Below are 72,089 nucleotides of genomic sequence, written 5' to 3'. Positions count from 1 at the left end.
AACAAACCATCTCATCTTCTCCCACTGGTATGTTTGTATCTTCAACCTTTTGATTAGCAGCTACATGCTTTTACCCCCATAGCTCCAGTGGCTCTGATAGAGTTAGAAAGGAAGATGTTTGTTTGCAATCCTAGGGAACAAAAATCTTTATAACAGGAAGTATCATCTGACAATAAGAATATTCATGATCTTGGAGAAGACCACTTGGTCAAAGTCATCAAAATGGTTCCTAAGGTCGAGCCCAGATTTCCACTCAATACTTTCATTAGCCCTTGCCTTTCCTACTGCAGCATCTGCTGTTGGCTTGCTCTCTTCTTACAAACAAACTGCTGTGTGTCTGCTCCCATCCCTAGTTACCCATGCTCTCAGATGCCAATGATGACTAATGCAGACAAGGGGCAGTCCCTAAATTCTGAGGAGAATATGATAAATTGTTACTTTTATGACAAAAGAGAATTTGTTTCCTTCTCACAGATGGGCAATGATATATTGGTTATCTAGAGCAAGCACTAGAAGGGAAGCTGCTTTATCTGATTAGATTAGGGAAGGGGTGCTTTTCAGAGCTATGGAACAATCTCTTAGAGAGGAAGTTTTCTCTGATAGTACAAAAACCTCAGAGACACAAAAGATATAGCTTACTGAGTGGACAGATGCCAACAAGCTGGCTGAATAACAGCTGCAAAAATTTTGACTATTTTGTAAGGAAATCATAATGGAAAAACACACACAGATAAAGGTATATCAGGCTAGCAAAGAGCCTGCATTCCACGTCCTTCTTTGACCTACTAGAAAAATAAGCATATTATTATCAATTGGATTAGTTATCTGTTACTCTACATTGTGTATATTTGTTATAAAACATAGAGACAGTGTGCTACAAAACGGCCAAGATAGACTTTGTCTCATACACTGCAAGCATATTATTAGGAAGGGATCTTTTGGTGTTATTGTTGTTGTTATATATCATTGATTTGGAACCAAGTCATAGCTAACCTTTCATTAACTTACAACCTCAAAAGTAGTTAGTTGTATAGGAGGAGGTTGGCCAGACACTCTGCTTGGTAAAGTAATTGTTATGCACCATTGAATAGGAACTGACACAAAACTGACCCTTAGAAAGTTTTCAGAGTCAGGAAATTGCATAGGAGAAGATTTTGCATTTATTTCTTGCAGGCTAGCTAGTGGTAGCGCAATCCCTAACCAAGAAGCCACCAGAGCTTCCTTGGTAAAGTTGAGGGTCAATGATAAAAGAGGAAGACCTTACGAAGACAGATTGTTACAGCAGCTGCAGCAAAGGGTTTATGCACAGCAAAGAATATGAAGATAGTACAGGATGGATATCCTGTCTTTTGTACATAGAGTTGTGTAAAAAGAGCAAGGACTGCATGGGGACAAACACATTTAACCTTTACCAATGTCACAAAGAAGAACTGTCCCCACCAACAACATCAACAAAACAAAACCAATTCCTATGAGGTTATACATGCACCCCACACTCCTACAACTCTTTCTACTCATCCCAATCTTATTGCTTTACTGGGTCCAAAATCTGAAGTGATCTCACACACATCACAAAGAACATATTGAGGAAGTCAAAAGGCTGTAATTCAGGTTGTAGCAGAATACAGTACAGAATACAGGGAACTCTGGTGGCCTAGTAGCAAGAAGCTGTGCTGCAATCCCAAAAGCATGTGGTTCAAGGCCATTAGCGACTCCACTGGAGAAGGATGGGCATTCTCCTCTCATGGGATTAACTGCCTATGAAAACCTGCTTCTGAAAACACGCCAGAGTGTCAGCTATGGGTCAGTTCCAACTCAATGGTACACAACAACAACAGCAGCAGAACACAGTAGTGGAGATAGCTTCCAAAATGTGTTCACAGACACCTCAGCCTTGAGCCTCAAGGCTTTTGGCCAGTGTTACAAAACTCTCAGTCCTGCCAATTATGACTTTTCCATTAGTCCTCCAATAAACTTGAGGCAAGGGATCTTAGCTTTAGTTCCATGAAAGGTAGCTGTCCCAAGGTCAGCTCTGCCTCACATCTGGTCTCTGGTCCTCTGCTTTGGCCACTGTTGCTGGAAGTCTAGCTGATGCAAGGATCTCTGGACCCAAAGAGTGCTCACCACATGCTGGCTTCTCCTTTGCTGATGATGATCCTCTCTCATTCTGCTGCTGGATCCGCTCAGTTTAAAGAGAAGGCTACCTACCAATCCTCTTGCGGATTAGGTTAACATACCTATTCACATATTCTCTGCTATCCACATTGGCAAAGTAAGTTAATGGATTAGGGGAGTGATTTTGAATAGTAGACCTTAACACCACAAGTTGCTGTGAATTGGTTCTGACTTGTTGCACCTAACAATACTGTTATTTCGAAACTTACCTTAGTAACTTAAACAATACGAGTTTATTATCTCACAGGTAACACAAGAATGGTTTAGCTGAGTGGTTCAAACTGTTGCCAGGGCTTTGGTATCTTGAAGACTCGACTAAAGAGGAAAGATTAATTTCCAAGTTCATTCACTTGACTATCAGCAGAAGGCTTCAATTTCTTGCCACGTGGACCACTCTAAAAGTGAGTGATTCAATAGTTAGAGAGCCCTAATGGAACATCTTTTAAAATATCTGAGAAGTAAACATAGATACTATATTTAATGCTCACTTGGGTCTGCCCTGGTACAGTGTGGGAGGGTCTGATGGTTCTTTGTGAGTTCTGTAATTTGTCAGACACCAGTCTAACTGTACCTTTATTTTGAAGGCATTGTGTTGATGTGTTTAACATTTATAATGTGTTGATTCCAAGTAAAAAAATATTTGGTTTTGTAATAAGGACTGGCCCCATATAACCAGTTAAAGATCCTAAAAGCAAAAATGGAGGCTTTGAGATGGAGAAGTATTTTTCCTTAAGCCTTTAACACACTTATCCTGTTGAAGTTTCCAGCCTGCTTCATCTATGAATTCCACACTTACGACTACAAGCATTTTACAGCCTGCCTGGCCTATGGATTTTGGATTTACCAGCTTTCACAGTCATGTGAACCAATTCCTAAAAAAACTTCTCTTTCTCTTTCTTTGAATATTGTTTTTCTTTCAGTTTCTCTGAAAACTCTGACGGAACAAAAAAAACCACAAAAACAAAAACAAAAAACTGGAAAAAACAGAACTGTGGAAGAGAGTGAGCACCCGTAAGTAAGGTTCACTGGAAATCATCTTGGAGACTGGCCACCACAACAACTAAGTGTTTTTGGAAGCACATAATGTCCAGCTACTCATTTTCTCTTTCTTCAGTTTAAACTATTGAAGGCATTAAGAAACTATGTGGATCTTGCTAAAATACGGGAAAAATCTAAACAAATCTTATTAGCATTGGCTAAGTTTTTTCTTATTTTCTTTTAGAGGAGGATGCAGCAAGGATACGTGTAGGGGAGTAAAGGAGAACATACAATAAAAAAAGATATTTTTGTGTGTGTGCATATTATTCTATATTTAGGTAAACATGTGGCTTTAAATAATTGGTTGCTGATAATCTAGAGTCAAACACTTTTGTCAGTTTTCCATTAAACAAAGACTTTTTCAGAATTGTAGAAATAAATGAGGGGGTAGAAATCACTAGTTTGTCTGGTTTTAATCTTTAATTTCTCAAAGCGAGAGGGAGGCTACTATAATCCAAAACCCTTGACCTTAAAAAACACATTAGGCCAAATAGGACCTAATTATTAAGGCTAATTAAACTCTTAGAAATGTGAAAGATAATCTTCTCAGTATGGAAATACAATAAATCTGAAAGAACTTAACATGGTATAAAGGTTCTATTTCCTGTTAAATGAGGAATTAGGGGTTAGAGTGAAGTAGGGACTTACACTTTTAGTATTGAAATAGGGAACTTTATAAGTAAGAAGGGACCTTTTGTAGCCTACTGCATAGGGAGTTGTACTGCAAACTTACAGGTGACACCTCTCTGGCAGTTCAAATTCATCAGCAGATCAACGGGAGAAGTATAGGTAACCTCGTTCCATGCTCTTCCCAGCCTCTGAAAAACCTACTAGAGGGTCAGGTGTGAGTAATTCCAACTCAGTAGCAATGAGTTTGGTGTGTTGGGGTTTTTCTTCGTAACTGAGTATTAGATGTAGTTAGAATTGTGTGGTTTAAAACATTAATAACACTGTTGGGGTTTCTTTTCCCCCATAGATACTTGGATGTTACTACGACATTTGTACTTACAAGTCTTTTCTAGAAACATTTTACTCCTTGAGAGGGTAAAGCGGCAAGTTCTGTCAATCAAAATCCTTATTGATTTGTAGCATCCAGGTGAGGTAGAGAAAGTGATAGAAATGGGGAGAATAATACTTACAGGGAGATGAAGGTGATGCCAAGATGAATTTTCTATCTGTAACTCCACATTCTCATTCTGACTCACTCCAACTCTCATTCTGAGAAGGTTGCAGCCTTTTTAGCTGCTTAATACTGAGATAGGTTCTCTGCTGAGGACAGACACTGAGGAGAACAGAAGTGCTCCTGGACATCTTAGAGAGAGAAAAGGAGGAAGGAGAGAAAATTGGCTATGGGAGAGGTCATGGTATCTTCTATCTGACATTCAAATCTCTAGCCTCCTGCTTCATATTCTTGAAATCTTTCATAGGAAGAAATTTCCTGTGCAAACTGAAGAAGGCAGATTCTGAGCAGAAATAAGATTCCATGACGCAGAAGTCTAAGACAAAAGAGATAATGAGAAAATGGTTCTCAGCTAGGAACATACATACTAAAGAGGAGCTCTGGTGGCCTAGTGTCAAGAAGCTTTGCTACCATCTCAGAGGTGCACTGTTCAGGTCCACCAGCTGCTCCACGGGAGAAAGATGGGTGATTTCCTCCCCTCATGTGATTAATTGCTTTGCCTGCTGGAGGGTCAGCTATGGATTTGATCTGACTCAATCGTACACAACAACAATAAGGTTGTAAAAAGCTATAGAAATTGGTAGTGAGTCTGAAGCAATCAGGCCTATTTCCTCTAGCTACAAAGACCAGCTAAGCTGTTAGGTTCAGTGCTTTAGTGAACTTTTCAAAATTATTAAACTCAACCATCACTCTTCTGTCAGTTTGCCATCTCGTGGAGTCTGTATGTTGTTGTGATACTCCAAGCTGTGTTGGTGATTCAATCCCATCAGGTTATGCAAGGTGGATATATTTCTCTGGACTAAGACTAGGTAGGAAGGAGGACTGACCACCCACTTCTTAAACAATGGACCCTTGAAAGCCCTCTGAACACTGATACAGTGCCAGAAGATAAAGTCCTTGGGTTGGAAGGTTCTAAAAATACAACTGAATTTTGTATGACCAGCTGCTTGATTCTTACAAATATCTTTACAGAAAAGCATATGTAGTGACTATACACATGGATTACACTTCATAGATCATACAAGAATCAATAACCTTCATCGGTGAAAATAGAGGATGGAGAAACTCAATATTATCATCCAGAACAAGTTCAGTTAGTTGCCTGCTGTGAAACTGGTTATCAGTTTCATAAGGTGTTAGTTCAAACTGAGCCAGAGGAAAATGAAAACAGAGAGATGAGAGTCAAAATACAACTTTGAGTGTATTATATTTTAATTTAACAACCAGGTGAAGAATATATTTGTAGCATTTAATACTAATGACTGAAAACCATAAAATTTTTTATCATATCAAGAAACAATTAAACATGGGGAAAATACAGTCAAAATTAACATCAAAGGAGATTCTGAAACGTGCTCTAGAACTGTCTAGGTATTGTTGTTGTCAGGTGTCATGAAGTCGTGTATGAATCCTAGTTACATTATGAACAATAGACCTAAACCCTCCTAACCCCAGCCATAGTCATCACCTCAGACTCACCTGCGCCCATTATGGCAGTCATTGCATCAATCCATTTCATGGAAGTTCTTCTTCTCTTTCACTAAATCTCCACCTTTCCAAGCATCATATCTCATTCCAAGGAATAGCCTTTCCTAGCAGTATGCTCAAAGGATGTGTGGAATGAAGCTTCACCACCCTTGCCTTTAAGGAGCACTCTGGCTGCACCTTTTCCAAGGTATATCTTTGTTCTTTAGACAGTTCATGGAATATTCAGTACTCTTCTCCAACCCAAGACTCTGCAATCCAAAACAATAATTATTCTGTCATCCTTATTCATTATCTAGCTCTCAGATACATAGCAAGTAATTGAAAATACTGTGGCCTAAATCAGGGGCACCTTAGTCTTCAAATTGACATCATTGCTCCTCAGTAATTTGGAGAGGTCTTTGACAACAGTTTCCTGATTTTCTGAGTGTTGGTATCAAGTGTGTTGATTGTGGATACAAGTAAGTAGAGATCGTTGACAGTTTCAGTATTTTCCCCATCTATCATGTTGCCAATTGGTCCAAGTGGTGTGAATTTTTATTTTCTTGATATTGAGATGGAATTCATACTGAAGGCTGAAGTCTTTGATCTTCTGCAGCAAGCATTTCAAGTATTTCTTACTTTCAGCAAGAAAGGTTGTTTCATTTGCATAATACAACTTTTGATGAGTCTTCCCCCTATCCTGATGCCACATTCTTCTTCACAGAGTCTAGCTTCTCAAATTATTTTCTCAGCATACAGTTTGGCTAGGTATGGAGAAAGCTACAACACTGTAGAAAAAGCAAAGCAAGATATTGTAATAACATGTGCAAAGAAGAGAGTTGGAAATAAAAAAAGAAGAATTTGCTTTGTATTTCTCAAGCTGAAAGAACTGAAAAATGATTTCGAAAAGATAATGACTGAAAGCAGGTAATACTAGAAAAATGTTTATTTGGGCTTTATTGACTGTGTTGTTGTGCAGCATAGAGTTGGAACCAACCCAAAGCTGACCCTCTGGTGGGTTTTCAGAGGCAGTTAATCACACAGGAGGAGATTGCCCATTCCTCTCTAGGAAAGCAGCTGGTGGCCTCGAACTGCATGCTTTCTGGATCACAGTACAGCTTCTTACCACCAGGCCACCAGAGCTCCTAAACATATTTGACTGTGTGAAACATAATAAAATATGGCTAACATTACAAAGAATGAGGATTGCAGAACCCATAATTGTGTTCATGTTCTTCCTGTATATAAACTGAGTAGCAGTTTTTAAAAGTAAGAGAATATTAGATTAAACTAAAGTAATGAATGTTTGTATCAGGGTTGTATCCTTTCATTATACCATTCAATATATATTCTGAGAAAATAATTAAAGAAAGTAATGGGCAATCAATTCCTGTGCCATTAACTGCCTCTGAAAACCTGCTGGAGGGTCAGATTTGAGTTGGATCAGTTCTCACTTGATGGTACACAACAACAATCTGGCTCTCTGAAAAAGAATATGACGTCAGGATCAGAGGAAGACTCAACAACTGAGAAATTTAGGCAACATAAAGTTTGCTTATTAAAAATTAGGGGAATGTGAAACATATATTGTTGTTGTTGTTAAGTGCCATTGAGTCAGAGGCAACTCACAGCGAACCCATGAACAAAAGACCTGGACACAGGTATAACTGTCATCCTTTCTCCAGGTTCATATGGTTTCCAGAGGCAAGCTATTATGGAAGTGGATGCCACTCCTGCTTCCAAGCTTGTTTTAATCGGGGAGCTCCACCAAACACTGTCCATGATGGGTAACCATTCTCGCATTTGACACATTAGTTTCACAGTGTTTGGCTTCCACAAGCAACCACAAGTTATCTCTGTACAGCAAACGGACATAGAAGAACGTTTCACCAAAAACAAGTAAAGGCAGGTCTGAAAAAGAAAAGAAAAGAAAAGAAAAATCAAAGAGTATAATAGCCTTTAGTATGGATTTCACCTCAACATAAAGAAAACAAAAATTCTCACAAATTATTCAATAGACATCATAATAAATGGAAAATAGCATGTCATTTGACTCTACTATACCCAGAGAAGCAGCAGTTAAAAAAAAAATAAAATCGATGTATTATATTTGCCACAGATACTCCAGCAGCAGTGGTGGTTTTCTTTCTCCTTGTAACACTCTCAGAGTAACTCTTGGCTCCTCGGTTTCTACACTCGGGAATTCCTAGAAAACTCAGGAAATATGTCTCAAAGATATCACTCCCAGACCACTATATTTTCTCCAGAGGGTTGCTTGGACCAAGTTGAATATGCTATGCAAGCTATTGGACATGCAGGCACATGTCTGGGAATTTTAGCAAACGATAGTGTTTTGCCGGAAGCAGAGAGACACAACATCCACAAGCTACTGGATGAGGTCTTCTTTTCTGAAAAAATTTATAAACTCAGTGAGGACATAGCTCGTAGTGTGGTAGGTATAACTTCTGACACTGATGTTCTGACTAATGAACTGCAACTCATTACCTAAAGATATTTTTTACAGTATCAGGAGTCAATTTCCTGTGAACAGTTGACCACAGCACTGTGTGATATTAAGCAAGCTTATACACAGTTGGAGGAAAGTGTTCCTTAGGTGTTTCATTGTTGTACATTGGCTGGAATAAACACTATGGCTTTCAACTCTATCAGAGTGACCCAGTGGGAATTATGGGGGCTGGAAAGCCACATGTTGTTGTTGTTGTTATGTGCCGTCGAGTCATTTGCGACTCATAGCGACCCTATGCATAACAGCCCTAAACCCTGCTCTATCCTGCGCCAACCGCACTGCCTCTGACACACCCATCCCGATTACCCCAGTCACCGAATCAATCCATCTCATAGAGGGTCTTCCCCTCCTGCGCTGTCCCTCCACCCTCCCAAGCATGATGTCCCTCTCCAAGGACCCGTCCCTCCTGGCAACATGTCCAAAGTATGTCAGACTAAGCCCGAGAATCCTTGCCTCCAAGGAGTAGCTTGGTTTAATCCTCTCCAAGATGAATCTGTTTGTTTTCCTGGCAGTCCATGGTACATTCAGTACTCTTCTCCATCACCACAGCTCAAAGGCTTCAACTCTCCTTCTGTCCTCCCTAGTCATTGTCCAACTCTCTGATGCATAACAAGCGATTGCAAGGACCATGGCCTGTATCAGGGGCACCTTAGTCTCCAGAGAGACACAGTAGCTCCTGAGTACTTTAGAGAGGTCCCTAACAGCAGACTTTACTCAGGAAAGCCACATGCATTGGAAATAATAGTGCTGCAGCTGTGTCACTGTTAAAGCAAGGCTGCAAAGGAGAAATGACTTTGAAGTCAGCCCTGGCTTTAGCAATCAAGGTGCTAAATAAGACCGTGGATGCTAGTATACTTTCTGCTGAAAAAGTGGAAATAGCCACCCTCACAAAGGAGAATGGAAAGACAGTAATCAGAGTTCTCAAACAAAAGGAAGTTGAACAGTTGAGCAAAACACATGAGGAGGAAGACTCAAAAGCTAAGCGTGAAAAGAAAGAATAAGAACAGGAAAAAAAAAATGGATAAATAGAAGGGAAAAAATCCAGGGATTTTATGACTCCTTTATGGCACCATTTCAGTGTAAAAACTGCCCTCACCTTTCCCACTGAGAAAGCTTTGACATTTTTCTTAAACTTGCAAAGTGAGGAAGTAGGACAATATATACTGAATTGGGTCCTTGTCATTTCTGTTCTTTGGAATACTTTATTGTGATGATGATGATGATGATGGTGATGATGATGATGGCTGCACCTAATGACACTCTTACAAGATTTTTTCCTTTTATCATCTTTTTTTAAAAATAAAATTTGAAAGAATGTAAAAAAAAATCATTGTATTTATTGCCTTGAGAAAATCTACTGTGAAGTACCTCTCAAAGTGCTAAAGAACATGTAGTTCAGTTTAAAGACTAAGGTATGCCTAATTCAATTAATGGTATTTCCTACTGATGCATATGCCTGTGAAAGTAAAAGAATGAATAAACAAGATCAAAAAGATTCAATGCTTTTGAACTGTGGGATTATGGAAGAATATTTAATACCAAAGGACAAACAAATCTGACTTGGATGAAATACAACCAGGATATCTCTTGGAGATAAGGATGATGAGTGAAACTTCATCTCACATACTTTGTGCGTGTTGTCAGAGGGATCCAGTCCTTGGGAAAAATGATATGCTTAGAAAAACAGATTAACTAAGGCAAGGAAAATTCTTAAGGAGGTTGACTGACACAGTGAGCATCATAATGAGCTTAAAGGTACAGCAGAGAGTGTGAAGACGGGTAGGGTTGAACAGGGTTTTGTCCTTTTCCTAATAGGTTCAAAATGATTTGTAGCCGATTTGATAACACCTACCAACAAGAACAATGTTCCTCTATGCTTACAGGGTTTTCAGAAATCAGGCGGGGTGTTTTTGTTTTTATTTTTTATTGTATTTTTCCCCCGGAAGTGTATGGCCAATCCTTCTTCCAAGTCTGTCTTTAACTGGAAGCTATTCTTTCACAGAACATGACTAACTATGGAAGGAAGGATGGTACTTGGAAGTGAAGTAGTTTGACTGGAAATCAACCTGGATCTCCAGTATGAAAGGTAAGAATTCATTAAATTCAGATAAATTAAAATTAATAAAATATGTTTCATACTCAAGGAAGCATTGAAAATGCTATTACTTACCCCAAGGAAAATAAAATACAATAAGTGAAGTAGTAAAGGAGTCTTTGAAAGACAAATTCCAGAGCACAGGTAGTTTAAGTGCCAAAATACTATTTCTGAAAACACTTGTGATTGTAAAAGATATTAAGAAATCTAGAATTAGGGAAAATTGTATCTTAACTATTTCTGAAAGGCAAAAATCACACCTTTGAATAATGGATACTTTATGGGTCCTCAATAATCTAACCTCATTCTCGAAAGTGCTTGGATTATTATAAATGTCTTTTTAATTTTTTTATATTGAGTTGCATGTTTTTGTGGCTGTTATGTGCTGTTGAGTCACTTGTGACTCATAGTGACAACATAGCTCTGAAACTTACTCGATCATGTGCCAACCTTATTGTCTTTGACACACCTATCCCCCATTACTCCAGTCACTAAGTCAATCCATCTCATTGAGGGTCTTCTTCTCTTGTGCTGTCTCTCCACTGTCCCAAGTATGATGTCCCTCTCCAAGGACTGTTCCCTCCTTGCAACATGTCCAAAGTATGCCAGACAAAGCCTCAGAATCCTTGCCTCCAAGGAGCAGCATCGTTTCACTCTCTTCAGGACGAATTTGTTTGTTCTCCTGGCAGCCCATGTTATATTCTATATTCTTCTCTAGCACCACAGATCAAAGGCATCAATTCTCTATTATTTCTAGTCATTGTCCAGCTTTCTGACACATAGCAAGTAATTACAAAGACTATGGCCTGGATAAAGCACACCATAGTCTCCAGACTGATGCATAAAAATATTCATATACATTGTGTTTCATTCATGTAACAACATTGTGTTTTACCTATTTATTCATTCACATTGTTTCAGACAATAATTTCTACACATTGTGGGGTTTGTTTTTGTTTTTGTTGTGTACTGTCCAGTCAGATCAGGATCCAACTATCACAGGAGGAGATTGTCCTTCCTTCTCCAGCATACACACTGTGTTTTGTAAATTTAATCATCATTGATCTACACCCCTTATTACCATGTCTTTTAAGATCCCACTGGGTCTTTTCTAATTACTTCATCCCCTCCCTCCACCCACCGAACTCTGCCATCCCAGTGATTTCTCCCCATCCCCATGCTCTACTCGCCTCCCTCCCTTCTCTTTCCCCTTGGGATTTTTATACATATCTTACCAGTTATCCTTCTATTTTTAAAACAACGGTCTTATACAGCGTTTGTGCTTGTGAGTCTGAATTAGTTCACTTAGCATAGTACTCTCTAGCCTCTTCCTCGTTATGTAGTATTTTAAGAAATCATTACTTCTGAATATTGCATAGTATTCCTTCATGTGAATGTACCATAATTTCTAAATCCATGTGTTTGCATTGTTTAATTTTGTTGCTATTGTAGTGAATTTATCCCCTGCTAGTTCAACCAGGTGAACTGACACAGTGACTGTAGTAATGGGCTCAACTGTGTCAGAGATGGTGAGGATGGCACAAGAAAGGACAGAGTTGCTCCTAAGAGTTGTAGTCTATTCAGTAGCACCTAACAATAACAATAACAATAGCAACTGCAACAGTTCATATTTGTAGAATGATGTATTTTTGCAATCATAGAGGTTTTAGGTTGACACATTTTAACACATCATAACATCTTCCGTTTGGAGTGTTTTAGCATCCCTCACCAAGAGCATTCCTTCAGAGATCTCTGTTGACGTAGCGGTAAGGAATTGTGCTGTCAACACAGAGGGATGTGGTTCTAAAACCCACTGAAGGGTCAGCTATGAGTCAATTCCAAGTCCATTATACGTAAAACAGTGCTCCTTCAACCCGGTGTAAGAAATCTATGGGTTGTCAAATTTCCCAAGAGCAGAAGATAGACTCATATTTTTCTTGTTTCAATGATGAGAGTGCTAATAAGTATTATTGTGTTGATTGAAAACCTGCTGAATAATCAGCTATGGGTTGCTTCTATCTTGACAGCACATAACAATTGTGTTGATGGCATAAATTGGTTTTCTCTTATTCCATAGCAGTAGGGATACATAAGAAGCTGGGCTGTAACCCCAAAGGCACAGAGTTCGAATCCACCGGCTGCTCCACAGGAAAAGGATGGACAATCTCTGTTGCTGTCCATTTGCCCGCAATGAACAGCAACACCCTGATAGGGGCAAGCATGACAGAGACACACCACTCTGGGCGCTGTTCAGAGAGTCGATCTAGCTCAATTTTATTGGGCGCTGTAGCACACTTATATACGAGCAAGTAAACAGGAAGACAGGATAGGGCAGGCTTGCAGACGTGGGACATGAGAATTGGATAGGAGAACCTCAGCCTTGTGCAGACTACTCCCAGCTCAATAGATGCAGCAGCCATCTTCCCAGGTGGCGAGCTTTCTCAAGCCAGTACAGCCAAACACAGGGGAGCTTTCTCTACCCATATTAAAGGCCTTTGGGAGTCTTGTACTAATCCAGAGCTAGGCAATCTGTCCTGGCCAGAGGCCCTCCCTTCCTCCCCAACATTCCACAGCAAATCTCCTCCCATGCCATTAACTGCTTCTGAAAACCTGCTGGAGTGGTTAGCTATGGGTCGATTCCCACTCAACAGCACACAACAACAACGAGAAGCTCATACAAAATCATGTAATATGTAATTATATTCTATATTTTCTTTCCTTTAGATTTTAATATGTTGGATATATTGACCTTTTAAAAAGAGGAGGTTATATCATTCCATTGGCAAGCCTTGATCAAAAAGAGAAAAAGAAATTGAAGAACAATTGCTACCTGGAATCTGGTTACTGATCTGACACAAATGTAACATTTTAAAATGATATATTTTATCAATACTTCTATATTTTCAATTAAACACAGTTTTTAGCATATTGTATTCAGTGGACTAGGCTGAACAGGAGATATAGCAGAAAATATTCATTTCTATGGCTCACAAATTACATGTTATTCACCTAATAGTCACTATAGCACCTTTTGCAGAAAAAGATTTAGGGGAGCTAGGTAGCTTCCTTAAAGTCACACCACTTTCTAAGCCATTTTGTTTTGAAGGCTGATGCACTTTCTACTGGATTCAAAAGATTTTGTTTATTCCAAAGTTAATAGTGGTTTAAAAAACAATGACTAAGGTAATTACAAGAAAAGTTGTGTTCACTGGAATCCATATGGGATATGTGGAAAGAGTCTTGTTTTGAACATTTTGGACTCTTGTTTCAGCTTATATTACTGAAACTTTGGGTAAATCAATTAATTTCTCTGAACCTACTGTAAACCTCTAAGGAATTCACAGAAAATAAGTGAAAATTCATTGTATATAGAGCTTGATATTCATCCAGTTATCAAAACATTGAGACTGAGCAATCACCAGTAACTCATAGCTGACTCTTCAACAGGTTGTCAGGGGCTGTAAATTACAAGAGGGAAGATTACCCATATCTCCCTCAGATACGGTGAATTTGAATCACCTGTCTTTGTGCAGGGAGAGCAACTCCTTAACACTAAGCCACCAGAACTCCCTATCATGGCTTTTTAGAGTGATAGAATTAGAGAACTACGTTGATTATCCACTCTATGGGCAGTTAGGAACTTGTCATATAATGGAGTTGGTGATGTTTTGCTAAGAAAATCATGCAAAGGGGAAGAAAAGCATCATCATTAAGATGAAACAGAGATATTTTTAAAATTTGAAGTACAGCTTTGTCAAAGATCATTCAAAATAGAGAAGAATGTGGTCAAAACTGCAATTGGCATTTATTAACAGTACATCAGTATCAGCTTATCAGTTACAGGTTCCTGTGTCTTAACCGACAAAGAACATACAGGTTTATAAAGACGGGGTGGCTGTTGTACTTAGCAGAGGGCTGCCAGAGAAACTGGCTTTTAGGGTCAATAAGCTCTGTTTATTAGAAGCTGATGAAAAAAAGAACTCAAGTGTGACTTGTAGTAAGTACCTTCAAGATGTTTTGTTTTTTAAATACTTTCAAAGGGAACTGAATTTTAAAGTTTGGGTTAAAAAGAATTGATATCATTATCTTGTTTGTGAGGGGAACAAATGTTCTTAATTTTATTAGTGGGAAAGCCAGGTTGTGGATTGACGAGGTCATTGATATCTCTTTGGTCAATGTGTAACTTTGGTCTCACTTACTTGAGTTGATGTGGTGGAAGATAGGAAAGGAAAAGGACTTTGCGGTAGAATTCTACAGTGCACGAAAACCACAGTGATTATTTCTATGAGCCACTAAAATCTAACATGGATTATACCTGTTATGGAAAGAAAAAGAAACAATTTATGAAGTAGGGTGTTGTAGGCCAAAAATGAGATACAAGTTAGTGGGATGAAGAAGCAGAGTTTAAGTCATGTGCTAAGACACAGAAGAGAAAATAAGGTATTGACAGAAATGAGCAGGACAATTGATGAAGGTCGGGTCTTCTTGGAGGGGTAGGGAGTTGACAAGTGATTTACATTTGGCACTGCTGCTTTCTTTGAAGCTATAATTGAGATCTCCACTTTTTTCTCTCTGAAGGCTGCCCAACAGAGTGTGTAGAATTAAACAAGGTGGAAATGTTCCCCAATAAATGTCTCTTTTTCTTTTGTCTCAAGTGGTAAATAAATAGAAAATGCAACTCTCTCTAACTGAAAAAGTACTTATACTGGCTCTTGAGGCAAAAGTATTCACTCAATATAGAATAACAATCATAATGTGAATATTGTTATTCCATTGCTGCTGTTTCATGTATTTGAAATGGAAAGTTCTGAAGTTACACAGACTTGCATTTAAATCTACATATCTTTAGGTGAATTAACTAGTTTCTTTCATTATTGAGTTCCTAATTTATAAAAATAACATGTTAGTACTTAGGTCAAATTCAAAGAATTATTTTGAATGATTAAATGCATTTAAAGTATTTAACACACTACCTAGTTTATGTTGTTGTTGTTAGGCTGACTGACTCACTGTGACCCTCTGAACCAAAGAGCTGAATCCTGGTCTACCTTTCAACATCCTCATGGTTTCTGACATATTTGAGCTACAGTCAGTCCTCCTCTGATCCGCCATCTTCCTTAGCAAGTTGTCTTTTTTTCAAAGGACTGGTCCCTCCTGCCAACATGCTCCTAGTATGTGAGATGAAATTTCTCCACCCTTGCCTCTAAGGAACACCCTGGTTATACTTTCTAAGACTGTTTGCTGTTTCTCAGACATGTTAGTTTGCTTCACTGTCATTGAATTACTTTTATGCTCTGGGAACTTTTGTACCTGTGTCCTGATGTTGGGCTACGTAGGTTGAGGTTCTAGAATGACTTTCATTCTATGAATTTCAAAATTTCATTCAAATGAATTTCATTTGCTTCTCATTCCTTCTGATAACCTAGTGGTAAGAAACTGTGCTGCAATCCTTAAGGCACACAGTTTGACCAGCTACTCCACAGGAGAAAGATGTGTGAATAAGTGTCTCTGAAAACCTGCTGCAGGGTCAGCTATGAGTTGATTTTAACTCAAAAGCACACAACAACAACATGCTACTACAGACTGGCTACTGCAGAACACCTGGTTTGCTGTTGTTGTTGTTTTTTGTTTTTTTTTCCTAAACAAAGCAAGCAGATTGACTCCATGATCCTTTTCTAACTGGATTTTCTACAGTTGACATGGGGCTCCAGAGCTCAAACAGATCTGTGGTGAGTCTTTTGTTTTGATATACTTTCTTCTTTAGTTCTTGTTATGTAATGTTAAGTCAGAATCAACCTATAACTGATCCTTTCATGGGTTTTCAGAGGCAGTAAATCTCACCGGAAGAGATTGCCCATTTTCCCCCCTACAGAACAGCTGGTGGATTTGAATTGCATACCTTTGCACTGGCAACACAATTCCTTATCACAAAGCTACCAGAGCCCCTTTGCCTTCTTTAGTAGGAAAACCTTTAATTCATATCCTTTAACATATTTGTCTTATGATTATGATATTTCTCTGCTCATTACTTTGTACTTGCCAGTTTTCTGGGAGTACAGACGAGGACAATGACAATGAAGAGGGTTGCAAAAGTTCTGGACAACTTCGAGGCAGACTGATATAAATATACAAGGACAACTATCATCTATTCAATGGGAGGCAATGTAACAATCTCCAAACTGTGGTGATGCTAAAATTGTGATATTTATGCGTGTGTGTGTATGTGGGGAGATCCCAGGACAGAGAGGAGGGAGAAGTCTCTCTTGTCTGGGACAACACTCTTCCAGTGTTCCGTTTCCAGAAATGGGCATAGGAAAAGTGAGGCATACTGTCTGATTACTGAGTGAATTTGAAGACTGGGTTCAAGCACAGGACAGAATGTACAGAAGGGGTGATAAGGGTGACATACACAAGGGATCAGAGAGGTTCTAGCTTGTATGGAATGCTCATTTATGATAAAACAGCTGCAGCTGAAAAAAAAGTCATTATTTTTTAAGAGTCTACTATGTGCCATATGCAAGTGCTTTTTATGAACCATATCCTGTTGTTTTTATGATAATTCTCTGACGTACATATGAAACTCAGATCCAGCTGACAAGAAAACCTGTTCCTTCAGCTCCTGCCCTCTACAGTATGATGTATTGTGTGCCCATAAAGTGGTTGAGTTGAATCTGTAGATAAGTGAACAGCTTTGACAAGGACTCAGTCTAGGTTAGGTGTGATGGAACCACACAGGTAGAAAGCGTTGTGCCTTGATTGTAAAATACAGCATTCACTGAAATATAACTGAGATTTAGGAAAGAGAATATAATTTATACCTGAGGTGGCTGAGAAGTTTGGGTTTCACACTCACTTAGGTCTTTTGACAACTTCCTTAAACATGATGGAAGTGTAACTAGTGGGCATTCCTTTAAAGCTAACTCTCAGCTATAAAGCAGTCTTCGGGTGGCATCAATGATTAATATGTTTGGCTGCTAAAGAAAATACATGAGATTCATGTCAACTCAGAGATGCCTCAGAAAGGGAAAAAAATGGTCCAGTGATGTACTGTAGAATAATCAGCTCCTTACAGAGCATAGTTCTATTCTGACACAACAACAGCTAATTTTTTTTTGGATGACTTGTAGAAGCTGTAATAAAAGGACTGAGGATGGACTGAGCCATTGAACTCTGCAATAATTGTCTTTTCTCTACTTCAAGCAAGGCTCCAAAGATGGAAATTTCTTTCTTGAGGAAAAGGATGGAGAGCATGCATTTAAGGGCTTACTGTAGCCATGTCCCTTCACCTGCCTCACCCTATCCAGAAAGCTGCTCTAAAAATTTGCTTTACTCTCAATTCTTAGTTGATCAGATTGAAGGTAGAAGTTTGGCTGAAAAAAAAAATCCATACTTTGTACTTGTTTCTTATTGTCTTGAATTCACAATGTGAAGAGTAACTTCAAACTCTTGAGAAAAATCACAGAGCCTCTATTCTCTCACGATCAGATGGAATGAATTTACTTGTTTTTTAAATTCTACGTGGCAAGAGGTTATAAATAACACAGAATGTTCCGTTTTTCAATTCATTTTTCCTTATTTATTCTCCCACCCTTTTTCAGCAGGTCATTGAAATGTTCTGAATTTTAAAGTTTAAAAACAAGGTATCTTTGTTTCTGACTTTTTTTTAGCATTGTTTCCCAAACTTAAATTTTCTTTGCTTATTTGTTCCCTGACAAGTTTCTGTTAGATTAATACTAACATATACTTCAACTTTTAAAAGATACCATTGAAATTAATCTTTAAATTCTCTATTAAGCTATCCCCTGATCAGAGTGAATAATCTTCTCAGATTGTGATCACATTATAATATTAATCACCAAGACATTCAGCTCCATTGACTTTCATTGAGGGTATATTTTGGGACAAATGAGATGTTCTATTCCTCAGTCTATGTTGATATTTTAATCATCTTTTCCTTTCAATCTGCTGGAAATGACTAACTGCTTCTGTGAATAACTATCTTCTTAACTATGAGTTCAGAAGAATTAGGCGGTGCCTGAACACCAATAGCAAATATTTTAATCAGCTGTTCTATGTTATTGTTAAGTGCTGTCGAGACATAGATGACTCATACCCTATGAACAAAAGACCTGAACACTTTTATAACTTTCATAATTTTTCCACGTTCATAGAGTTTCCAGAGGCAAGCTATTTCAGAAGTGGATGCCACTCCTGCTTCCAAGCTTGTTTTAATAAGGAAGCTCCACCAAACACTGTCCACCATGGGTAACCATCATCACATTTGACACATCAGTGTCACAGTGTTTAGCATCACAGCAACCATGAGTTCCCTCTGTACAGAAAATGGACAGATCAGTACAATTTCACTTAGAAGAATGTTTGACCAAAACCAAAACCAGATTAAGGACTGCAGATTAAAATCACCCACCTATGGCTTGGTAGCATTACTTTCTATAGAATAATCCTAACCCAAAGGAGAAGAAATACACAACAGAATTCCTAATCCTCATGGAAACCACACTTTCTGGAACTACTGAGACTGGATGAACCCCCTGAAAGTACTGCCTTGAAAGAATCTTCAAATAGTAAATTTAAAATATTTACTTGTGTCTACTTAAAACTGAATGACAGTTTAATTAGTGAAGAATATATTACTTGAACATAGCATTCTATATGGCATCAAATTGACAACAGCAACCTGAAAGATTAGATAGGAAATTAAGGGAGTAGTACATTTATATTAATGTAGGAGGAAGAAATTACAAAGAAAAATGAGGAAAAATAATTTAAAGACTGTAATAAGTATTACTGATTTGTACACCTAAGACTTGTTGAATTGTTGTGCATTTTGTTTGCTATATGTAATGACATCAACAATAGGGAAATAAAAATATAGTGGAAATAATTTTTTGTGAGAATAAAGGTCAAATAATTTATGGTCTCATTACTCAGGGTCAAGAAAATATTGAACTCTTATTGGTAACTAAGTCATGGCCTCCAACTAAGCCCCACAATAATGATCCTAGACTAACTACAATTTATCCAGGTCTCACGGGCCATGGAAAAACCACCTCGAAAAACACTTCAAGGAATGTTTTATTAGGTAGTTCACATAGGTCATGAAGACGGGACTTACTTTCAACATGCTTGAGAAAAGCTTCCAACAGGTAGAAGAGATCACACGGCCTAACAAAAAAGGAATCTACAAAAGAGCTTGAGGGTCTGGTAATAAATACACATTTGTTATTCACATGGATGGAATATACACGTTTTATTTTCACAATTATATGTCCATCATGACTGCAAAATGATGTTCATCACTGATATTGGGGCATCGCAAAAGGAGAAGACATGGAAATAGAAGTTTAACAGAACCAGTTAGAAGAAATGATTAACGAATGAGGTCACAGTGGCAATGACAGTGGTCAAACATGAATGGAGTACATGGATATTTGGAGAGAACACAGAACAATCAACAACACAAAGCAGTAGAATGACATTTGGTACTTTAAAGCTGCTCTTTTTCTGGTTGCTGTAGCATTGAGACAGCTTGACTATCTGAACAGATTACTTGAAGTTTGATAGATTTGTTTAAAAAGTCATCTCCCCCTGATGATCTCAAACTCGTAACTGCTTACCAATCATCTTGGTCACAAAAATGCCATTAGTTTCTATATTTTTATTTTATGAATTGTACACTCACAGCTTACTTTTTTTTTTGCAATTAATAGATATTAGAGGAAAACATCTTTTTAGGAAAGATGACATTTGACTAGCATTATCTATTATTTGTGTTCTGCCTCCGTTATTTAGGTTCTTCCAGAACTTAAACACTGTAAACAAAATATATGAGTACTGTCTTTCTTAGATATTATTATTTTTTCATAGTATAAAGTAATTTGTTCAAGAAATAAGCACAAAGTCCAATATTATTTTGAAAATTAATACATTCATCCTGAAAGTTAGGTCAGAAAAGATTTGTTGAGTTCTTGGAAGAAATAACAGTCTGATCCTTGACCTTTGTTTTCCCAACTAATAGCAGAGCTCTCTAACTTTGGAGTATGTCACCATGGTTGGGCACATTGATATAACCTTTATCTTATGTTTAGAGAGCTCTGGTTTTCTAGCTCTTAGGGAACAACGTAGGGAGTTGAGTTGCTAACAGGGAAGTCTTGGCTTCCAATGGCTCCAACCCACCAACAACTCCACGAAAGAAGAAGGGCAATCTCCTGTTCTGTGATTTACAGCCTTGGAAACTCAAAGTAATGGTGGCTATCAGTTGCTTCAAACAACTTTCTTTTACTTTAAAGGTAAGACTTACGCAAACTCATATTTTTCCTTTCTAAATTTCTACATTGAACTTTAGGACTCAACCATATCCATTTAAAATGTTACAATAGTAATCCCTGTTTTGATTTCTCCTTAACCTTGTAAGAAATTCCTATTCATATGCAACCCCCTGCCTATTTCAGTGGATGACCTCATTGGTTCCTCCTCCCGGCCCGGCTGCACACCCCCGCCCCCCAACACACACACATTTTTTACCCTTTTAGGTTGGAAATAGGCACTCAGGTAATTGGAAAAAACTGGATGTCTGGTACTGAGTTAATGTCTCCTGAACTTCATTTTGATTCTATTTAGACCCAAACCACCACTGTTTAATTAGAGTATTAAATATTACCATCAACAGGAAGTGGACTTTTTTTCTCCTCTTAAATATGTCAGTCTTTACACCTGCGGTTTTATTTTATATAAAGCTAAATGCATTTGTTTTGGTCTCTCTGCTGATGAGTTTAAAATTAAAGAAGGATCTGGTTTTGGTGTTGGAGAGATATAATATTTTGTTGATAGATGTCTATTAGCTACTTGTACTAGCAGCCTAGTGGCAAGAAGCTGTACTGCAATCCTGAAGGCTCACAGCTGGAATTCACCAGCTGCTCCAGGGGAGAAGGATGGGTAATTTCCTCCCGTGGGGTGAGATTAACCCTGTCTGAAAATCTGCCAGAGGGTCAGCTATAGGTCAGTTGTGACTCAACAGTACACAACAACAACAGCGAGTGGCCTAGTGGGAAAGGAGTTTAGCTGCCAACTTGAAGAAAGACTGTTCACATCTACGAGACTGTCACATCTACTAGCTGCTCCAGGAAAGAAACATGGACAATCGTTTCCCGTGAGATTTATAGTCTCTGAAAAGCCACTGGAGGATCAACTATGAATTGGTTCCAAGTGGACTACACATAATGAGAACATTTTAAAAATTATTCTTAGATCTTTGTAAGGGGAAAACTATAAGTAATGACAGTAAAATATATTACTGATATAAATTTATTTCAGGTTTTTATGCAGTACATAATTGATTTTTATCATCCTATGACTGGAACAGCATATCAGCAGAGAACTGCCAGAATTCCAGGCTGGGTTTAGAAAGGACCATGGTACTAGGGATAGTGTAGCTAATGTCAGATGTATCTTGGCTGAAAGCAGGGAATACCAGAGGAATGTCTATCTGTGCGTCATTGATTATGCAAAGATGTTTGACTGTGTGGATCATAACAAACTGTGGCTGAATGGGAATCCCAGAACACTTGATCATGCTAATGAGAAACCTATACTTGGACTAGGAGGCAGTTGTCAGAAAAGAGCAAGGAAAAACTGCATGGTTCAAAATTGGGAAGGGCGTACACCAGGGATGTCTCCTGTCTCCATACCTTTTCAACCTGTATGCAGAACAGATCATCCGGGAGACTGGGCTCTGTGAGGAGAAATGCAGCATCAGGATTGGTGGGAAATCTATCAACAATCTGCGTTATGCAGATGACACAACCCTGCTTGCTGAAACTGAGGAGGACCTGAAACGCTTGCTGCAGAGGGTCAAGGACTATATCTTTCAATATGGATTGAAGCTCAATGTCAAGAAGACAAAGATTCTCACCACTGGACCAATTGGCAACATCATGATGGATGGTGAAAAGATTGAGATTGTTCACAGCTTTAGTCTGCTTGGCTCCACAATCAATACTCTTGGCACCAGCAGCCAGGAAATTAAAAGATGTATTGCCATGGGAAAATCTGCTGTTAGGGACCTCTCTAAAGTACTCACGAGCAACGGTGTCTCTCTGGAGACTAAGGTGCGCCTGATACAGGCCATGGTCTTTGCCATCACTTATTATGCATCAGAGAGTTGGACAATCACTAGGGAGGATAGAAGGAGAATGGATGCCTTTGAGCTGTGGTGCTGGAGAAGAGTATTGAATGTACCATGGACTGCCAAGAAAACAAACAGATTCATCCTTGAGAGGGTTAATCAGGCTGCTCCTTGGAGGCAGGGATTCTGAGGCTTTGTCTGACATACTTGGTCATGTTGTAAGGTGAGACCAGTCCATCAAGAAGGACATCATGCTTGGTAGGGTGGAGGGCAGGCGCAGGAGGGGATGGCCCTCTATGAGGTGGATTGATACAGTGACTGGGGTAATCGGGATGGGTATCTGAGACAGTGCGATTGGCACAGGACAGAGCAGGGTTTAGGCCTATTGTACATAGGGTCACTATGAGTCACAAGCGACTCAACGGCACATAACAACAACAACAGGGTGAACAGGCTTACAACAATTTATTTTATTTTTTTTTACATTTCCATTCATTTTTGCACTTTTCTCCCCTCCCAACAACAATTTATTGGTAAGGTGATTGGATTTTACCTCATGATATAGCTTTTCCACTACAATTTTTAGTTACTTCAAAATGGAATCAAGAGTTGTGAACCTAAATTTGGTCATATATCCAAGATGTGTCAAACTAAACCAAGATGGTGGCCCCTGTGGATCTGGGGTTGATGTACCTTTACAAAGCTTTAAGCCAAAGTTATTGACACGCAACAGAAAGTGAAGCTTGCAGACATACAGATTGAACAGCTAACCAGAATTAAAAAACATGCACATTTTACAGATAAAGAGATCATGACTTTGGTGGATCAAACTAACATGTATGAAGGTGTAGGAAGAATGTTTATTCTTCAGTCAAAGGAGGTAATTCACAGCCAGCTGTTGGAAAAACAGAAAAGAGCAGAAGAAAAAAATTAAAGAACTGGAACAGAAGAAATCCTACCTTGAACAGAGTGTGAAAGAGGCCGAGGACAACATTCGCGAGATGCTGATGGAAGGAAGGGGCCAGTGGGTGGCCTTGAGGAGAAAGCCCCCCAACCCTCGTGGGACCCCTCCCCCTCCTGGCGAGGGCAGGCTCCTGTGGAGCCTCTGCTCTGCCCTGGTGGACCCCGGCTGGGTGACCTCATCACTGCATACTTTGTACATGGCCCTGACTTCCTTACAGATCCCAGCCCTCTATTTCAGACCCTGGCTCCTCCGCAGGACACTGCTCTCTCCTGGTCATGCAGGGTGAGCTCCCAGGAGAGGTAAGGCAGGGGCCACCGGACAAGACCTGCCTGAGCCCACTCCTGGCATGATGCTGGCCAGATCAATAAAGGCATCTCCCCCTTCCAAAAAAAAAAAATAGATGTGGTAAGATTGCACCCTGTCAAAGGCAGAAAACTTCTAAGGTGTGGGAAGACTCTTGTTCCACCTCTCACAGGTGTCCCCTTATTAAATAAAGTGAGTTTAAATAATAACATAAATATAGAATGCAAGGCTATATACTGATTGATTGATGTAAAGGCTTGCTAGAACTTAACTCTGTACTTCCTCTCGGAAGAAGACTGCTCAGTATGCACTACTTGAATGTTTACAGTGACTTTGTAGAACATAGTTTCCCCTTATGACAGAATTGTACTGTACGAATAAGCTAGGACAATAGTTGCTGTTGGTGATTCAATAATGTGTAAGGCTGGATTTCAGAATTAAGAGTGTTCATGCCTTTTATTTGCTTTCTCTTTTTTCTTTATTTTTCTTGTCTTTTTTTTTCTTTTCCTTCCATCTGTGTTACCTTTGAACTAATTAAGTGCAAGAAGGAAGTTTTTAAAAACAAAAGCAAATGATGACGTGCCAATGAGTCAGACTTTGTCCTGTATTATTTTCTCTGGATCCAGGAATTTAAAAAAATGCAGAATTTTTTTAAAAAAAGTTTTCTTAGGGAGCTCTGGTGACCTAGTGGCAAGAAGCTGCACTGCAATCTTAGAGGTGCACAGTTCAAATCTTCCAGATGCTCTGCTGGAGAAGGAGGGACAATCTCCTCCTGTACCAGTCAGATCTGATTTGACGGTACACACACACACACCAAAAAATAAGAAAAATAAATTTTTTTAAAAAGTTTTCTATTCTATAGATTAGTCTTATTTCATTGCTTTTGCTACTTGGTTCCTTTAGTATATCCTAGTGATCTCTGGTGATCTAATACTAAGTATCTGTGCTGTAATCCTAAAGGCACACAGTTCAAATCCACTGGCTGCTCTGTGGGAGAACGGTGGGTGATCTTTTCCCAGTGCAACTGACCACATCTGACTGGAGGAAACTAGGCAGCTGACTAAGTTTCAGCTCTCCCAGGTTTTAGTGTATTGGGTAAGGAGGCTCTAAAGAATAACATACAGAATGCAAGGTTAAAGAGTTCTGGTGGTCTAGGGGTAATGACGTGTGCTGCCAAGGCAAGACAGGCAGGCATTCTCAACTCATCAGCTTCTCTGTAGGAGAAAGATGCTCTATCTGTCCCCATGCAAGTTACCGAACAAAAATCTGCTGGATGGTCAACTCTATGAGTTGGTTCCAGCTCAATGGCACACAACAACAACAAAAGTGCAAAGTTACAAATTTCTTGATTGATGAAAAGGCTGTCAAGCTGAAACTACGCATCCATAACCTCAGAACTGCTGTGTTCTAAATACTTCTGCAGTGTTTGATCTAGAGAAATCCAACTTCTTCAGCAAAGTTTTACAATGGAAATTAGAAGTCACTGTTTTCTAAACTCATGACCTATCTACTTGCACTCTTTTGAAGATTATATCTAGTCTTATGGGTTTGATTTTCGTCTACATTTTAACATGTTCAACTTTATACCTCTAAACCAAATATGCCAGCTGAAATTCAGAAGCAAATATTCCCTGACCATTTGATATTTCCTGTTGTATGACCCATAGATCATAGACATGTGAAGCCTCTCTCTCATGGTTGTTGCATTGTTACTGATTCGTAGTTAACCCCCTTGCAAAATCACATTGGAGGAGATGGCTCACTTTCTCTCAAAGAGCCACACAAGAATTCAAATTCTGTATGGGTTATGCAAACTCATAAAATTTTATTCCAAAGATTGACCCACCTGCTGTCTTTTCATTCTGGTGCACAATAAGATAACCTTATTCCTCCAGCTGCTTATCCCAAAATACCTTGATATCATCTTTGACTTTTTTCTCCTCTCTCGTATCCTCTCCTGTCTACCCAGAAATGCTGTAACCTTTACCCTCAAAAATATATCAAAAATCTAGCCTTGCCTGACCACCCACATGTCCACATCATTCCACTTCCAGTCCACCCATCATTAATCATTCTCCCAGACAACCATGGTTACCTCCTACTTATTTCTCTCTTTAAGCCTGTAACTCCCTGGGGGGTATTTTCTGGATTTAGAAGTTCCTGTTAAAACATGAGGAAGATAATGTCCACCCTTGACTGAAATCCGTCAGTGGTTTCTTATCTCACTGGGTAAAAGAAAATGTTGATGATGACTCACGAAATGATGCACGACCCTGACTCGAATTTGTCTGGTCTCTAAAGCCACGGGAGCCAAAGTCGTTTCCTCCACCTCCATCTGCTGCTCTCGTGCATTAGCACAGGTCAGCATCAGGACCTCCTGCTGCCCCTTCCTTGGGCCCTGACTGCTTCTGCTGTTTATCAGAGGTTATCTGCTTTGTTGACCTTCTAATGAGCCTCTTTTAGATGGGGGGTGAAGTTGCATTCTTCTAACGCTCCATTTCTCTTCTCTTTCATTCTTTGTTTTTCTCTCTGGTCATATCATCAGTTAAAATATTTTGTAAATATTTTTCTGTTCAATTTTCTTCTTTATCTTCACCACCAGGAGGGGTCCATAAATCCCCCCTTTGGCCTCCTTTTTTATTTGTTTCTTTTCAGTATCCCCACTCTCTGAAAGAGAGATTGGCACAGGGTAAGCCATCTCTGGATGTCTCTAGTTGATGATGAGTTAGTAAGTCTGACTATGCCATTGCTTGTTGTCTGCCAGTCAGTTCTAACTCATGGTGACATGATGTGTGCACAGCAGAACGGCTCCACAGGGTTGTCTAGGCTGACTGTTCACAGATCACCAGACCTGCCATCCAAGATGACTCGGAGTAGATTTAAATTGTCCTTCTTTCGGTTAATAGATCAGAGTTTAACAAAATATGACACTGTGAGGCTCCCCTATGTATTAGAATACAGCCTTACTAATTCAATTCTTGTTGTTAGGTGCCATTAAGCACTACTGAACCCTGCCCTATGCTGTTTCCTCCTCATCATCTCTGACACACTCAAACTAATTGCAGAAGTCACCATATCAATACATCTTGTTGAAAGTCTTCTCCTTTTTCATTGACCCTCCATCTTTCCAAACACGATGTCCCTTTCCAAGGAATAGCCTCATATAGCTACATGTCCAAAGTTTGAAAGATGAGGCTTTGCCATCTTTGGCTCTAAGGAGCACTCTGGTTATATTTTTCCCGAGACATATTTGCTTGTTCTTCTGGTAGTCCATGGGATATTTAGTACTTTTCTCTAGCACTTCCAAAGGCATCAATTCTTCTTTTCTTATCCTTGTTCATTGTCCTCTTCACTTTCAGCAAACAAGGTTGTGCCATCTGCATAATGTAGGTTGTTAATGGGTCTTCTTCTGATCCTAATCCTACATGATGTTTTTGAAATTGAGTCTTTTTTGCTGTGTCAAATAGTTGTTATATCAATAATTCCTTCCTTTTTATTAATTCTTTTACAGGAATTGTCTTTATCCATTCTCTTGTTAGTGGACATTTGAGTATTTAAAGTTTTCCTACTATGAATATACCATGTATGAACATTATTTTATAATACTTTTCTGTACATTCTTTTTTTTTTTACAATCAGACATTTTATTTTTGTGAAAAAGCCTCCTCAAACTGAGACATTTGACATAACTACTATAAGAAGGTATTTATTATCCCAAGGTTTTACAAATGTTTAAATACTCACCTTTTAGTGAAAAGGTTGGCAGTTTGAACCCACTTAGAGGTACCTCAAGAGATAGGTCAGGTGATCTGTGTCAAAACATCAGAGCCATGAAAACCCATGTATCATAGCTTTAATCTGACATGAAAACAGTCACAGTGAACTGGCATTGACTCAATGGGAACTGACAGCATTAAAAACAATTATTGATAAGCAATTTTCTAGGCTTTCTTTAAATTTATAAACTTATATGTATAATTCATTTTTATAATTTTTGCACATGTTGATAGTGGTGAAACTTTCGTTTTCCTCAGATGATTATCTCATTTTCGATCACTGTTTGTTTAAAAGATCATGTTTTCCCTGCAGAACAGTATTGGCACCTTTATCTAAAACTAATTATTTCTGTTAGTTTTTGGACTCTCTTTTTTTGATCCTTTGATCTACAAATCTTCCTTTGGGTCAATACTGCACTGCTTTCCTTACTGTAGCTTTATATTGTCTTAATTTCATATTGTGTAAATTCTTCAACTATGTGCTTATTTTTAAATGTTTCAATATTCTAAGAACTTTTGTTACCTGTATGAATGCTAGACTTCCCAAAGGACCTATAGAAGCTGATTCTAACTCTAGGAATATAAAGGCTACTCCAGGCCCAAGCAAAGAAAGAGATCCATGATTACATAAATGATGCCTATGGAGTTGGCTGTGTAGATTTTGTGAAATTAGTACATTAAATGACTGTGCTAGAAGGAATGCTCATCACTTCATATATGCAAACACCTAAAACTACTGTCTGCTTTTTTTTGTGGCCCATATTTCCCATTTATCTTTCCATTTGACATCATAGAGCTTAGATGCTTAGATGCTTACATTTTTCTGCATCTCAAAAAACCCTAAAGTATCATCAAAAATGTTTCTATTAGCTGTCCTGAGTTTATGAGGATTTATAACAAGTCTGGGAACAGTTGATTGATCGTGGCCTGACCCAGAGCCATCCTCACCATTTCTGCTGGGCTTCAGTGTGTTGTTACACTCATTGCATCAATCCTTCTAAAATGCCATCTAATAAAACAAGGAAAACCAAAATCCATTGGATTATATATATTTTTTTAAGTTTTCAAAAGTCCTGTGGCAAATATACATACATATATACATATATATGAAAAGATCATTATGTCAACAATGCTCATATGTACATTTTCAGTGAAATTAATTATATAGTAAATTGTTCAACTATCAACTTTATTCCCAATTTTTTTCTGTCACTTTTAACAGAACTTCCTTCAGGTTATTCTTACAAGAGTTATTGCCAAAGAATCTGAGCCTACTTAACTTCATTTCTGTTTTTAAAATTGTAAAAATGTTGTGACTTTTGACGTGAGTTTGTAGAACAAGGTTACAGACTGCGACCTCTGGAATATGTTCAACCGTTTATTTCTATTTTGGGCCATGATATAATTAAGACAACAAGCCTCCCATGAAATCTCCTAAGTAAGAAATTTCTTTCTTAAGTTTGGAAATTTTTTAAACCATAATCTTACAAACACAGATAACTAGATGTTATTCTGGCAGTACAAGTCACTTTAGTGGGAACGTCAGAGAACAGGATTATAAATGGAAATAGGAATCATTTCAAAACTCCATCCAAAAATTAAAAAAACAACATATGATCAAATTAGATTGGATTCTATGATACTAACTTTGAACACTAGCAATAGTTATGAGAAATCTTGAAAAGAAAATGTCTGTGGCATTATAATGCATCATTTTTAAAAAAAATAGATGTTAATTCTATTTTTTAAATTATTTTCTTCTGGTTTACTTACAAAGTTCATATACATTGTTTTTCACACTGGGTCTTTCCCTTTTCCTTTACCCACTCCTCCTGATAACCATCAAGTTGTGCAACCTGATCATTGCCCTCCTGCCTGTCCTCACCCCTCTGCTCTTACCCTACCCCTCTTGGGTCCTCATACACATTTTACTAGTTATCTTTCTATTTCTACAATAATGGCCTTTAGCAGTATTTGTCCTTAGGGAGCTAAGTTAATGCACTTAGCATAATGCTCTCCGGTTTCTCCCAAGTTAGATAGTGATTTTGAAGATCATTACTACTGCATGCTGCATAGTATCCATCGTGAGTACACCATAATTTCTTAATTCATTTGATTATGCTTGGATATTTGGACAGGACAACAAGTAATAAATGTTGGAGAGGATGTGGTGAGATAGGAACTCTTATAAACTGTTGGTGGCTTTGTAAAAAGGTACAATCACCCTGGAAGGCAGTGTGGTGTTTCCTCAGAAAGCTGAACATAAAAATTTCACCCAGCTATTTCACTGCTTGGAATATAGCCTGAGAAAATGAGAACTGAGGCACAAACAGAGACTTGTCCACCAAAGTTCATAGCAGCATTATTCACCATTACGAGATCATGGAAAAAAGTAATGCATCATTTTTATATGGCCTTTTCCACCATCACCTTGTAATTCTAACTAAATGATAATACTAAATGATAAGTGAATCAGTTCTGACTCATAGCAAGTCTATGTAAAACAGAACAATACTCAACCTAGCCCTACACCCCACTCAAAATCATGGCTATGTATAAGTTCATTGTTATAAACCACTGTGTCAGTTCAACTCACTGAAGGTCTGCCTCTTTATCATTGACCCTAGGTAGTTCTGATGGTTTAGGGGGAAGGAGTTGTGTTGCCAACAAAAAGGCAGTAGGCTTGAATCTATCAGTTGCTCTGTGGGAGAAAGGTGGATCATCTCCTCCCATTTTGTTCACAGCCTCTGAAAACGTGCTGGAGAGTCAGCAATGGCTTGGTTCTGACTCAATGGCACTTAACAACAACTACTTTACCAAGCATGATGTCTTTGAGGAAGACTGTAAATTAGATACTTGTGGCTAACTAGTAGATAGGACAGGACAATTCATAAATAATGCATGTAAGGTAAGTGGCACCCTTGTGGAAGTTGTTTCTATGTGCTGCTGGTTCAGCTCCAATTGATAACCATCCTGGTGAATGAAACCCTACTCAATCCTGTGCCATCTTTAAAGCCTCTCTGCCCATTGTTCTAGTCACAATGTTAATCTATTTTTTGAGGGTCTTCCTCTTTTTTCCCAGACCTTTTTCTTTTCTGAGCATGATGTGAATGAGACTATGCAAATAAGGGGCATTGAACTCTAAGAAGGAAATTGATTAATTTTACCATTTTGCTTGACCCAGAACAAGTAAGGGACCTTACTATCACCAAGAAAGAAGTGGGCTTCCTGGCCCACAGAGCAACAACAATGACTGTCTTCTTCTGAGGCTAACTAGAGGAGTGGGGTGCCCTCAGGCAGAGTCAAAAACCTTTATAACACTTGGCTGAGTGGGGCAGAGGTTGGACCAGCACCAGAGGCCTGAAGGACAGAAGGCCCAGGAGGATTTTGCCCAAGAGCATGGCTGAAAAAGCTGTCTTGACCAAAGAACTATATCCGGAGTTATTTCTGATCCTGCACTGTAACTTGCTATTTCCCTAATAAACGTCATAATCATGAGTATTATCTGTAAATTCTGTAGGGCCATTTCCTTGAATGTTCAAATTCAACAAAATAGTAGAAAGAGCTGTGAAAGGGACAGCTGGAAACAGAATTGAAAAGTTTGGAGAGGAGAGGTATATCTGACCTCTGCCTCACAGGAATTGGTCTTGGGCTATTTGTTGATGCTGATGATCATTCTCTTGCTCCCCCACCCCCACCCCTTGCAAAGTTAAATGAGGAGTCCCAGCTCCACTACTGTGTCACTTTTACAGTGTCTATGAGAGTGTCACAAGCAAGATTTCTGATTAACTTGGGAGAAGTTCATGCTGCTCAATATTCTGTTAAGGGTAATGTTTTATTTACTTTTGATGAGCTCTGCCTTGTAGCATTTTGCTTTACCCTGCTGCTATAAAGTACCAAATGTTTATGTTGGGTGGTGTTGGATCTGTAGAAACCAAAAGTGAGAGATATGAGATTAGAAAAGACGTAGAAATAGCTTAGTTCTTACAAAGAAGAGATTTCAAAGAAATTGGCCTATTGTATGTATTTTTATTCAGCCTGCTTTACAAGTTTTTAGAATTGATGTCAGAAAAATGAAACCTATAGCTTTGGAATTGAACAAGTATGGTTCCGTCTTTACCACGACTGGTGTTTGGTTACATTATTTAGTCAACTTTATCCTTGTATTTTTATTTTTAAATAGAAAACCTGAATAGTATTGATGATAATGCTGCGTATTGGGTTTTTTTTTAAAGATAATTTCATTTTTTAGTGGGCTAATAAACTGTTTTTTAACTATAGTTAGATTTTGTTAAATGTATCAACAAAATTTCCCAATGATTATTTTAAAATTCCGGACAAGATCTTACTTTTAAATGAGTTTAAATTAATGAATGTTAAATTGTCCAATTTAAACCATAAATGTCCCAATCCCTTAAAAATATCCTTAAGGTGTTTAGGGTTAAGAGTATTATACAATATGAGTTTGTATTATTTTACATAACTGAGTATTACAAAGAATTAATGTATTCAGCTATTAATAAAAACATCTTTCTGAAGAATAACGTGATGATTTATTTACAGAAAGTCCACCATTGAAAATTTTACGACTCACAGATCCATTTTGACACAGATAGGGGAGGGCACCATGGGTGACATCAAACCAACAGCAATCATTTTTTTGTTTTTATCTTGTGCTTAACCAAACCCAGGCACTGCTCCAAGTGCTCTGTCCTGACAGTGCTCAGTGATGAAACTGATACTAACTTTTTACTGAGTAGTAAGGAGAACAATGTGATCTTGATAATAACTCGCCAACTAGGTTGATGTTAACAATTAGCAGATGTAATTCCTTGAACTAATGCCAAGTATCTCATGAACTATCTTCCAGCAATGCAAGAACTTTCTATCTCTTTTTCTCTTTGTGATCCTTTCTTTCTGACTTCTAAAGGCTGACTAAACTGCACTTGGATTGGGTATCTGCTGAAGGTTTCTTTCTAGTCATAGAGCTGAGGAAAGATCTGTAGGAAACTGACTAAAGAAATGTCCTAAAGATGATGCTTTTCCAGTACAGTCTTTCTTAATCTTTCACATCTGGAGGCATTATGGCCCAGAGATCAGCCATTCAGTACTTTATATCAGCCTACTTAGCTTCAAATTCTTTCTATCTCTTCGTGTGTGGTTTAAGCAAATTGTGCTTCAGTGTTTTTAATCTATAAAATGGACATAATAAAAATAACCTCCAATCTCATTGGAGGGTTATGACAATAAAAGAAGTTGATACATAAAAATCAGTTGGAATTCATATGAGTTCTACCTGATGACTGTTGTAGTTGAGTATCAACAAATTGATTTTGTTCTGTAGTAATCCCTTATAACAAAGTAGAACTACTTTCAGAGAGTTTTCTTGGTTGTAATCTTTACTGAAGCAGAAAAACACGTCTTTCTCCCTATGGACCAATGTTGTTATTTTATGTATCGTCAAGTCAGTTTCTGCTCATAGCCGACCCTCGGATGAATTTTCAGAAGTTACAAATCTCATGGAAGGAGGCTGTCCATTTTTCTTTCTTGGACTAACTGGTGGGTTAGAATTATGTACCTTTGAGTTGGCAGGGCAACTTCTTCCCCCAATAAGCCACTAGAAGTAGATTCAGACTTTTTAATTAGAAACTAGGTGTTTAACTTCCTCCCTCCCCAGAGTTTAACAGTTATTGAAATATTATGATGATGTTGATTTTTTAATTTCTTTATTTCTTCTGAAATGTAGTGACACTTAAAAGAAAGTTGTATTTATTCACAGTGCTAGTGTCATTGTTGTTGTGTACCGTAGAGTTGAAACCAACCCATAGGTGACCGTCTGGTGGATTTTCACAGGCAGTAATTGGGAGGAGTTTGTCCATCCTTCACCCATGGAGCAGCTGGTGGATTTGAACCATGTGCCTTCAGGATTGCAACGCAGCTTCTTGCCACTAGACCACCAGAGCCCACAATGCTTATGATTTAACTCATTAATCCGGGGTTATGGTTTTTATCACTCCCTTTCAGATATTCAGAGTTTCCAATCCTCTGAATTCCTTAGAAAAAGTTCCTTTCTCTTTCCATTATTGAGAGCTTGATGAGGATTTGTATCTTAGCAGTTTGAATTCAGGTTTGGACGTGGCTGCCAAATTCTAGAGCATAAACAGAGCATTTTTAACATCTCCCCACATCCATGAAGTCCTACGTGCTTCTTTCTGTTGTTCCCTGTTGGCGTTTGAAATTCTTCCCACCAAAGTGATCAAATCTAGCTACTCAATCTTTCAAACTAGTATTACCACACTAGGTGTCAGGGAATATTATTTGGAAGGACAATCTCAAGGGCCTGTGGTTTCAAGAATATTTAGAATAAAAATATAATGACATTAGGGTGATAATAATAACAAGAGAATTTCAACTTTAAAAAGTAATTCAAGGGAGATTCTTTAGTAATTTCCTCAAAAGAGTAATTCAGTGACAACAACCATGTTCAAATATTTATGTACCAAAGCTAAGATTTCTAACTAAGTGACTCATTAGAATTTTTTAGTAAGTCATGTATTTTGGCTAGAAATAAAATTAAGGAGGAGTGACAAACTGTGGTGGTATCTTTGAGTGTCTCCTCTTAAAAATAAAACACAAGGTTTCCCTGTGAATATTCTCCAAAGAGGGACCTTGGAGAACTGGAAGGTATTCCTAACATTCATCGGTCTGGAGCTCACTCCCAGAATCTGTGTCTTGGTTTGGGTAAGCATCAGCTCTCTAAGTCTGTAATAGAAATGTTCCTGTAGATGTAATGAGAAAAGTAGTGACAATTCATATTTCTAGGAAATTAACTTTCTGGAAGTATGCTGAGAATTCTGTTTATCCTTGTATTTCTGTTTCTGTCTTGGCTATATCCCTATTCTGGTTTTTGGTAGGCTTGCATTTGGTTTGTTGTTTTGTTTTTAAGGAAAAATAAAGTAAGGCTAAATTATTCGGTGTGAAGAGAATTGTTTTCTTATTTTATAACACACTGTTAGCTATTTTCAGAAAGCCTTGGTGACTTGAGAGGACCTAGGAGAGAGAGGAGTATCAGGTTTGGGGCAATTCCTTAAGTAGTGCTCTACTATCCCTAACCCTTTACTCTGCAGTTGCTTTGTGATGACCTAGTTGTACATGATTTGTGTGTCTATTCTGTGGTTTTACATCAATTATAATATTGTTATTTCCCAGGGTTTGTTCAATTTTATGGTTTTAACTTTCTTCCATATTTCAACTTTTTTCTTTCCTTTTCATTCGGCTTCTGGTTTTCATTCATGAGATTTGTGAAGTGTAACTGAAATTGCATAGCCGTTGTGAGAGCTCTGTGGCCCAGATGTTTAGTGACGATTGGTGCCAGGGTCTGAAAGCCTGATGTTACACACGTGTGGAGACCTGTTGTTTGAGTCAATCTCCTGGGAACTGTTGAGCACAAAACAATAATGAGTCATGCTTATTTGGCTTACTGTTTAGTACAGTTTAATTCTTTGTAGCCTACATTACCAAGATAAGCCTTTCTACTGCGAATCTTACAGGGCTTCATTCATCTCCTGAGAGAGATCTGCATCACCAGACCTCACTTATTTATCTGCTTATTGCTCTTGCAGGACAAACTGACAATGGGAATTTGGGTCTTGACAATTCTGACTCTCCTAGATTCCACGGCAGCTCAAATTAGTAAGTATTGTTTTTCAACTAAATGCTATTTTGCTTTAAGTAAATCCACAAATATGTGTCTTAAAAATTCCAATTCTTTCAGTCAAACTGATAACTGGGAAATTAACTTTTAATCTAGTCTTTCTTGATAACAGAAAGATTTGCACATTCAAATATGTCAGCGTTGAGCAAGGTACATGTTCTTGGGAAGGTTGTAGGTATCATTTGATTAGATCGAAATTGTGTCTTTTTCCACTAAATTTGTGTAGGAGTTTTAGGACTAGTGCCATTCATTGATTGTGGTAATACCTGATAGAACATTTACTCTAAAATGTAATTATTTATTTAGTTATCTTTCTATTAAAACATCACACAGTATGACAAATTTCTAAACTGAATTCTAGGTGAAAATTTCATGATCCTCTTTGTGATTTGCAGTTAAGCCATACTGGGGCCTGGAAAATGAAGCCTTAATTGTGCCATGTCCTTACACCCCCAAATCCCTGTTAATCTCTGTGGATTGGTATTATGCAAATAAAAGCATAATCATTCAGAAGCGAGATCGGGTGTTTGCCTCAGGAAAGTTTCTGAAGTTTCTACCAACAAAAATTGATGATTCTGGAATTTATACTTGCATCTACACAAGGTATTCTACGGACAGAGTCTTATGGTCTGCATCCTTTTCTTTAATAATTGACCTTCTATGTTGCCCCTTTGTTTTCTTTCTTTTTCTAGTCCTTTCTGGAACATCTGAATTGACAGGGAAATTTGAAGAAAAGAATATTTAGAAGTGTGATGAGATTGAGGTTCAAGTGATTGTGAAATATTTGCATTTATAATAGCAGAGATTGAATAGAAAAAAAAAGAGACAACTTAGTTTTCCTACTGACCAAGCAAATTAAGTGCAACCCTTTGACTGGGGCTGGAAGTAAGAAAGAAAAAAACAAACAAACAAACAAAAAACCAAGCAAATAAACAAAGAAAAAATAGGCACCTAGATATTTGATGTGAAGAAGGGTATGGTCAGTTGAAAATAAATTTCAAAAAGGCAGTTATTAGCAAACTTGGAGGCAAGGATTTTGAGACTCTTTTTCACATGTTTTGAGCAAAGGAGGGACTATTTTTTGGAAGATGCCATGCTTGGAAGGGTCAAGGGATGGAGCAGGGTTGGAAGACCCCAGATAAGATGGACTGACACAATAACTGGAGTAATGAGAGAAAGTGTGTCAAAGACTGTGAGATTGGCTCAGGGTAGAGCCCTGTTCAGAGTTATTGTGTGTAGGGTCACTATGAGTCACAGTAGACTCCACAGCCCTTAACAACACCATCGTCATTGACTTGTGCTTGGTTTTGTGCTTATGATAGTACAAACAGATATTATACAGCATAAAGAAATGAACAGAGAACCACTTTTAGGGTTTCTATGGCAGTTATGCTTGAATCTAGAAAATTCTAAAAATAGTAGTTGACACTCTAAACTTTAATGACTATTCTTAACTAAGATCATAACTCAGTATACTCTTGTTTTAAGATGAAAAGCAAAATTAACTGAAAATTAGTTGATTAAGTTGTTTCATAATGTTAAGTGATATTTTGTCTAAGTAAACCTTATCTAATTTGAACTTTTGTCTAACTAAAATTGTCTAACATATTTTTATAGTGCCACCTATAATTTTACAAGAATTGTGAATCTCACAATAGCTAAACAACAACCAGATTGCAAAATTCCTGATTATTTGATGTACTCAACAGTATCCGGAAATGAAAAGTTTACCAGAATATATTGCCCTACAACTGAGCTCTACAATTGGACAGAACCACTTGAATGGTTTAAGGTAATAGAAGAACCTTTTTGAGAAACAAGTGAAGTTGTACAATTTAGCTTGCAAGTGAAGCATTGCTGGAAATTGAATGGAATTTTTCCATTTCAGGACTGTAAAGCTCTTCAAGAGCCAAAATACGACATATCAGAGTCAGCATTGATAATTCAAGAGGCCACTAGTGATGATTCAGGCGATTATACCTGTAAACTTACACACAATGAAAATGGAGTCAATTATACTGTGACAGCAACCAGAACACTGCAAGTGGAAAGTAAGCTGCTTAATTTAACAAAATAAAGTATTTGAAGGACTATAAAATTATAACTTTTCCCTCCTTGCTGATATTTCATACTTCTTCCTGATTCTTCCTCCTGTTTTATCTTAAACGTTCTGTACTTGGATGCAAGCAGTATTCTTTAAAAAGTAATATTAAGGTCTCACAAAAGAGGGAGATTATGCTGCTAATCCAATGCCATATCTCTTCTTTCTTCTGTAACTTATTTTTTCCAAAGGTAACGTAATTTACTTATTTTGAAAGACAGTAGACCAATTTGGCAAGCAAGAATAGCTTTTCATAATATGTCAGATGTTCAGTTTATGAGGAAAAATCCTTAATTTCTAAGATTTTAGTTTTAATATAAGGATTAGAGGTTTAATGATACAATAATTTTCAGTGCTTCCAACATCAGTGATCAATAAGGTCATTGAATTCTTAAAATAGAAACCAAAACCCCTCAAATTTACCTTAAATTCTATTTTAAAAAACTTTTTTAAAAACATTTTCTACTAGTTTATTTACAAAATTCAAATACAAATTCAAACAAATTCTTTCAATTTCCCTCAAGGCCCCACCTGTCAAATTGTACAACCTGATGATTAAGGCCCCCTCTTCCTGCATATCCACATCTCTCTGCTTAAAAAACCCTTTGGAGTGAAAATATTTTGCAGTTGTAATTAACTGTTGAGGTGATCTTAGTATAAAGTGGTCTGTAGACACAAAAATAGATCAGAGACAACTCTGTTATGATAATGCAATATTAGAGAAAAGATATTATTTGTGAATTTTTTGTCCTCTACCTCTGTAAAATAAGTGTCACTAGAAGACATTTCTATCTCAGTGTTTAGTATGAGCTCCCACAGAGGCTTTCAATCACACCCCCAGGAGATAAACAAACATGAAGGGATGTAGGTGTGTAATTAGCACTGTTCCAAAAGGTCTCCTTTCACTCTAAACCTCAATGACTGCAGAAGGTAGAATTACCTGTGATGAAGAGACTTCTCACACTGAGTATGGACCATCATGATGAAGATCTCTGAGCAGTATTTGTCATTTCCAGGGATCTTTTGAAATATTGTTTCTTTATAGGGTTAGGACTATTCAGAATTGCATTTTCTTTTAATAATTAGTTGGTCATAAAATGAACTCAGTGGGTTGCACCAGCATTTGTTTTAAAAAAAGAATATGAAAACGCATCATAGATAACGAAAGAAAATATGATGTGTGTGTGTGTGTGTGTGTGTGTGTGTGTGTGTGTGTGTGTGTGTATTTGTTGCCATGGATCACTGCCGGAAAAATATAAGATGTTTATGAAAAAGGATAGAGTTATATATTGATAACTATCAAATGTTCTCTTACTGTTTATATTTTCTTTTTTGTATTTCGTTTAAGAGAGAAACTTTCTTATGAATCCAGTTGTTAAAGCTCCTTTACACAATGACACAGTGGAGGTAGAAATAGGTAAGAAAACTTTAATAATAATGAAACCATTGCCTAAATGATTCTTCTATAAAACCTCTGGTCTGAATTTAACTGTTGTTATGTGCCATCAAGTTAGAACTGACTCACAACTGACCCTCTAGCAGGTTTTCAGAGGCTGCACATCTCTCTCATGGAAGAAGACTGTCCATCTTCCTCCTGGGGAACATCTGTTGGATTCAAACCATGTGGCTTTAGGTTGGCAGCGTAGCTCCTTGTGCTGTCAGAGCTCTCTAAGAAGGAGACGATTATTGCCCTCAACCTTGAAGACTAAGTGAGGTCATATATATGGCAACACTTGACCAGGGTACTTAGTAATAGAGATAATGACCAATCAGATGAATGTGAAGTGTTGGCACTGGTATTTATCATACTCTATAATCCCTGGTATTTTCATGTATGTAAATAATTTAATTTTCATAACTCTCATTAGACAGTTCCGCCGTATTCTTGAGACAGTCTAGGCTCAGAGAGTCTCAGTGCATGGTCAAGGTTTTTAGAGAATAAAAGAAGAAGTCTGAGAGATCCAACTCTGTAGATGTGTTTACTAATTCCTCACACCAAACAGGATGTAATTCAGAATTTATACCACGTAAAGTAAGCCTGCTCATGACAGATCCTTACCATCCCATGTGCCTGTGCTCCCATGGCACTGATCTCTTCACCACTTTGCTGCCATGTAAGTGTTTTCCACATTCTTCTCTGTTTTTGCTGATTTTTAACACCTTCTCATCTCTTAAGACTAATTTCAAATATCATATCCTCTGTCACATTCCCCCTATGCTACCTTTGCTCTCTACCAGAAAACATAAATAGATCTTCTACTCATACAACTCTAGTGTCACATGTGTATGTACATCTTGGTGACATTGTTTACTGTAGGTGTCTACCTATATATATTACAGTTCATATCATTGGTACCAGTTGTCACCCAGTAAATTCAGACTGATAATGATCTTTTGTGTGCCACAGTAAACTTGTACTCCATTGAGCTTTCTATGACTGATTTTACAGAAGTAGATCACCAGACCTGTTTTCCAAGGTTCCTATGCATGACCTTGAACTACTGGCCTTTTGATTGTAGGCCAGCATTTTAACCTTTGTCTCATGTTGGAATTCCAAGAGTATACATACCTTGGCTAGTTATAAAGGAGCTCTGATGGCATAGCGGGTAAGGAGAGCCTGCTAACCCAAAGGCAAGTGTTTCTAATCCAGCTGCTATGTGGGAGAAAGATGGGAAATTTCCTTCAGTGTGATTTATAGTCTCAAAATCTGCTGGTCAGCTATGAGTCAATTCCAACACAATGACACATATCACCATCATCAATATATACATATAAGTCTATTAGAATAGTAGAAGGTCTATTAGGATATCAGAATACTTATGGTCTCACTGTTTGCAGTGATGTTACCCTTAATAAACTCCAAATATCTCAGAAACCAAAGAAAGACTCAGCAAGGACTGAGTAGAATCAAAGTTCAAGGCATGTAGGCAGCTCTTTGGCTTTCAAGTCTGGATGCAGGAAGTGTCAAGTTAAAAGAGTTAAAATGGACAGAGCTCTGTCTAGATTCTTAGCTACTAGGATTATAGCTGGACTAGGTTTAATAATCTCCAAATTCTCCTTAAATCCCAAACACAGCTTTACTTTCAAATCTAGTTTATGGAGAGATGAAAAAATCTGCCGTAAAAGAACAAAGTGGAAGACAGTTGTTAGAAAGTTTAATGTACATTAAAGGGAAGTTCTATGTTATAATGTTGGATGAGTAAAGCCAATCATTTGCCTCATAAATTTCTTCTGCAGTGAGGAGGACATGGAAGTGAAGCTTTAAACTTACTTGTGAAGGAAATTAAGATAATGAGAGGAGAGGAAAGGAGACAGAAAAAGGAGACAGAAAGATGAAAGATCAAAGATTTAAAAAGAAATAAGAATCCATGCTGTGTACATACAAAGTGTTTGAAAATTATTTTTCACATTAATTTGAATTAAATATTATTTACAGAATTTAATTTTATTATTGTCTTTTTAAAAAAACTTTTTCTCTAGGAAAAACAGCAAATATCACTTGCTTGGGCTGTGTTGGAGAAAACCCTGGGTTCATAGACCCAGTCAATTGGCGAGTTAATAAAACGAAAGTTAGTGACTTGGATGAAGCAAGATTTCATGAGGAGAAAGTGGAAAGTGAAAGGTAGGTTGATTTTTTTTTTTAAATTTAAAATGGAAATACTCCTTTCTCTTACAATTTAAACTGTAAAGTAAACATGAAAACTGACAAGTGCTTTCTTAGTTCTACAGATGGATTGAATTGTCTGAAAAGAATTTTAAGAATAAAGGATGTGAAGGAAACGGATTTATCCCAGGAGTATAGTTGCCTGGCCTATAATTTACGTGCTGTGGCAATACACACCATCAGGCTGAGGAGAAAAAATCCAAGTAAGAACTGTTCTTAGACGTTTGTCACCTGAGTTTGCCATATCAACTGTAGGCTGGGATAATTTTCTTAGGAAAAGCGAAACAAAGCCAAACCCAAACTGTTTTGAAGTTTGGGTCCAGAGGAACCATCAAGACAAAAGAAATAGCCTGTCTCATACAGTGTCCTCTCCTTCCTAAGCAGGCTTACTGTTTGCAGTCCAGCTTATCACACATTTCTCTTGTGAAAAGAGTTGTTTGTGGGGTCATCCCTCTGCACTGCTTTACTGCTTCCCTCGCCTACTCCTTCTATGGACTCCTCTTTCCAGTTTCTTTCTCAGCTCTCCCATTTCTCTTCTTTTCAACTTCACTAGCTCTTTCTGTCTTGTTGTATGTACATGTATGTGGGGAAACAAACCCAAACGCACCAAAACAATAAACTATGAACATGATCATTTGTCCTTAATCCCTTTTATCACATGCGTCTGTGTATGATACTGAGCACAAATGTAATTAACGGGATTGACAAAATGGAGGGAAAGGTGAAGAGTTTTGAAGAATGGAGAAAAAAAAATGGTAGCTGCTACTTTACCACATTGCTGTCCCGCACTGTCGATTTGGAACTGATCCATTAGCTGACCTGACCCTCCAATGGGTTTTAAAGGCAGTTAATTATTCAAAAGGATATACATTAAGAAATTATTATTGTTTAAGTTTATACAATTTTAAAATATTTATTCCTTTTTATTTTTTTCATTGCATCTGCTTTCCAACCTGAAAATAAAGAAATTAAAAAAAAATAAATAAATGTCATTGCCATCAAGTCAGGACTGCCTCACAGCTGACTCTCCAATAGTTTCTGAAGTTATAAATCATATTGGAAGAGATGGACCATCTTTCCCCCTTAGAGGTATTGGAGGATTTGAACCACCAACAAGTTGCAGCCTTTGGATTAGCAACATAACTCCCTATGGGCCCCACCACCAGAACTGTAAGCTGCAAATCACATACCATTTTTTTCTGAGGAGCCTTTTGACCACCAGTATGGAGCCAATCCCCTACTATGTATTCCTATAGCATCCTGTATCTACAATTGCTCTCATGGCCCAGTTTGACAGTACACTGTACACCAGTGTAAGCTCTGTGAGGGCAAGGATGATATCTTACCTATATTCTCATCTTCAGGCTGTAATGTAGTGCTTGACACACAGCATGAAGCCCAATAAATATTAACTGAATGAATGTATATTACACTTATTGATAAAACATTGGTTCTGTACATCTCTAACAATGTTGTATATTTTTATCTGATTAGTAAATTTCCCTACAAATTGAAAAGGCCAAATTAGGCATCCTTTCCCTATAGATTTATCTGAACCTAGTATATTGTTAATGACTTTATTATAGCTTGACACAGTAAAATATATTCTAGAAACATTAAGCTCACTAATCTTTAATTCTGAGATGTCATATTTTCCTTCACAAATAATAGTAATTCACTGTGGTGAAATGAGTTTATTTATTTATGGCTTTTTTGCCTTGGTTCTTTGGAAAAGCAGCTTGATGTATTTTCCTCCTCAACCTTAAGGAGTTAATTTTGCCCTAGTTTTCTGCCCCAAGGAGTCTACTATTCTTGTCCAAATTAATTTCTATTTGCTCAGAAAACTATAAACAACTCAGTTTGGATACTTTTTGGTTTAATCCTGAACCCAAATTTGTTTGTGATTATTATACATCTTGCAAGGATTGTTCAATAGACTATTAAATAAAATAGATAATTGAAGTGGGAGAAAGGAAATTTCCTCTTGTGCTATTTATTGCCTTCAAAAACCCCTGAAGGGTCTGCTATAAGTAGGTTCTAACTTAAGATACATATGTATGGATGTAAATATGGCCCACTGATATAAGATTGGTAGATTTATGGCCCTGATGACAGGGCCATTCCTTGAAATGGACAAGAAGTTTGTGTATATATGCCACCAACCCCACAAAGCTTTTTTTTTTCCACAAAAGAAAAAGAAAGAAGCAACAAGGGGGAAAAGGCAAGAATAGAAGAGGAAAGAAGCAGAGATAAAGGAGGCAAGGAATCTCCTAAAAGAAATGTCACATAAATCAAGGGCTAAAACACTGAAGATGACAGCAGACCTGAAAGGGACTCTAAGGAACAGCCAACATGAGGGGCGTTGGAGGAAGAGAGATCTTCTCTGAGGGATCTGAAAGAAACTCTTTTTCAGTCAGATGAGAGTAGTCTGTCTTCAAGGGGGCTGAGGAAACTTGTCTTGAAGGGACCAAGAAGGGTCTGTCCTCAGGAGACAAAAGAGGGTTTTGTCTTTAGGCGGCCCAGAGAAACTGTCCTGAAAGGGATCAAGAGAAGCTTATTCTCAAGGGAGTTGAGCAGTCTGTTTACAAGGGGCCAAGAGGAACATTCCTTGAAGGAGTTGAAAAGAGGCTTATTTTCAGGGAGTAGAGAGGTAGCCTGCCTTCATGGACTAGAGAAATTGAGAGTTGCCCTGTGTGGAAGAAAGAAGACTCAGTCTGCATATATTCAATACTGATGCTGTGCTGCTGCTGCTGCTGCTGCTGCTGCTGCTATCGTTATGTGCCATTGAGCAGTCTGTGACTCATAGTGAACCTATGTACAACAGCTCTGAACCCTGCTTTATCCTGAACCAGTCTTACTGACCCCAACATGCTTAATTCCATTGCCCTAGTCAGTTATCGTGTCAATACATCTCTTCCGAAGTCTTCCTCTTCTTCACTGTCCCTCTACCCTTACAAGCATGGTGTCCTTCTTTAAAGAATTGTACCTCCTAGCCATGTGCCCAAAGTCTGTGAGATGTAGCTTCAAAATTGAAGCCTCCAAGGAGTATCTTGGCTTCAACCTCTCCAAGATAGACCTACTTGTTCAACTGGTGGTCCATGGTATGTTCAAGACTCTTCTCCAGCACTACAACTCAAAGGCATCAATTCTTCTGTCAGACTTAGTCATTATCTAGCTCTCTGATGCATAGCATGCAGTTGTGAAGCCCATTGCCTAAATTGGGCACACCTTAGTCTCTAGGCTGCCATTATTGCTCCTCAACACTCTTAAGAGGTTCCCAACAGCTGGCTTCCCCAATGCAATTCGTCTTTTGATTTCCTGACTGCTGGTGTTAAGAGTGTTAGTTGAGCAAATTAAACTTGTTAACAACCTCAATCTCTTCTCCATCCATCATGTGCTGCCAATTGGCCCAGAGGTCAGAATCTTTATCTTCTTGAGGTTAAGCTTTAATCCATATTGAAGACTACAGACCTTGATCTTCTGTAGCAAATGCTTCAGGTCTTCCTCAGTTTCATCAAGCAAGGTTGTATTATCTGCATACTGCATATTATTGATGACTCTTCCCCCAATACTGATGCCACACTCCTCCTCACAAAGTCCAGCCTCTTGAATGATCTGTTCTGCATATAGATTGAAAAGCTATGGAGACAGGACACATCCCTGATGCACTCCTTTCCTAATTTTGAACCATACTGGTGTTTGTACTCTGTTATTTCCTTAATAGACCACTTAACTGTGAGGACGTTTTGGGAGTTCTGTGTGGCCATAGCAAGAGATTAACTAGCAGGGAAGTAAGTAGAGAGTTTTATCAAAGAGTTTGCTGGCGTCAGAATTGGTATAAAGGTTGCAAAGAAGAGGTGATGTGACATATGCTTCATAGGCTCAGCCTTGGGCTGGTCCTGATTTGCTAGCTGCAGCTAAACAGGTCCTGACACCATCATTATTATCTCTATGGTCTACTTTAAACATCTGTTCAGGTAGAGTGGTGAAAGTGGTCAAAGAGATATACTGGCCACGGGGAATTCTAAAAACAGTAACAAAGGTACCTAAAATTTATTGTGCTTTTTATGTTGGTGATGAAATTCTCCTTTCTGCAAATACAAGCTGTTTCTTCCCCTTACACTCTGGGGAAGTAGGACTCTTGCATAAAGTAAGACGGCAAATAAGATGGTAAACATTTAGTTGGTGAGAATCTGTAGATGTCCTCACTTGCTGTCTTTTCATTTGAAGGCATAATTTTTGTTAGAGGAAGCATTTTAGCCTATATGAAAGAGCAGAGAGATAAATGTCACACTGGATTTTTATACTCATCATTCCTTTTTATGGATTTATAAACATGTAGAACTTGTTTAATATAGTTGACAAAAGGACATGGGGAGTTAAGCTCTCAGAAGAATGTGAATTTATCAAGAGAACAATATGGTAAAAAATGTTAAGGAGGGAGGAAGAACTAGGTCATGAAATTGATACAGTTGTTGAAGGGGTTCTTGAGATTTTGCTTGTTTTAATTTCTGCTTAGTTGTAAATTTTTGATGTCAGGTGCAATCATGTCAACTAAAAATTCATATGTGACCTGGTGAACAACAGAGTAGAAAAAAATTTATGTTTTCCTGAAAGAGAATGTGATTAATTAAGAGTAGCTAAAAATAATCTTGATATATGTGATCTTAAGATATCTTTTATAACATGCCCAAGTAAATAATATATAAATCCATCTAATACAGCACAGTTTAATGCAAGAGTTTATTGTACAGTTCTCAAAGAAAAAGTATTGCTCCTATGTTATTCCTGTGTTCTGCTATGTTTGTGTGCTGCTATGATTTTGCCAGTTACAACTTTGTAACGCATGTGTGACGCATGTCAAGATGTTATGGTAATACTGATGTTGTCAGTGGATCCTAGAGTAAAGAGGGGATCTACACTGCCCACCCAGCATTGCTCTTACAATCTCTATCTGCCTCCTATACTTACATTGTTATTTTCTGTATGTTTTCTGGTCTATCTATGTATTATAATTGTTTTCTTGTTACATGTATTTGTTAATTTTGTTCTTTCAAATGTATTTGTACTTGAAGTCTTTTACCTGTTTTTTTTTTCTAATTTGTTTTTGTTTCAACACAGTATAAATAAAAGTTTTACTGGTAGAAACATAGAATTAAAGAAATCACACCATTGTCTTGAGTTTAAGAAATCATTTCATACCTAAGTCTCCATAGTGTTTTTAAGCTTTATTTAAAAAATATTTTATGGTTATAATAATTGTAATAATATACCTGAAATCATTAGGATGCGTTTTAATATCAGACACTATTTAACTACTTTACATTTAGTTTATTTATTTTCCCACAATCCATTAGAAGAGGACTGTTGTTACTATTGTCCTAATTTTATAGTTAAAGAAAATTAACATGAGGGGTATTTTAAAACCTCATTAAGGCAGAGCAACAGAATCAGGATACTCACACGGTATAGAAAATATTAATAGAAAAATTTAAATATATAGTCATCTCATAAAGGATCATCTACATATATTTATAAAATCTATAGGTTTCGCTATGAGTTGCGGTTGACTCAATGGCATATAACAACAACAACAATGTAATTAGAAATATATTGAACTTCAACTTACTTTAAGGTCTCGGACTAACTTTTTTCTATGATTGAAAGCAGACGGTCACATGCACAGTCACTATACAACAACAATCACTTAAGTATAGACTTGAACCATTCATGCATGCATATATACAATCAGAAAGAGTGACTGGATAAGAATTCTGAAATTATTTCCCTGGGGACTATCTATAATTAGTTAATGCAGATCATATGCTACATGCAAATTTTCAGCTTTTCTTCTCTCAGCTTTGAATCAGGTGGATGCTCAAGCTTGATGGAGTTTTAAAAGTGGTAGATGAATTTGCTAATCAATAACTTTCTATATCAAGAATAGGAACTTACACTGCAAGATTTAAGATTGACATAACAAAAGAATCCTAGAATTAAATTACATTTGTGATTCTTCCCATTTTCAGGTTTATGTAGGACTTTAAGATAATGAACAGACGGCACCAGAATCAGATTGACTATATTTGTGGAAAGAATAAGCAGCTCAGTATCAGCAGTCAAAGCCAGGCCAAGGGCGGACTGTGGAACAGACTTCAATTAGTCATATGCAAGTTTAAATTGAAACTCAAGAAAATGACAACAAGTCCACAAAAACCAAACTGAACTCAGACTTTAGCTTTCTGAATTTAAAACTCATTTCAAGAACAGGTTTGAGGCATTGAACACCAATGATCAACGACCAGAGAAGCTATGGGATGATATAAAAAATATAATTTATCAAGAAAACAAAAGTTCACTACAAATACAAAGAGGGGAAAAAATAAAAATGGATGTTAGAAGAGAGTATAAAAATTGCATGACAGCATCAATAAGCCAAAAGAAAGAGAAGAGATGCTGAAGTAAAAGGACTGAATAGATTTTAAAGGGAAGCTTGAGAAGTCAAAGCAAAATATTATAATGAAATATGCAGAGAGCTGGGGTCAAGATACAAAAGGGAAAGAACTCACTCTAATTCTTAAGCTAAAAGAATGGAAAAAGAAATTCGTGTGTCAAGTTACATTACGAGAGATACTATGGACAAAATTTTAAGTGGTCCAGGAAGCATCAAAAGAAAATGCAAGGAATACAAAGAGTCACTAAACCAAAAAGAATCCTTTGACACTGAAAAATAATAGGAAGTACCAAGTGAAAAAGAGTCCATAATAAAGGAATATGTTCAAGCCATGTTAAAGGCATTGACCAAAAAAATAAGGCCCCAGGAATTGATGGGATACTAATTGACATGTTTTAACTAATAGATGCAACCATGGATGTGTTCATCAGTCTATTCTAGTAAATTTGGGGGACAACTGTTTGCCTGACTCACTGGAAGAAATCCATATTTTTTCCCATCCCCATGAAAGGCAATCCAACAGAATGTGGAAATTATCAAACAATATCATTAGTATGAAATTCAAGCAAAATATTGTTGAAGATCATTAAAAAAAAAATGGCTAGAACATTATGTTGGAAAGGAACTACCAGAAGTTTGAGTTTAGAAGAGTCCATGGCACAAAGGTTATCATTGCTGATATCAAATGGAACTTGAATGAAAGCCGAGAATACTAGAAGAATGTCTATCTTTGTTTTTATTCACTATATAATTGCATTTGACTGTGAGGATCTTAACAAACTATGGCTAAAATTGAGACAAATAGGAATCCTGGAACTCTTAATTATGCTCATGGCAAATCTATACCTAGACCAAGAAGCTTCTCTCTGAACAGAGCAAGGGAAAACGGCATGGCTTAAAATCAAGCAGGGTGAGTGTTAGTGATGTATCTTTGAGCACATAATTCATAAGGCTAAACACTATGGAGAGGAAAGTTACATCAAGATTGAAAGAAGACTCATCAACAACTTACATTATGTAGATGACAATTCACTTGCTGAAAGCAAGGAGAACTTGAAATGCTTGCTGCAGAACGTGAAGGACTGTAGCCTTCAGTAAGGATTGCATCTTAACATCAAGAAGACAAAAATCCTTATCACTGGGCCAAGAGGCAACATCATGACAGGTGATGAAAGGATTGAAGATGTCAATGGTTATACTTGCTTGGAACAACAATCAACACCCTTGGACCAGCAGTCAGGAGGAGATTATAAAAGAGAAATTAAATTTAAAAATGTAGTCAGTGATTTTTAAATTTATATAGATGTTTATAAGAGGGAGTTCTGAAGGTTTAGCTGGTAGAGAGTTGTGATACTAGGCTATGGTTCTTTGGCAATAGCATTAGTACCACTGAAGGCTACATTCCTTGTTCTTCTGCAGTAAGTGCTTCAAGCCCTCCTTAATTTCAGCAAGCAAGGTTGTACCATCTACATAATACAGGTTATTGATGAGTTTCCCTCCAATCCTGATGCCACACTCATCCTCATAGAGTCCAGCCCATTGAATAATTTGCTCAGCATACAGACTGAACGGGTATGGGGAGAGAATACAGTCACTTCCTGTAATGATTTACAGTTATAGATAAAGAAATCACTTCTCCTAATGATTTACAGTTTCAGCTTACACTTGATTGCTAACACAATCAGAAATGCCCAAACACTTTACATACAACTTTCAAGTAAATAAAACACACATACCCTCCAGGATCCACCTGAGCCAAGCTGGAGGCTCATCCTCGTCTTTTAAATACAAAGGCCCACCCACCAGATCCTGTTTGCCTACACAAGAGGCTTCCCAAACACAGCAGATTGTAAATGAAATAAAAAATAGTTATTAAGCCTACACTTGATTGCTAACACAATTAGATATCACATGTAAGCAAAATACTGCTGAAGGTCATTCAAAAACTTCTAGAACAGTACTTAAAGAACTGCCAGAAGTTCAAACAGGATTTAGAAGAGGCTCCAGGCATATCAGTGCTGATGTCAGGTGGGTCCTGGCTGAAAGTAAGGAATATTGAAAGAAGGTCTATTTGTGCTTTATTTACTATGCAAAGGTGTTTAATCATATGGATCATGACAAGTTCTGCTTAGCATGGAGAAGAATGAGACTTCCAGAGAGTTTGATTGTGCTCAGGTGGAATCTATACCTGAACCAGGAAGCTACTGTGTGAAGAGAGTAAGGTTTGGAATTGGGAAAGGAGAGTGCTAGGGTTGTATTCTCTCTCAATACCCATTCAGTCTGTATGCTGAGTAAATTATTCAATGGCCTGGACTCTGTGAGGATGAGTGTGGTATCAGGATTGGAAGGAAACTCATCAATAACCTGCATTATGTAGATGGCACAACCGTGCTTGCTGAAAGTAAGGAGGGCTTGAAGCACTTACTGCAGAAGACTAAGGAATGTAGCCTTCAGCGTGGACTTAGATGCAATGTCAGAAAAACAAAGATTCTTACCACTGGATCAATAGGCAGCAACATGATGGATGGAGAGGAGATTGAAACTGTCAAAAGTTTCTTCTTGCTTGTATCCACAACTAACACTTTTGGTACAAGCAATCAGGAAATAAGGGAGACACATTGCACTGGAGATATCTGCATTTAGGGACTTTTCCAAATTATTGAGGAGTAGTGATGTCAGTTTGAAGACTAAGTTGTGTCTGATTCAGGCTATAGTCTTTCCTATTACTAGCTATGCATCTGAGAGCTGGACAATGAATAAGGACTACAGAAAAATCATTGATGCCTTTGAGCTGTGGTGTTGGAGCAGAGCACTGAACACTCAATGGACAGCCAAGAGAATGAACAGATATGTTTTGGAGATGGTGTAGCTGGAGTGCTCTTTGAAGTCAAGAATAATGAGGCTTCACCTCACATACTTTGGACATGTTGCTAGGAGGTGCTATTCCTTCGAGAGGATCATGATGTTGGGAAGGGTTCAGGGTCCACAAAGGAGAGGAAGACCCTCAACCTGGTGATACAGTGACTACTGCAATGGGCTCTTGTCTGTCAGGAAGTGTGAAGGTGGCACAGGATAGAGTAGGGTTCAGATCTTTTGTTCATAGGATCCCTATGAGTAGTGCTCGACTTGACAGCACCTAACAATGACAATAACAATGATTTACAGCCTTGAAAACATGAGTGTCATGAAGTAGAATTGATTCAAAGGTGGGGGTGTTGTGTAACGTCCAATCAGAATAGACACATAGTTGACCTTCCAGTGGGTTTTCAGAGGCAGTAAATCACACTGGAGAGGATCACTCATCTTTCTCCAGATGAGAATCTGGTGATTCCAACCACATGACTTCGAGTTGGCAGCACACTCCCTAACCACTAAGCCGTCAGAGATCTGGTCCTAGAACCCAGTAATTGGACTTTCCCTCGAGACATGCTTTAGGCACTTACATTAATCTTTTCTTCTTCACTGCTTTCCAGCATCAGCAGCCACATAGGCAAAATAAGTCTTCCTGACATCCTTTTGAAGGTCATCCACACAAATCTTGCCCATTATTAGTGTCCAACCTTCCTAAGCTTGCACTGGAAGCAGTACAGAAACTTGTCTCATCCTACTATGACTTCTTGCCATCTCTTTCCACAGAAACACACTTTACTATAAAATTAATCTTGCCTTTCCCCCCTTACATATGTTTTCAATGGCTCCACAAAATGCTTTCAGTTGTACCCAAATTGTGTTAGAACCTAGCACTGACTCATCTTTCTCATCTTATTTTCCACTAATTCTGAAGCGAAATTTCTGAAAAAATAATACACTCTACTTTTACACATTGGATTTTTAACAATTTCTCTTGTCAGAAGTGCATTTCCTTTTGTGTTTCTAGTTATCTGAGTCCTACCTATCCTTCAGGGCCCTCCTCCTCCAGGAAGCCTTGCTAGCCCAACCAAGTATGGAGTGAGATTGTCTTTGAAAGCCCTTTCCAGCTATTACTTCTAAGACGTCTTATCTCAGTTAAGTTTTCATGTATATCTATATCTCACTTAAGCAAGGACTGTTACATTTGCCATCTAAGGATCCTTTATACCATTTAAGAATTCTCTAGCTTGTTGCCGTGTACACAGTTGTTATCAGAGGTTGTCAAGCCAATTTCCCATTCTTAGTGACCCCATAGGACAGAGTTGAACTGGTTGGTAGGATTTTCTAGTTTGTCATCATTACAGGAGTAGGTCATCAAGTCTTTCTCTGGTGAAGCTGCTGTTGTTGCTATGTACTGAGTCGTACTGAATTGGAATTGATCCATAACTGATCATCTAGTGGGTTTTCAGAGGTAGTAAATTGTATGGGAAGAAGTTGCCCATCTTTCTCCTACAGAGCACCTGGTGAATTTGAACAAGGCACCTCTGGGTTGGCAGTGCAATTCCTTACCACTAAGCCACCAGAGCATAATGAAGCTGCTTAAATCTTTAGGTCCTCAGTAGAACACTTAATCCTTCCACCACCAGGGTTCCATTTGCACAAAGACTCACTAAGGGCTAATTTAATTATTCTATATGAAGCCATAAGAATTGCAAGTGGTCATGGATTTCTTGTGCTCCCAGTGGAGGGCAGTATATATTTATTTTATTTTATTTCAGTGATACTAATAATAGCTTTCTCCTTGTATCTTTTGAACAGTTGATTACCAAAGCACCCATTACACAGTAGCTGGATTTAGTGTATTGTTAATGCTAGTTGGTATCTTGGCAATGCTGCTGAAAATATTCTGGATTGACTTTATTCTGCTGTGGAGAGATGTGATTGGACCTTACAAAACTGGGAATGGTAAGTGGCAGATCTCAATATTTTCTCAAAAAGGAAAAAAAAAATCTCACAGTGACTCTTGGTTATTTGTTTATAAATCTCTTAATATTTTGTGCTGCTACACCGGATTTCATTTTGCTTGATAATATCATCCGTAAGTCTCTTTAGAGCCATTTACATTCTGCTTCAAAGCTATCCTTGATTCTGGCGTTGCTCTCAGGATAAATCTCCCCAATAACTGTTCCTAATAAATTCCCAGTGGCAGAATCTGCCCAACCTCAGAAAGCAGAATTATTTTGAAAAGTGCATTTTGGTGACACTTTAATGGAAATCTTGAACAAAAATCATTCTTGCAGTCCAAGAGTGAGCAGGCTAGGCCAGTGTACCCAAATAAAGGTGTGTTTACCAGAAATTCTATACAAATTCTTACTCTACTCATATAAGTTACCTGTGTGTGTGTATTTTAAGATTAGTCTACCATGTCATTATGATCTATATTCTTTTATCTGGAGGGAGATACATATTTTTCCATTTTGTTGCTAATTCCTTGGTTTGTGAGTCTAGACTCCCTACATTTTTTGCTCACATTTCATGGTTGCATTCAGTGAGCACTAATTTTGTTGTCGAGTTGGACTGACTCACAGCTGACCCTCCAGTGGAATTCTAGAGTCTGCAAGTCGTGTGCCCATCTTTCTCCCACAGGGCTGCTGGTGGATTCTGCTTGCCTTTGGGTTGACAGCATCATCCCCTACCACTAGATCATGAGAGCCTTTAGCATTTTTATCTTCCTAGGGGAGGTTGAATAGTCCCTGGTGGTAGAGCCCTTGTGGAAGAACTGCAGGTGCTGTGGTGTGTAAAGTGCTGGACTGCTAACAGAAATGTTGGTGGTCTGAACCCATCAGTAGTTCCCTGGGAGAAGGGTGGGCACTTAGCTACAGAAAAGATTCACAGCCCGAGAATCCCAACAGAAGGCTGTCATAAGTCTGAGTCAACTCAACAGCAGTGAATTTGGGAGAATTTAGGAAAAGAGAGAGAAACAGATTTAGTCAGCAACAGAAGACACCTTCCTCAGGAATAGAAATAATTATTACACAATTATTAGTCACATCTTTTCATGTGGTTTGTATTCAACTATATAGCGTTCTCCCTATTTTTGATCCTGGAATTTTAATTAACTCGAAGCAATGGAAGAATTAAAATTGTGATGCTCTTATCACAATTTTTGGCAGGAATTTGTCATATCTTGATTCTAGAAAAATTGTGGGATCAGGTCTACTCACCAACAACCACAAAACTTAGTGTGTGATGTTCGCTAGGAGGCAAACAAGTATTTCTTAGACATAGCAATGAAGTTTGATTCATTTTTCCTTTTCAGATGGAAAGATCTATGATGCTTATGTTATTTATCCACGGAACTACAAAAAGAGTCCTGAAGGGACCAGTTCTGTGGAGTACTTTGTTCACCAGATTCTGCCTGATGTTCTTGAAAACAAATGTGGATATAACTTGTGCATTTATGGGCGAGACATGGTACCCGGAGAAGGTAAAACTAGCACTGTACACTAGAGACAAACTGCAGGCTTATCATAAGAGATAAGTGGTCTTATGGAGGTGAATAAGAAACTGCATTTTTAGTGTTTCAGACCTAAATATTTCTGCAGAAGAAGGAAGCACTTTTTCTTCGCTCCTCTCATTCCCATCTACACTCGAAGCTGGTGATCTTCATCGCTGCATCTATGTGGTGAAGATGGAGTTAGATGTCCTTCGCTGACTGGATTTAGCAAGGTGTTACCCCTCCTATACAACCTTTGTGCCCAGCTGCAATAGCTGCTTTTTCTTCCTTCTTTCTAGAAGATAGAAAGGATATAAAAGTTAGTGAATTTTCTTATGTTCATACACTTTGGATAAAATATTTGTAAAGACTCTCAGAGTCTTTAGAAGTTTTTCTATATTGATAGAAACTGCATAAATTTATACTCTCACAAGAACAAGTAGAATTGTGATTTCTGTTTCTTAACATTTCCAGCCAGTTTTAGGTACATTTAATAATTTTTTTAAATCACAATTCTAATAATTTTAGTGGTGGGTAACTCTGCTTGCCTAGCAGTAAGAAGATTTGCAGAAATTCCAAAGGCACACAGTTCATATACATCAGCTGCTCTGCAGGAGAAGGAGCATAGTCTCCTCATGTGCAATTTACTGCCTCTGAAAACCCACTAGAGGGTCAACTATGGATCAGTTCAAATTTAACGGTGCACAAATAACAACACAATCATTTCAGCAGCAATTTTTTTCCTTCTTCCACATTCATGTGTGAGGAACCTTCATTTGACTCTTCTCCAAATTTTCAGAGAGGGGAAAGAATTTGGAGTCTCATAGGGTAAGGATATCATGATCATAAATTCAGTGGAATAAATTTAAAGGAAACTGTAATATTAAGATGGCATCTTTGCAGAAAGGAGGTAGCCAAGAACCTACAGATTTAAAGCTGCACATAATGTGAATATATTTAATCCTGGGATGTTTGGGTAACGTTGGTTGCCTAGTATGTATGTTGAGTGGTGAAAATGGTGAAGCATTCAAATACTTATCCAAACACTGTTGATTTGAACCCTCTCAGGAGCACCTTAAGAAAAGGTTATGTTAATAGGTTTTCAAAGGGACAGCTGGAATCACTTTACTTGTATTAAATCACCATGCATTAAAACTGACTTGACACCAAACAACTGGATTTTTTCAGTCCATTCTCAACAACTTAGGTAACAACTTAAGCTCTCAGTACAAATTAAACTCTCAGGTGCTAATAGAAACATTGCTGTTTTAAAAACCAACCAATCACCCTTTTATGGAATAAGCCAAAATCAAACCAATTCATTACCATTAAGTTAATTCCGACTCATAGTGACCTTCCATTGGGTTTCTGAAGCTGTAAATCTTTGCAGGAGAAGGCTTCCCATTTTATTCCACAAAGCAGCTACAGACTTCAAATTGCCAACTTCAAGATTAGGAACCTGATCAATTTAGTGATGTACTCCCATAAAATTATTATCTGGAAAGCCCCATGAGGTAGTTCTACTCTGTAGTAGAGAGTCAGTAAGAGTCAGAATACAATTAATGATACTAAACCGCAATGGTAATGGCTTTGAGAGAGTTTTTATAAAACATAACATTCAGAACAATATAATTCCATTTTTTTCTGAGGTGTTATTTCCCCTTTGACTGGAGAAAAATGACCAATAGTACTCAAATTGTCCTTGATTTTTTAAAAAAGTGTGTGTGTGTGTGTGTGTGTGTGTGTGTGTGTGTGTTTACTGTTGAATCGGATCCGACTGGTACAAGAAGAAATTGCCCTCCACCAAGTGCCTTTGGGATTGTCGTACAGCTTCTTGTCACTAGGTCACCAGAGCTCCTTGTCCTTGATTTTTTAATATTCTAGGAAATTTCGACTTGACGGCAGGCACATAACAACAACAACAACAGGAAATTTCTCCTCTAGAATCTGCAAAGACCATAACTCCTTGAGATATCAACCGTTGTGCTACTTTGGGTAGCAATCTTTCCATCTATTCTTCCTCAGGCCCATCAATCTTATGTCTAGACACACCTGTCCCAAACCCAACTTACAGCTACTCCCTCAAGCTTATGCCATCTTTTTTTTTTTCGTCTTTTATATTTTATATGCACTGCTTGTATATTGTAACTGTTTCTCACTTTCTTCTTTTGATCTTGCCCCCACCCCTCAAAATGTAAAGAAAATAAACCAACAGGTATCTTCACTTTCCCCTTAGGGAAAATCTGTAATTGACAAATACAGTGTTTTCCCTTGTTAGTTGTCTTCCTCTTGTCCTCGATCTACTCTGTGCTCTCTCTCCATTCAGCGGCCCTATTGTTGTTGCTATATGCTGTGGAGTCAGAACCAAATTAAAATTGTCCCTCTAGCAAGTTTCAGAGGCCGGTCTCATGACTAATGATACCAAGTGGATCCAGTGTTCCTGCTGTTGGATACTCATACCCAGAACTGACCCTCCGGTGGGTTTTCAGAGGCAATGGATTGCACAGGAGGAGAGTGTCCATTTTTCTCCCAAGGCGCAACTGGTGAATTTGAACTGTGTGCCTTCAGAATTGCAGCACAGCCTCTTATAGCACTAGGCCACCAGAGCCCTAGGCAGTGATAATTTTGAAATCTATGAGCAGATGCCCTCGTTCTGTTTCAGATTGAGTTTTGTCGGGAGAGTAGCGTATAAGATTGCTGCCGCCATGACCCAGAGTAGTAACCACTATATGATCCCGGCGAGCTCCTAGGACCTAAAATCTAGCCCCCTAGCCATGTTATAGTAGAGGGGAAGGTATAGGTCTCTTCTGTCTCTTCTGTGTCCAACGGCTAGGGCCACTCCTGCCAGCTGATCCTCGTCTGACATCTCCACAATTAGGTACCAACTTCCTGCGCCGTTAGCTGTGGGCCACCTTTTCTTGATTTCTCCTTTACAACCTATACCTATTTCTGGATTATTGCTGGTTACTTCACTTCAAATCCGCATTTTTATATGAATTATCCTTTCCTTAAACCCTCGTTTGTCAGTTCCTTTGAGTATATGAAATTTGCTTACAATCCTGATGCAAAGTGTATATTTGTCATTAATTAACAAGTATTCCTTTATTTCATAGTATATAACATTTCAATAACCGTTATATAAAAATAAAAACAAGGGAGCTCTGGTGACATAATACATAGGGAATTGCACTGCTCACCTAGGACTCTTGCCTCCCTGGCAGTTCAAATCCTTTTTTTTTTTTTTTTTTTGGCAGAAAGGTGGACAATCTCCTCCTGTGTGATTTACAGCCCTCAAAATCCCATTGGAAAATCAGCTATGAGTTAGTTCTGACACAGAGCATTGAGTTTGGGTTAGAGAATAAGAATATCTTGAATTGTTTTATTTTGGGTTTGTTCCTTTAACCAGGTTCTAACTTTTTTGCACTAAGAATTGGATATTTTTGTTCTCTTTATACCCTCAGCCAGCAACAAACACTGAATCATGACTATTGCTTCATGAACACTGACTTGAAAAGGTGATTCAGCCTTGAGATTTTTCTCCCTCTGACAACACATTGCCATAGAATTCGTGCCAATTCATAGCTAAAACTCCACTGGGTTTCCAAGACTGTAACTCTAGTCTAGATCAAATCACCTCTTAAAATAGAGTACACTACGGGGTGACGTGGATCTAGAACTTTCCCCAAAGACTTTGGTCAACTTATTGTTGTTTTGTACCATCAAATCAGAATCAACCCACAGTTGATCCTCCAGTGAGGTTGTAGAGGCAATATATTACAAGGGAGGAGACTCCTCATCTTTTTCCTGCAGAGCCTCTGTGGGTTTGAACTATGTGCCTTCTGGATTGCAGCACAACTTCTTACCATTAGGCCACCCAAGCGGGTTTTCTGTTTGCGCTATAGTGGTGTAGCCCATAGCGAATTGTATCAGACCAGAGGTTGTGCATCCTTGGTGGCTGAAGAACACTAATAAAAAAATCTCCATCTGTGCTGCTTCCAGTCTTGGAAACTCAAATAGAAGTCAGCTGTGAGCTGATTCCAAGTCAGTGATGAGTGAGTGAGTTACAAAAGAGCTAAAATTCTGAGCCCCTTTAAAATCATGTTAGCTAATCTAAGCAGATCATAAGTAACTGTTGTTGCTGTTATTAGGTGCTTTTGAGTCACGTATGACCCATAGTGACACTATGAACAATGGATCTGAATCCTTTCCTGTCCTACGCCAACCTCATTATCTTTGATACATTGAACCCATTGCTGCAGTCACCATGTAGATCCATCTCGATGGATCTTCCTATCTTTCTGTGACCCTTCACCCTTTCAAGTGTGGTATCTTTTTCTAACTTGTAGCCTCTCCTAGCAAAACGCCCAAAGTATGACAGATGAAGCTTTGCCATCCTTGTGACCTGAATTCTAAGTCTAGCACAAAATGACAAGATCATATCCATAATCTCCTTTTCATTTGAAGGATTCCTTGCCTTAGTTATGACTGGATCTATGGGGGAAATAAGGCATCCATGCTGACAGTATCACTCTGAAAGGTTTAAAATAATTGAATGTATTTTTTTAAAAATTCAAGCACTTTTCCACTTTTATGAATAAACAAATTGAGCAGCAGATTATAAGAATTTTTTTAAAAAATTAGAGTATTTATGACCAAAATATTACGTCTTTAAAAGAACCTACAAAAAATCTGATTTGTGTCTTTTATCACTAGACGCAGCCACTGCAGTGGAGACCAACATACAGAAGAGCAGGCGGCACATTTTCATCCTGACTCCTCAGATAGTGCACAGCCAGGAGTTTGCCTATGAGCAGGAGGTCGCCTTGCACTGCGCTCTCATTCAGAACAACTCAAAGGTGATTCTTATTGAGATGCAGGCTCTGTGCGAACAAGATGGTCTGCAGTGTGAGGAGTTTCAAGAGTCTCTCAAGCATCTTATGAGGGTGCAGGGTACCATCAAGTGGAAGGAAGACCACATGATGGACAAATGGTCACTGAAATCCAAATTCTGGAAGCATGTGCGGTACCAGATGCCTGTGCCCAACAAACTTCCTAAAAAGACTTTAAACTTGGTTTCCTTGAATATCCAAGGACAATAATGCTTGTGTTGCTGTGATAAAGGGTCTGATTTTTGGAACTCTCCAAGCTGAGTTGATCCAGACTCAATGGTACACAACAACGACGACCTTACTTCTACGTAGAGCACTATGGCCAACACTGGGAGCTGAGATGTCAAGGCATAGGGCTGTGAAGGGTGTTCAAGCCTCAGGGATGATTTAGGAAGTACACATCATGTTCTTGACTCTGGGCTGATGCCTAATGTCCTCAACTTTCATCTGCAACCCGTCTTCCCCTTGCCTCTCAATGTTTTCCTTCCTCACCTTGTTCCTTTTTCCCCCCTCCAAATAAACGATCTTCCCACTGTCCTCTCTTTGCTTTTCTCAGTCTCCCCCTCATTCTCCCTGTTTTCCTGATCCCTCTTCAATAATATACAATATGAACATCAAACTAAAAGGTGTATAGTTATATTTTCATATGATCTTATGATCATACTGAGTCCTCCAATTGGAATGTTGGTGGTAAATCTTATTCTCAATGAGGCAGAATTCTTTTGTACGTTTTATAAAATATGATTCTCAATTGCATCATCGCACAATTTCTTTTTCAGTTTTCAATTTTGTAAAAATATATCAATTTTCATTTTAATCACATCCCCTCAGATTGGAGATTTCTTTTTCATATTTTTATTTAGAAAGAATTTTTACATTTTGAAAAGAGTAGTAGCAAATTATAAAAAGATGAAGTATAAAATAAAAATATATTTTTTTAAATAAAAATATTTTTAAACATTTTGGTAAATTTCCTTCTGATTCCACTTTTAAATTTAAATTCATAATTACACATACTATTTATGTAGTCAAATTGTACAGTACATATATCCTTTGTGGTGCAAGTAGGAAAGTATTTGACTATAAGTCAAAAGGTTGAAGTTTCTAATTAACCCAGAGTTATTTGAAGAAAGGCTTGGCAATCCTCTTCTGAAAGACTCTGATCATTGAAATACTATGGGCCACAGTGTACTCTGTACACAGGATATTAAAGAATCTACTCAAGGATTGGAATCAACAGCAATAAACACAGTATGTAGTTTTGTATATAAAGCATTTTTAATGTCACTAAAATATTTTTGTTATTGTTGTTGATTGCTGTCAAGTCAAGCACAACTCATAGTGACCCTATGAACTAAAGGCCTGAAACTTTTCTAAAGCTCTCAACATTTATCAAAGTTATAGAGTTTCCAGAGGCATGTTGTTGAGGAAGTAGATGCCACTTCTGCTTCCAACTGGCATAGGAGACTCATCTATTTGCTATTATTACTACTTCATCATAGAAAGTCCTACTCCATCTGGGTTGCTCTCCTTGATGATTTCTAAGCACTCAATGCCCTCATCACAGAGGCCTTGCTGGTGGTACTCCTTCCCATGGTATATCACCCCTTACTACTACTATTCAAAAAACTAAACTCATTACCAAAGAGCCAATTCCAACTCTGATATCAACTATTTTTAGCACTTTAAAATTATCATAATGTTTAGGGAGCTCTCGTGGCCTAGTGACAAGAAGCTGCACTGCAATCCGAGAGGTGTGAGGTTTGAATCCACAACATGCTCTACTGGAAAAGAAGGGGCAATCTCCTCCTGTACTAGTTAGATCCAATTTGACAGTACACATAAAAAAAATCATAAAATAAAATAAATTATCATAATGTTCAATCTCATTATTGAGAAGATATATTGTTAAATATCTATCATTATAAATAAGTCTGTAAAGACCATATCAGTATATTTTACATCTCCCAAATAAGAAGCTATTGAGTTGTGGTGCATTGATAGAGGACTACCAGAAGCTCAAGTGGGGTTTAGACCAGACTGTGGAACCAGAGATATGATTGTTAATATCAGATGGATTCTAGATGAAAGCAGAGACTATCAGGAGAAAGTCTAATTGTGCATTATTGACTATATAAAGACATTTGATTGTATGGATTATAACAAACTATGGCTAACTTTGAGAAGAATGGAAATCCCAGAATATTTAATTTGCTCATGTGAAACCTAGACCAGGAAACTGTTGTCTGGACAGAACAAGGGAACATTGCATAGTTTAAAATCAGGAAAGATGTACATCATGGTTGTATCGTTTCTCTCTATCTATTCAATCTGTACACTGAACAAATAATTTGTGAAGCTGGACTTTGCAAAGAATGTGACATAAGAAGGAAGACTCATCAACAACCTGCTTTATGCAGATGACACCATGTTACTTGCTGAGAGTGAGGAGGACTTTAAACACTGAAGAGGATCAAGGACTTCATTATGAATTGCATCTCAACATCAAGAAGACAAAATTCTCACCACTGCACCAATAGGCACCATTATGATAGATGGAGAAAAGGTTGAAATTGTCAATGATTTTATATTTCTTGGGGTCACAATCAACACCTTTGGTACCAGCAGTCAGGACTGGGAGGTGTATTGCATGGGGAAATTCCACTGTCAAGGATCTCTCCAAATTACTGAGGGCAGTAATGTCAGTTTGAAGAATCAGATATGCGTGATTTACACCATGATCTTTTTTGATCACCTGCTAAGCATCTGAGAGCTGGATAATGAATAAGAATGGCAGAAGAAGAATTGGTACCTTTGAGTTGTGGTGTTAGAGAGAGAATATCCCATGGACTGCCAAAAAACCAAACAGATATATCTTGGAAAGAGTGTAGCCTCAGTGATCCTTGAAAGCAAGAATGGTGAAACTTGTCTCATATACTTTGAACATGTTAATCCTTGGAAAAAGATATCATGTTTGGAAAGATGGAGAGTCAGTTAAAGAGAGGATGACCATCTCTTTGCCAGGATTGACACAGTGACTGCGGCAATAGACATTAAATGTATTGGAAATTGTGACAATGGCACAGAATTGGATAAGGTTCTTATCTGTTGTTTATAGGGTCTCAATAAGTTGTATGCAACTTGACAACATCTAACTACAACAACAAATTCATTTATCCTTACATAATTTGTGCTATTTATGTTGTATCTAAAAATTGTAAGATTATGAGAATATTATAATGAAAGATCTATGGTTCCAGTTTTTAAGTTTAGATCTCAATTCATTGGCAGTTAATATTTATGTATTAAATGAGATAGGAGTTAAGTTTAATTTTTCCCTTGTAGAGGTACATAGTTGTTATAGAATATTTGTGAAAGACTTGTCCTCCAATGAATTAATGTGGTACCTTTGTCAAAATTCTATTTATGAACACTTTATTAGCAATATTTTGTCATTTTCATAGTAAATATCAAGGACATCTTTAAAATAATTAGGTTTTTATAGAGACTTTGGATTTCTATTTTTGCTTAGTATCTAAGTTAACCTTTTGCACCATCCCAGAATTCCAAAGTAATCTGCTTTATTAGATTAAGATATTAACTTTTAGTCTCTTTTTTCTATGTGCTATGAATCAAGAAAGGGTATTAACTTGTCAAATGCCTTTTTTCTGTCTATTGAGTCAATAATATGATTTTTGTCTTTTATTTTATGGGGATCACATCACTTAAAAACAAATGAAAGATCTGACTTGCAACCAGACTGATATGCTAATTTCTAGTCTTTCATAACAATTACGAAACACCTATTCCTGTTGTTGTTGTTATAGATTACCATCTGGTCGAGTATGACTCATAGGTAGCGGGCCTATGAACAAAAGGCCTGAAGGCTTTCTACAATTATCAGCATTTCTCCAAGTTCATAGACTTTCCAGAGGCATGTGGTTTAGGAAGTGAATGCCACTCTTGCTTCCAAACCAGTTTTAAACTGGGAGTTCCACCAAACACTGTCCACCAAAAGCACTGTTATGGCATTTGACCTCCCTCCCCCAACGGCACAAGGTAAAAAGCCTGAAGCCTTTCTATAACTATCGTCATTTCTCAAGTTCATAAGAGTTTCCAGAGGTATTTGGTTTAGGAAGTGGATTTCACTCCTGCTTCCTAAACTGAATCAGTCTGGGAACTCCACCAAACACTGCCCACGATGGGTAGCCATTATGGTGTTTGACAAATCTGTGGTACAGTTGTTCCATTATGGCATTTGAGACCCCAATGGCACAAGTGTCACAGCAAACTCAGATTACCTCAGCATTACCTATTATTTTACATTTTCCCCTAAACACGTGAAAATATCAATATAATACCCCTGCACCTCTGGAGTTCCTGAATGATACAAATGGTTAAGCATTAGTCTACGGATTTTCAGCAAATATTCTCTTGACCAATTTATACTGTTGGTATAACGTGGAAGGAGGGGAGGCAGGGATAAGAAGATACAAAGCAGTTTTTCTTCTCTTATTGTGCTATTTTCATTTTCTTGTCTTAAATAGTCAAAAATAATGAAACAGTGGGAACTCCGGAGTCAGTGCTCTCCCTAAGGAGTAATACTGCTAATACAATAGCCAGATCTGTTGGTTGGAATCCACGGGCACCTCCTGGAGAGAGTGAGCAACCACAGAGCAATTTACCACTTTGGAAACCAAGAGATTAGTTATAAGTCAGTTCTGATTCAGCAGTCAAACAAATGAGTGGGATGATCTTCAGAAATTTATTACGAGCTATTTATACTGTTCCAAGAAACCTCTGATTTTGTCATTTATAAAGAAATTAATCCTGAATCCTCAATGAAATTGAAACTATGGAAAACAAGTTGCCTGAGTAATCCAGATTGCTTTTTGGATTCATGTCACATGTCTGGTTTTTTAATCGCATCCTCTGTTTTATATATGTTGTTGTTGTTATGTGCCGTCAAGTCACTTGGGACTCACAGCGACTCTATGTACAACAGCCCTAAACTCTGCTCTGTCCTGTGCCAATCGTACCATCTCCAATACACCCATCCCAATTACCCCAGCATTGAATCAATCCACCTCATAGAGGGCCTTCCCAGTCTGCAGTGTCCCTACACCCTACCAAGCATGATGTTCTTCTCCAAGGACCTGTCCCTTCTTGCAACATGTCCAAAGTATGTTAGACAGAGCCTTAGAATCCTTGCCTCCAAGTAGCAGCCCGGCTTGACCCTTTCCAGGATGAATCTGTTTGTTTTCCTAGCAGTCCATGGTACCCTCCATACTCTTCTCTAGCACCACAGCTCAAAGGCATAAATTCTCCTTCTATCCTCCTTTGTCATTGTCCAACTCTCTGATGCATAACAAGTAATTGCAAAGACCATGGCCTGTATCAGACACACCTTAGTCTCCAGAGAGACACCATTGCTCTTCAGTACTTTGGAGAGGTCCCTAACAGCAGACTTTACCATGGCAATGCGCCTTTTAATTTCCTGGCTGCTGGTGCCGAGAGTGTTGACTGTGGAGCCAAGCAAACTGAAGCTGTGAACAATCTCAATCTCTTCACCATCCATCCTGATGCTGCCAATTGGCCCAGTGGTGAGAATCTTTTTCTTCTTGACATTGAGCCTCAATCCATATTGGAGGCTGCAGTCCTTGACCCTCTGCAGCAAGCGCTTTAGGTCCTCCTCACTTTCAGCAAGCAGGGTTGTGTCACCTGCATATCACAGATTGTTGATAGATCTTCCACCAATCTTGACCCCACACTCCTCCTCATAGAGCCCAGCCTTCCGGATAATCTGTTCTGCATACAGGTTGAAAAGGTATGGAGACGCCCTTCCCAATTTTGAACCATGTGGTGGTATTATATTAGGTGGTATCAAAACAGTTTTTCAAGGGATTGTGATTATTATCTTAAAGTGACTACCTCATAGTATAACAACAAAATTTTTAACAATTCTATTTCCAAAGAAGCTGACATGGCTAATATTTGAACGAAACAGAGGCAGCAATGATAACGTTGTTGGTGTGCGCCTTCGAGGCAGCAGTGACCCATAGCTGAGCCTCCAGCAAGTTTTCAGAGGCAATACAAGCTATGATAGAAAGTTACCTATCCTTCTCCAGCAGAGCAGCTGTTTAGGTTCGAATCAGGTAACATTAACTACATACAAACAAAAGCCAACCTAAACAGCCCTCTCTTATTAAGTGGATTCCAACTCATTGCAAATCGGTGTAACAGGGTAAAAGTGCTCACAGCGTTTTCTAGGTTCTTACTTCTGCTTAGGGGGTGGCTGCTAACTCAAAGGACTCCACCAGCGACTGAGGTGGGGGCAAGGACAATCTCCCTTGTCACCAATGGTCTTAAAAAAATCAAATAGAAGGCCAACTACGAGTGAATAGATATAGATAGCAATGTGTTTTTGAGACTCTTCATAGGAGCAAATGGCCAGGTAGTTCTTTTTCTACTCTGAGCAGCTGGGTGGATTCAAACCGTTCACTCTGGGTAAGCAGGAATTAATGGTAACTGGTTTGTTTTGCACAATTATTACTTCCAAAACCAAAACACTCTTCCTTCCAGAGATGTCAAGTTGAATGGCCTCTGCTGCAAACCCTTGGCCAACCTTAGGAGGCCATGAGTCTTTGGGAGTCATCTCTGTGTCTAACTTCCCCCTGAGTGCCACCTTGAGGAAGTGGATTAGATTCCTCTGTCCTCACTCGGCTACTGCAGGGCCAGAAGGGTGAGCCGGAGGGAGAGGGCGGGCACAGACCAGCGACCCGGGCCTTGAAAGCCACAGGTGCACCCATCGAAGCTTCCTGGGAACAAGTAGGGTGCTCTGGGCTGGGCACAGGTCCAAGCAGCGTGGGAACAGCCTCCGAAGCGCTGGGGCGGATTCAAAGCGGGATTTTCCAGCTGTGCACTGTCGCCCCCGCGAACAACTTGCTCCAGGAAGTTACAGGCCTGACTGGGGTGAGCTGAGAGCAGCGCATGCACCCTGACACTCAGCCATTCCCTGAAGTGGGGCACCTGCGGACAGGGAACGTCGCCCCGCCCATAGCCTCCCGCAGTGGCCTCTAGTCAAGTTTCACATCTTTGCTTACTGCTTATTTTCTGATCCTTTAAGACCACAAAACCCCACTCCACTTCCACCTCTCCTTCAAAACCTTCATTAGTTTTCTCGGTTCTTTAATCTCTCTCCCTGCCTTCCTCGAGGCTCCTCTCTTTCGTTTTCTGTTCCATTTTCAGAGCGCACTCATAGAGCTCTGAACTGCTGCTGCCTCTGCCATCGCGTCTGGCCTCCTGTAGAGTGACGGCCGCCCCTTCACATTCTGAGTCAGCCCCTCCAAAGGTAAGGCTGCCTCTGCCCTATTCACTCCCCTTTACACTCCTGAGGCTGAGATTTAGAACAAAGGTGTGTGTGTGTGTGTGTGTGTGTGTGTGTGTGTGTGTGTCCCCAATACCCACTAGCTGCTCTGTAGCAGAAAGGTGGATATTTCTTCCCATGGTATCTATAGCCTCTGAAAACATGCTGGAGGGTCAACTCTCAGTTGATTCCAACTTGATAGGACGTAACAATTCATATATATAAAAGTATGTGATTCAAGTAAATTCACCAGCTGCTCCATGGGAGAAAGATGGGCAATCTCCTCTGAAAAACCACCGGACGGGGGTCATCAGCTGTTATTTAGTTCTGACAGTACACAACAAATACAGAGATAGAGACAGAGATAGATGATATAGATGATGTAGATGATGTAGATGATATAGATGATAGAGATAGAGATAGATGATATAAATTTAGATGATATATATGATGTAGATGATATAGATGATATATAGAGATAGATATAACATTTAAATTGGTAAGAAAATAGCGTTAACCCTCTATAATAGTGTAACTTTAGAGTTAAAACTGTTGCCAGTTCTTTCTAATAAATATGAACAGATGAAAATAACAAGTGATAGCAATAAATGTCCCTTATTACACAGTATTACTGTGTGCCTGATACTATATAGGTTTTTACATGTATTATTTTTACTTAATCCTCTAGAGATTCTGAAACTTCTGTGAGTACATCCAGCTACTGAATAATAAAGCCCAGGTTCACATCTAAATTTCCTAATTCTAAAACCTTTGTCCTTATTTTGAAGTATACATATCTCTAGGCATTAGAACAACATCCATCAGGGTGCAGTGAAGTTGTCTAATGAATAAGTATGCCATCAGAATCAGATATAGAGACTTAGAATTATTGTCCTTATGGCATTGACTCCCACTCAGGTCAAAGCTTCTGTTTCTATCTTGGCATCTCCAAGCATCTATTGCAAAGCCATTTGGTGCTATATGCAGAGGATTTGGGCTGAGAGACCTGGATGGTCTAGGAGATTGTGATTGTGGGGCAAACTGGGTATAAATATGAATTTATGAAGAGTATTGAGGCAAGAGAGACACTTATCCTTTCCCTGAGCACAAGCAGTATTCATCCAGAGGCTGAGAACAAACATTCTGGGAAGACAGAGTGGAAAGACAAGGAGCACACCTTTAGAAAACATGCTACTGAGTAACAAGCCTTTAATAATGAAAATGCCCACTTAAACAGAATTGTACAAGAGTGTGTGCTATATCTGGGAAGAAGCATCTGGGGAGTTCATTGAGATAAGCTGCAAGGATTGTAGGATCCTGGCAGCTCATGAGAAAGGAGAAGATAGTGAATACTAGCATATGCATAGGTGGAGCTGAGAAAAAGCCCAAGAATAATATCTGTATTTGTGACAAAAAAAAAAAGACAAACAGTATTAAAAAACCAATCAGATACCATTTTAGAATTCTGACAACAGGAATACCTTAGAAATAGTATCAGTTTGGTTTCACACCGTAGAGATAAAGTGAATACTGTCACGTGATTTCTTTGGCGTCTCAGTGGATGTATGTATTATTACACTGTACTGTAGTTTATTAATGTGCAATAGCATTATGAAAAAGTCTTAAATACTGCAACAATTACCTAAGTGTGAAACAATGATACAGAGTGAGCTTGTGTTTTGGGAAAACTGTGTCCATAGTCTTGCTTCAGGCAGAGAAGCCACAAACATTTAATTTGTAAAAAAAACAGAGTTGTTGTCGAAGTGCAATCAAGGGAAACATAATAAAATAGTTGTTCTATGCAATTAGATAAAGATGGAAAGAAAGTTTATTTTCTTCTTAATTGGGTGTGGTAGATAGAGACTATCTTGCACTGTTTAGATATTGGTGTTGTTGTTGTTCTTGTTATGTGCCCTGGAGTCCTTTGCAACTCATAGTGACCCTATGTACAACAGCCCTAAACCCTGCTCTATCCTGTGCCAATCACATGGCCTCTAACACACCAATCCCGATTATCCCAGTCACTGAATCAATCCACCTCATAGAGAGTCTTCCCCTCCTGCGCTGTCCGTCCACCCTCCCAAGCATGATGTCCCTCTCCAAGGACCTGTCTCTCCTTACAACATGTCCAAAGTATGTCAGAAAAAGCCCCAGAATCCTTGCCTCCAAGAAGCAGCCTGGTTTAACCCTCTCCAGGAGGAATCTGTTTGTTTTCTTGGCAGTCCAGGGTACATTCAATACTCTTCTCCAGCACCACAGCTCAAAGGCGTCAATTCTCCTTCTACTTTCCCTAGTCGTTGTCCAACTCTCTGATGCATAACAAGTGATTGCAAAGACCATGGCCTGTATCAGGCGCACCTTAGTCTCCAGAGAGACACCGTTGCTCGTGAGTACTTTAGAGAGGTCCTTAACAGCAGATTTTCCCATTGTGATATGTCTTTTGATTTCCTGGCTGCTGGTGCCAAGAGTGTTGACTGTTGAGCCAAGCAAACTGAAGCTGAGAACAAGCTCGATCTCTTCACCATCCATCCTGATGCTACCAATTGGTCCAGTGGTGAGAATCTTTGTCTTCTTGACACTGAGCCTCAGTCCATACTGAAGGCTGCAGTCCTTGACCCTCTGCAGCAAGTGCATGAGGTACTCCTCAGTTTCGGCAAGCAGGGTTATGTCATCTGCATAATGCAGATTGTTAATAGATCTTCCACCAATTCTGACACCACACTTCTCATAGAGCCTGGCCTCTCCGATAATCTGCTCTGCATACAGGTTGAAAAGGTATGGAGATAGGACACATCCCTGGCGTACACCCTTCCCAATTTTGAACCGTGCGGTGTTACCATGCTCTGTTCTAATGACTGCCTCTTGGTCCAAGTATAGGTTTCACATTAGCACGATTAAATGTTCTGGGATTTCCATTCTTCTCAGAGTCAGCCACAAGTTTGTTATGATCCACACAGTCAAACACCTTTGCATAATCAATGAAACACAGATAGACATTCTTCTGGTATTCCCTGCTTTCAGCTAAGAGCTGTCTAACATGAGCTCTAATATCCCTAGTACCACGACCCCTTCTATACCCAGCCTGGACTTCTGACAGTTCTCTGGTGATGTGCTGTTCCAGTCATTTTTGGATAATCTTCAGTAGAATCTTGCTTGCATGTGAAATCAATGATATTGTTCTGTAGTTTCCACACTCAGTTGGGTCACCTTTCTTTGGAATGGGAACAAATATAGATCTCTTCCAGTCAATTGGCCAAGTGGTTATTCTCCAGATTTCTTGGCATAACTTGGTGAGTACATCCAGGGCAGCATCTGTTAGCTGAAATATGTCAATTGGTATACCATCTATTCCTGGGGTCTTATTTTTTGCTATTTCCTTCAAAGCAGCTTGAACTTCTTCCTTCATCACCATACGCTCTTTCTCAAATGTTATCATTAAATTCTTCTGTATCTGCCAATTCTTTTCGATACAATGACTCAGTATATTCTTTCCATCTTCTCTTAATACTTCCTAGATCATTCAATTATTAAAATACTTCTGGAATGCAGATTGACAGGATATATCTATCTAGGTTTAACATATATTCTTTAACTCACTGATAATACAGTCATATGGCATCATGAAGCAATGTAGATGACTGAAAGTAGATAATATTTCTGTGGTATTTGTTATTTTTCATCAGACATTATGTAAAATTCACATCAGCTCTAGGAGATAGTACTATTATCCTAGTCGGGTGGACCAAGAAATTGTGACACTGAGAGAATAAGTCATTTCCCAAACTTGTTCAGCAGGTTGAAACTGGAATGGAGATTCAGATCCAGCCAGAAGGCCCCGGAGACCATGTTCCCAAATACTGAACTGTAGAACTTGCTATACAAAGATGGTCATAGTATTATTTTCTAGTGAAATACATCTTATAAGTTATAATATACCCACATGAAAGAATATTATGTGGCAATTAAAATTATGTTAGCAAATATTTTTATGACAGAGTAAAAATATTCATTTTATGATGCTAAGTAGAATATATAGGCTATTAAATACCTTAATCATCATTATCTTTCTTGAAAATATATAGGATAGGTATAGGGAAACATGCTAAAATTTTCACATTTAAATTGTTTTCTTTTTTCCAATTTTCATTTTTATAAACATTCTGCATATATTGCCTTCTTGTTGTTGATGTGTACCATCAAGTTGGAGCTGACCCATAGCTGACCCTCTGGCAGGTTTTCAGGTTTTAATTTCAGGAAGGACAATTTCCCAACCTTCTCCCCTGGAGCAGGTGGTGGGTTTGAATGGTGTGCCTTCAGGCTTGCAGAGCAGATTCTTGCCACTAGACCACCAGAGCTCACTTATATTGCCTTAGCAAGAAGAATACTTTTTAAAAAGAAAACTGTACTTAAAAATGTATGGGAAAGTAAAACTTAATAATGTCAAGTATAATATAAAACGTTGTACTAAGTGTTCATACATTTAAAGTATTTAATATGCATCTTTCTACAAATAAATTACTAATATTTGAAAGAATATCTGTAACATTTCTCCCAGGTTGCTTTATAAATTTTTTCTTCTTTAAATAAATTCATGTGTGCACTCCTACACACAAAGTTGTGCAAATACCAGGTGATTGGTATACCAATATTTTAGCAGGTTTCACATTTAAACTCAGAATTAACTCATCAATGCTAAATAATCTCAATAATCTTATCTCTTCATAGACCTTTATAACAAAAGACTGTGCTGTTTATAAGCTGGGGGAACTTTAACCAGAAGAGTAATATAAAGGAAACAACACTTTTCCACTTCCCAAGATAAAAGAGGGGAACTCTGGTGGCCTAGTTGTAAGAAGCTGTGCTGCAATAACAAATGCACCCTGTTCGAATCCACCAGTGACTCCTTAAGAGTTGTTGTTGTTATGTGCCTTCGAGTTGCTTGCGACTCATAGCGACCCTATGGACAACAGCACTAAACTCCGCTCTGTCCTGTGCCAATCACACTGTCTCTGACACACCCATTCCGATTACCCCAGTCACTGAATCAATGCACCTCATAGAGGGCCTTTCCCTCCTGCGCTCTCCCTCCACCCTCCCAAGCATGATGTCCCTCTCCGAGGACCTGTCTCTCCTTACAACATGTCCAAAGTATGTTAAACGGAGCTTCAGAATCCTTGCCTCCAAGGAGAGTAGGATGGGTAATTTCTTCCCATGTGATTAACTGCCTTTGAAAACCTGCTAGAGGGTCAGCTATGGGTCAGTTCTGACTGGATGACACACAACAACAACAACAACAACAAGAAAATGAAAGAATAAAAGGGGATAGAGACGCACATGTGTAGATTTCCAACCTTAGAATTGTTCTCAATAACTTATGCCTTGGCATAACAGTTGACATTTTCCATATAAATTTATTTCTTTTATCTGGATTTTATTCATTTACTCTCACTTATTGCCAGTGGGTGGGAACCACCTCATACCCGGCCCTCTGCTGGATTTTCAGAAGGTTGTAAGTCGCAGGAGATGAGATTGCCCATCTTTCTCTTGCAGAGCAGCTGGTGAGGTTTGGGTTAGCAATGCAACTCTTTATGGAGAGTTCCTTATATTATTAATTAATCCTTGGAAATGCCACCAAATTCACAATTATATTATTCATAAAAATGGATATAAATTGTTTGGAAGGATAGCCATTATATAATTATTTACCCTGTTTAGGTAGTAATAGTCCCTCTTTGGGATGAAATAAGGTGAGAGTTTATAAGGGAGGAGAATTACTTGGGTATGAGATCGGCAATGCTGCCAGGAAATCTTCAGACCCATTCTCCGTCTTTATGCAATAATTTCTCAAGGAGAGTTTATTATTTCTACCTATTAATAATGTGCAA

The 72,089-nt window shown here is 38.3% G+C and overlaps 1 protein-coding gene and 2 pseudogenes across 1 annotated transcript; all 3 read left to right on the top strand.

Annotated features, from left to right (window-relative positions):
• Nucleotides 1-8,084: 8,084 nt before the first annotated feature.
• On the top strand, nt 8,085-9,412 carry LOC102868332 (annotated as a pseudogene).
• A 13,875-nt stretch (nt 9,413-23,287) lies between these two features.
• Nucleotides 23,288-23,877, top strand: LOC102867923 (annotated as a pseudogene).
• An 11,427-nt stretch (nt 23,878-35,304) lies between these two features.
• On the top strand, nt 35,305-59,048 carry IL1RL1 (interleukin 1 receptor-like 1). The gene is made up of 10 exons (XM_006884602.1): nt 35,305-35,362; nt 35,780-35,987; nt 37,002-37,176; nt 37,273-37,442; nt 38,838-38,902; nt 40,966-41,107; nt 41,207-41,352; nt 52,272-52,418; nt 53,773-53,940; nt 58,663-59,048. Exons 1-10 carry the CDS (start codon nt 35,305-35,307, stop codon nt 59,046-59,048), a joined length of 1,665 nt encoding a protein of 554 aa, XP_006884664.1.
• Nucleotides 59,049-72,089: the final 13,041 nt, after the last annotated feature.

This window comes from Elephantulus edwardii, unplaced genomic scaffold, assembly GCF_000299155.1.
Source record: "Elephantulus edwardii isolate Elephantulus edwardi_28Jun2011 unplaced genomic scaffold, EleEdw1.0 scaffold00036, whole genome shotgun sequence".
NCBI classification, from domain to species: Eukaryota; Metazoa; Chordata; class Mammalia; order Macroscelidea; family Macroscelididae; genus Elephantulus; species Elephantulus edwardii.
This window is presented reverse-complemented; position numbering and strand designations above follow the sequence as displayed.

Bases quoted from the DNA above. Each gene is read 5' to 3' on its own strand.
- IL1RL1 (XM_006884602.1), top strand. From the start codon at position 35,305: ATGGGAATTTGGGTCTTGACAATTCTGACTCTCCTAGATTCCACGGCA. The intron at 41,108-41,206 runs GTAGGTTGATTT...GTGCTTTCTTAG, and splicing joins GAGAAAGTGGAAAGTGAAAG to TTCTACAGATGGATTGAATT. The intron at 52,419-53,772 runs GTAAGTGGCAGA...TTTCCTTTTCAG, and splicing joins ACCTTACAAAACTGGGAATG to ATGGAAAGATCTATGATGCT.